Raw genomic sequence first — 71,372 nt, 5'->3', positions numbered from 1 at the left:
TCAAGTCTCTTTATCTTCTAAGATCACATGCACTGTAAGCCCTCCCAGTCCGAGTCTCCTTTTAGAGAATTTGGTGCTAGTTTCCAAAGAACTACTATTTGGGTAAAGCACTCCAACCAGCCTCAGAGGAAGAAAGGGAAGACATCCTTTTCTAAATCCCATTTCCCCCTATTATTGCTAGCTTGCTATGTTGGGAAATGAACTTGGAGCAATTGACTTCAGAGTGGATGACCCTGTTGTAGAAGTCCAGGGAAGACTGATGGTAAGCAAGCTGTAGTGGACATTCACTAGCATTTTCCTTAGCAACCCTTTTCATATGCTTGATAACCCATAATTTTATGAGGCAGATTCCACTTTGCAAGTGCTTGCAGCATTAACACTAAAAAGGCTACATATTTAACCAGTCTCATTTAAAACTGCAGGTTGGGCTGTAGCCTATGAACCATAACAATGACCAGCATGGCAAGATATTCCAAAAAGTGCAATAGTGTCACTTATGTCCTGGGAGTAACAAAAAGCCACGCAATTGGCCCATTCAGTAGGATGGAATTCACACCCGTCTTATCCAGTTATTCATGGCTGATGAGGTCATGGACCCTAGAAGAGAAACTACTACGGTCATTTTCCTCCATAAGCATAATTTCTGGCTCTATTCTAACTGATTTATCCTCATACCCACAGATAGGTGTAGCTCTCAGACTGTACCAAAGAAACTTCTTTTGATAGCAGATGGGCACAGTTACAGAAAGCTATGATTGGTCAAAAAGCAGAGAAAAACTGATCATGGTGTGCCTATGTCCAATTAATGCATTTATACCGTAACCTCTACACCCAAGGCTCAGGGAACATCAAGGAAGAAGGAGTAGGAAAAGTATAAGAGCCAGAGGACCAGAACATCTGCTGTGAGATGGTCTCTTCTAAAAAAAAAAAAAAAGTTAGGTGCTGTAATTACTTTGACAACTGTCACTGGTTTTCAAAAGTAAACAGCAAATGAGGACCAAAAAAGGAGTACTTAGGGTGAATATGATCAAGATACAATGTTTAAAATTCTCAAAGAGCCGGGCGGCGGTGGTGGCGCACGCCTTTAATCCCAGCACTTAGGAGGCAGAGGCAGGCGGATTTCTGAGTTCAAGGTCAGCCTGGTCTACAGAGTGAGTTCCAGGACAGCCAGGGCTACACAGAGAAACCCTGTCTGGAAAAAGAAAACAAAATTTTTTTTAATTCTCAAAGAATTAATAAAATTATTATATTATTAAAATATTAAAGAGCTGATGGTTTGGGAAGGATAAGTTGCTGTAAACTTTTTCAGTATTAGGTGAACACAGCTGTAGAGTCCCCATTCAGTTTCCAGAGGTAGCAGAAGTGTCAGAGGTGTGAGAACTAAAAATGGTGGCACCTAGTTTCCAGTGGCATTATGAGCCATGTTTCTTCTGGGAAACCTCTGAGATGGCATTTTGGAGCATCATACTTTGTTACGTTCCTTCTCCTTGATTGTCCAGTGTTTTTAAATTCTGTGAAGTACCTAGCACAGGCTTCCAGCTGAAATTGGCTAGAATCTGTTCAAGAATCAACTGTTCAAGAACACTGTTTATTCTACTGTAGCAACATGCTTCATACCCAGTATCTATGACCCACCTCTCCCAACTTGTATCAGCCATATAGTTGGGTGGTGTTGCCACAATCCTTAGATCCGTCCAAAAATGGTCCCAAACTTGTCATAGGCAAATTGCAACAATCCTGTATTTCAGGAAACAAGGATTGATTCTCTTCGTGGGGATGCTAAAGTTATAGTGCAGCTCAGGACTTTTGATCCAATGACGGTCATCACTGGCTCAGCAGAGCTGAGTGTAGGATTGTGAGCTCTGTGGAAGGCAGGAGGGAGAGATGAGAGAAAAATGCTGGATCGTCAGTGATAGTAAGCAGGTGGATTGGCTCAGCATTTATTTAAGATCTCTATACTTTTGGATTCCTTTCTAGTTATATGATCAATGAATTCCCTTTATTAAAACAGTTTGAATAGAATTTAGGGTAAGAGGTGAGAAGCTTTAATACTTTAATGTGTTCTCTTCATTAAAGACTACATCTCCTGTGTTCCTATATCTCAGGAAATGACTCCAACATGGTCCATTCACCCATAAACAAGGAAGTCACATTGTACTCCTTTTTCTTCTGGACCTCTAATCAAATCTTCCACCATGATAGCTCTATCTTTGCAGTTCCTCCTCATCTCTCAAAACTACAGATTCTGCCCTATTCCAAACACCATGGTCCACAAGAGCATCCCGAGTTGACTCCACCTCCCCTTTCAGCTGTTCATCCTCCTCTTCCTCACTGGCTTTCTCTGTTCCTGTCATGATAAACTGATCTCCACACAAAATTTGGCAGCATCATCTGTTTTCTTCCAGACAATAAACTCCATAAGCACATGGATTTACCCAGTCTTTCCCCACTCCTTTCTATCATCTGGTTCCAAACACATCTATTCCCTGGCCCATGCTACAGAGATTCTATAGGCCCTAGCAGAAAGCTTCACTTCTCAGCCACACTCTCTTCTTTCTATCACTTCTTTTGCCCTTCTGTGATGTTGGTCATTCCTTCTCACACAGCAGACTGGCACACCCTTCCCTTTCTCTGGAGCCATTATGAGGCCCTTTCCTCCTTGATTTTCTCCTTTCTTCCTTGGGTCCTTCAGTGTGTAGAATCAAGAACATCTTGGGTTCTTTGTGTCCTATTGTCTGCACAACCTACTACTTGTGTGTTCCATTGTTTTTGTCTGTTCTAGTGTCTGGATGTTACAATGCCTGTGTCTATCCCAGTGACTGTGTTTCTAAGGATCATGTGTTTTAGCTTCTGAGAGTCTTGTTGTCTTTACATCCCAGTGGCTTTGTGTTTATTTCAGCGTCTCAGTACTCCGGTGATTATTGTGTCCTGCTGTCTTTTCTATCCAAGTGTGTGGGCATCTTCCAGTCAGTGTTTGCATATACTGGCATCTTTTCTTTCTAGATATAATTTTTATCGATTCTCTGGAGTTTCAAATCACACACCTCAATCACATTCACTTCCTAGTACTTCCATGTCTAACCCCCTTTGACCCCTCTCAAAAGTTAAACAAATGTTTTCTATGTATTCACTGGAGCATGATCAAATCTCAGTGGCCTACTCTTTAAATAGTACTGAATTCTTCCCCTCCTGCACCCCTGCCAGAAGCCATCAATTGTGGAGAGCAACTCTTGAACACCCTCATTAGACTTATAAAAGTAGCCTCTTTGTTCTTCACAGTCAGTGGGAGTTTGGAGCGTGTTTCTCCATGAGACCAAGAACACAGCTCCCTGCTGCAGTAAGATTACAGACCCAGACAAAGCTTTGGGGGCTGCCTGGACCACAGACATCGATATGACCTCAGGTGGCAGTGCAGGCCACTCACATCAATACGATTGTACAGCCCTTGAACACCAACATGGCCTCAGGCTGCAGCACAGACCACAGATATCTAGATGGCTTTTGGTGTAACATGGTCTATAGACATCAACACAGATTCTGGGTGCAGAAGGACCACACACCCAGACATGGTTCTCAGCGGCAGCATGGACTCAGGCACCACTGTGGCCTCAGGTGGCAGTGCATGCCACTTGGATCAGTATGGCCTTAGGCAGAATCTTAATGGTGTAGACCATGGTGTCTTTGATAGTGCATCTCGATGGATGTCTGTTTTCTCGGGTCTCTGTATTACAAGGTCTGTGTACACTCCAATATTTATTTGCCTCAATCTGTGTGTTCCAGCATTTGTGTGTTGCAGGTGTCTCTATATGTCTATTCATCATAAACGCTCGATTTTTTTTGTCTTAGTCAATGTATCACATTGTCTATATAGCCTAATGTCTGTTTCCTGGTGTCCTTATGTCACTGTATGGTCTATCTGTCCCAGACCTGTGTATTTATTTCTCAGTGTCTCTGTGTTTTGACATCTCTATGGGTTCAAGTATGTGTGTATTTTAGTTTTAGTGCTCAGTAGAACCCATTATAACCCATTGCCTGTTTAGCTTAGTGTATGTGAGTCCTCGCATATCTGTGTTCAATAGTTTATTAATACATATGTGAATGTAACAGTGTATTTATGTGTGTGTGTTTTAATGGACACATATCCCCATGCCTATATTTCTTGGTGTATTTATATCAAGGTGTTTGTCTTCATTGGATTCTGTATGTCTCAGCAACTGAGTATATTATTGGATAAGAGCCACACTGTTGTTTCTTAATTAATTAATTTTACTTATTCACTTTACATCCCACTTATTGCCCCTCCCAGTCACTGCCTCAAATAGTCTTCCCCCATTCCCCTCCCCTTCTCTGAGTGAATGAGGGCCCCCTGGGTATCAAACCACCCTGGCACATCATATCTCTGTGAGGCTAGGCACATCCTCTTCCACTGAGGACAGACAAGACAGCCAGGTAGAAGAACATATCCCACATACAGGCAGTAGCTTTTGGGATAGCCCTCATGCCAGTTGTTTAGCACCCACACGAAGACCAAACTGTATTTCTGTTACATATGTGTGAAGAGGCCTAGGTCCAGCCCGTATATATTCTTTGGTTGGTGGTTCAGACCCTGAGAGCCCCAAGGGTTCAGATTAGTCGACTCTGTTGGTCTTCCTGTGGAGTTTCTATCCTCTTAGAGGCTGCAATCCCTCCCCCTATTCTTCCTTAAGAGTCCCCAAGCTCCATCCACTGTTTGGCTGTGGGTGTCTGCATCTGTCTGACTCAGCTGCTGGGTGGAGCCTCTTGGAGGACAGACATGCTAGGCTTCTGTCTGCAAGCATAATGGAGCATCATTAATAGTGTCAGGGATTGGTGCTCACTCATGGGATGGGTCTGTTATTGGTTAGCCATTCCCTCAGTCTCTGCTCCACCCCACATCCCTGTGTTTCTTGTAGACAGGATAAATTTTGGGTCAAAAGTTTTCTGGGTGGGTTGGTGTCCCTATAGCTCCATTGGAGTTCCTGCCTGGTTACAGGAGGTGGCCTCTTCAGGTTCCATATCCCCAATGCTATGAACCACAGCTAAGGACACCCCCATTCATTCTTCGGTGGCTCCCTTATCCCTTATCCCATGTCTCTGTCTCTTCCTGGAGATGGCCCTCACCTCCCCCCTCCATCAGTTGCAGATTTTCATTCATTCTCATGGCCATCTAGCCACCCATCCTGTCCTTTCCCACGTCTGATCCTGAACCACCCCCATTCCCCTCCCATCCCTTCTTTCTTCCAGTTTCCTCCCTCTATCTGCCTCTTATGCCTATTTCAGTTCCCCTTCTAAGTGATATTCAAGCATTCTCCCTTGGGCCTTCCTTCTTGTTTAGCTTCTTTGGGTCTGTGGATTGTAGCATGGGCATCATGTATTTTATGGCTACTATCCACTTATAAGTGAGTACATACCATGCATGTCATTTTGTTACTGGGTTGCATCACTCAGGATATTCTCAAGATCCATTCTTTTGCCTGCAAAATTCATGATGTCTTTGTTTTTAATAGCTGAATAGTATTCCATTGTGTAGATGTACCACATTTAAAAAAAATCGATTCTTCTATTGAGGGACATCTAAGTTGTTTCCAGTTTCTGGCTATTATGAATAAAGCTACTATGAACATAGCTGAGCAAGTTTCTTTGTGGGATGTTGGAGCATCTTTTGGCTATGTGCCCAGGGGTGATATAGCTGGGTCTTGAGGTAGAACTATTTCCAGTTTTCTGAGAAACATCCACATTGATTTCTAGAGTGGCTGTACAAGTTGGCATTCTCATCAGCAATGGAGGAGTGTTCCCCTTGCTCCACATCCTCGCCAGCATGTGCTATCTCTTGAGTTTTGGTCTTAGTCATTCTGATGGTTATAAGATGGAACCTCAGAGCTGTTTTGATTTGTATTTCCCTGATGACTAAGGACTTTGAACATTTCTTTAACTACTTCTCAGACATTGGAGATTCACACTGTTGTTTTTTTTATTGATTATTAATGCCTGACTCAAACACAATATCTGTGTTTTTCTGGATCTCTTTGTGTCATGCATCTTTGTTTTTTGTTACCAGGATGCGAAGTGGAAACTTCTAGTTCTTTTGGAAAGCTAGTTATGCCAGATGATGTTTTGCTGGGGCACACAGGTGAACAGATGTCTTGCTAAAGCAAGCACATGAAAGACTTTTCCTGAAGCAGACACAGGTGAAAGGATGTTTGGATATAGCAGACACATGTAAGGACTCTTGATGAAGGAGTATAAATATGACCCCACAGACAGTGGGAAAGGAGCACTGAGCTTTGGTTTGGTTTGCTCCACCTTGTTATTCTTTGCTAAAGACACATGTATTGCTTCACCTTACATGTTGTTGAGCTCAACTTTTGATAACACCTCCATTGAGATAACCTTGCCCAAGAACTACTTGTAAGGTTCCTGTGGTAGCTTGCAGTTTCTGTGGCCTCGCCTCAGACTGGCTGGTGAGCCTGACAGTTTCTTCATGATTGAACTACAGCTGCCTGGTGTCTGATTGCTGAAAGGTCTGAATTTGTAACAGGTTTGTACCTGTTGTCTACTTGCCTAGAGTAGGTCTGCAGCTGGTAAGTTGTGTTCAGTGTTTGCTGCAGAACTGACCTACTGCCCAAGAATAATTGAGCTCACCCCCAAAGAACTTTTGCTGAACAGGTCCACTTCCCCATACGCTTAATAACTTTTCTTCTCTACTACCTCTGCTGGGTGGTGGGCTAGAGGAGAACCCTTTTAATAATTTTAATAAGTTGAACCCTTATTAAAAGTAGACTGCGAGAGGAAGCAGGGATCCCAGGTGCTCGAACTCAGGCAGTATCCTAGGTAAGCAGACAGCAGGGCCCGACCTCAACAGGGAGTAACTGGGAACCAAAAGGACCCAGGAAGTCACTCCCGGCCCGGAACACTGGTTCCTTCCGGTCTGGGCCAGGGCACTGAGCAGACCTTGGGTGGCAGCTCTGCCCCCAACATCCAAGAACCCAGATGAAGCAGGGATCCCAGGCGCTCTAACTTGGACAGTGTCTTAGAAACTAGTTTTCAGATCTGAGGCCTGGATCAGACCTCTGCCGGGTCTGCTGTTGTGTGGACCTCGGATTCCATCTGAGACATACTGGAAGGTCCACTCAATCCAGAGCCACAGAGGAACAAATGAACTCAGAGCTTCAGACAACATATCCTGAGATATTCTAGAGGAGACACTGCACCCAGAACAGCAGACACCTAGCTGGACTACTACCTTGGAGGCACCATATCCTGAGGCATCCTAGAGGTACCACTGTAATCAGTGCAGCTGGAAAAGATCACAGAGACATCTGGACCCCTAGGAGATCAGACACAAGCTAGATAACTAGAAAGACAGGCTTCAGTCAGAGACAGCAAGTACAGGCAGCACTAGAGTTAACCAGATGGCAAAAGGCAAGAGCAAGAATGTAAGCAACAGAAACCAAAGTTACATGGCATCATCAGAACCCAGCTCCCCCATCAGAGCAAGCCCTGAACACCCCATCACACCAGAAAAGCAGGAATCAGAATTAAAATCACTTCTCATGATGATGATAAAGGGCTTTAAGAAAGACATAAATAACACTCTCAAAGAACTTAAGGAGAGCACTGGTAGACAGATAGAAACCCTTAAAGAGGAAACACAAAAATCCCTTAAGGAATTGCAAGAAAATGCAACCAAACGGGAAAAGGAATTAAGCAGAACCATGCAGGATCTAAAAATGGAAGTAGAAACAATAAAGAAATCACAAAGGGACAATATCCTGGAGATAGAAAACCTAAAAAAAAGATCAGGAGTCATAGACACAAGTATCACCAACAGAATACAAGAGATGGAAGAGAGAATCTCATGTGCAGAAGATACCATGGAAAACATTGACACAACTGTCAAAGAAAATGCAAAATACAAAAAGCTACTAACCCAAAATATACAAGAAATCCAAGACACAATGAGAAGGCCAAACCTAAGGATAATAGGTATAGATGAGGGGGAAGACTCCCAACTAAAAAGACCAGTAAATATCCTCAACAAAATTATAGAGGAAAACTTCCCTAACCTAAAGAAAGAGATGTCCATAAATATACAGGAAGCTTACAGAACTCCAAATAGTTTAGACCAGAAAAGAAATACTTCCCGCCATATAATAGTCAAAACATCAAATGTACAAAACAAAGAAAAATACTAAAAGCAGTAAGGGAAAAAGGCAAAGTAACATATAAAGGCAGACCTATAAGAATTACACCAGACTTCTCACCAGAGACCATAAAAGCCAGAAGATCCTGGACCGATATCATACAGACCCTAAGAGAACACAAATGCCAGCCCAGACTACTATACCCAGCAAAACTCTCAATCATTATTGATGGAGAAACCAAAATATTCCATGACAAATCCAAATTTACACAGTATCTCAACACAAATCCAGCACTTCAAAGAGTAATTGGTGGAAAACTCCAACACAAGGAGGGAAACTACAACCTAGAAAAAGCAAGAAAGTAATCTTCCAAAAACCCCAAAAGAAGATAGTTACACAAACATATCTCCACGGATGTTAGCCCAAAAGCTTGGATTAGCGAAGACTCAACCCACAGACCACATGAAGCTCATGAAGAAGGACGACCAAGAGGGGATGCCTCAGTTCTATTTAGAACGAGAAATAAAAATGCTCAAGGGAGCAAATAGGGAAACAAAACATGGAACAGAAACTGAAGGAGGGGCCATCAGGAGACCTTTCCACCTGGGTATTCACCCCATGTACAGCCACCTAATCTAAACACTGTTGTGGATGGCTGGAAGTGCATAATGTGAGGAACATGATATAGCTGTCTCCTTAGAGGTCAGCCAAAGACTAACTAACACACTCAGAGGACAATGTTCACAATTAACCACTGATATGATCAGGGGTTTCCCAATGGAGAACTTAGTGAGAGGACTGAAGGAGCAGAAAGGGTTATTGACCCCAGGTGGAAAGCAACAATACCAAACAACCAGAGCCCCCCAGGGTCTAAACCACCAGCCTGGGAACACATAGGGAGGGACCCAAGACTCCAGAGGTATATGTAGGGGAGGATGGCCTTGTCGGACATAGGTGGGAGAGGAGTTTCTTGGTCCCATAAAAAAAAAGAATGAAAAATGAATGAATGAACACACAGTGGTGGGGGGATGTGAGGGCGGGGAGGGGATAGTGAGGGGGGTAGGTGTGGTCACTGCCTCATAGAAGCATGAGGAGGGGGATGGGATAGGTTTCTGGGTGGTGGGAGGAAGTAGGCTAAGGGGATAAAATCTGAAACGTAAATAATACAACCAATTTTAAGAAGCGGGGGGAAAAAAAGTCTTCAGAACCAACATCTTTTTAAAAAAATGTCAGCCCCCTGGGGGTGGGAATTTTTTTTTCTTTTCTTGATACTAAAACTTGTTCTGAGAATTGTATATTGCAGAATACACAGCCTTGGTGTATCTACTCATCAAGCATACTGAGCAGACCTGCCCAAACCTCTGATGTCCTGGAATTCCATCTGGATTCAGTGAAGACACAGCATCAGAGGCTTATCAACTTACTCTTCCCCCCACCCCTCTTCTAAAATCTCAACGCCCTTAATCAGCTTGAAGAAGTTAAAGAAGAGTCAGCGCCCCTATTCCCTGAGCTTGGGGACTAATGTGGTTAATAATGGTCTGTCTTTCTAGGGACAAGTAGTGGTTTTGTTGGAACAGGGGGGATTAGCTAGGACTTACTGCATAGCCATAACCTACTGGTAGAAATCTGTATAATTATTATCAAGATGAAGTTATAAATTCTTAAATGGTACAAAATTTACTTTGATCTCAAATTTAAGGTTTTCATTGGTATGAGCCTCTTATTAATATAAAAATGAGATGAATATTGATACACTCATGGGCATTGTGCCTGTATAACACATTTAGGAATACAATGCCTAGACCCAGCCCTTTTTTTTAGCTTTTTTAACTGATTTGGGACGGTTAACCTATGAATTAAGGGACTATAGCAAATTCATATTTTTGAGTTTATTGTTAGGGTGCTTTCCATATTTTACTTAGAAATAGCTGAGAGGAGTTAACAGAAAACAGTCCAGGTTACCTTACATGGATAGTTGGTTTTCAAAACATCAGAAGTCCATAGAACTGATGCTACAAATATTTATATATTAATGTTCATATTGATTAGAGACCTGTCTGCTTCTGACAGCTTCCTGTCGTGGATTCTAAGAAGAAATTGAGCATCCTTGGAGTTACTCCAGTTGTGTGGTAACAGCCACTAGGCAAGAATTGCCTCTCTCCATCTACAGTCAAATTACTGTCCAGAAAAGGACACACATGCAGAATAGTCGACTGATTATATCTGCCTAGACAGAGTAATCAGTCCTTAATAATCCTGCATCACCAAGGTCTGTCAGATGATTCTGGGCCAGAAGGCTGAAGATTTGATGCTCCAACGTTCGGTAGTATAGGGGCTTTTCAGGTGTTCAGAGGTCTCTATAAATTGGCTAAGTTTTAGAAGCTATGCTTTGTGCTTCCCACAATTATAGTTAACTCAGTCATTCTGGATTTCTGACGGGGTTGAAAACTTATAGCTATTTACCGTAAGAGAAAAGATTTGAGTGGATGGTCGTCAGCTGACATTCATCCTAAAGCCAGGTTCAGAAGTAAATGTTTTAGTTAGGATAGATGACAGAGGTGCTGGTTAGTCAACAAAATGATGGACTGGGTATTAGGACTATCTTGTACCTCACTGGTACAAATTGGCATAATTATGCTCTAATTGTATTTTGAGAGAAAAGTTTCATTTTAACAGGAAGGGTGATGTGCAGGAGGAGCTAAGGTAGGAGGAGTACTGAGAGGAAGAAAAGGAGTAAGAAGAGGAGGAGAAGAAGGATAGGAGAAGCTAGGTGATGAAAGAGAGAAAGAGGGGGGAGACAGGGAGGCAGATATTCATGTATCTCCACCAGTCAAAGATAGTCGTTATATCTAGGTCGGTCAGTGGGTTACACCTCTGATTGAACAATTCCAAACTTATAACGCTTATGATTAAAATTATTTAAAAAATGTATAAATGCAAAAAGGAAAAGGGGGCATGGGATAGGGGTTTTCTAAGGGGGGCGGGGAATGGGGAAAGGGGATGGCATCTGAAGTGTAAATAAAATATCTAATTAAAAAAAAACCCAAAAAAAAGTAGACTGCAAAAAATTTGTGCCTACGAGCATGTGTTGGCATGTTTCTTTGTATTTTTTAGCTTCAGTTTCCATGTACTGCTATCCTGACAAATACCCTACCAGCTATGTGTCTTAGTATCTTACATGCCCAGATATGTATCTCTCAATATTGATTTGACTCTGTATCTTTAAGTAGCATCATCTCTTCTTACTGCTTCTATGTCACAATGCCTTTGAATGTTGGTGTCCATAATGATCAGTGTGTGTGTGATTTTATATCTTTTTAAATGTGTCTCTATATATTAGTGTCCGTGTATTCCTGTGTCTGTGTTTAAGATCATCTTTCTTATGTCTCAGGGTCTGTGTATTTTTGAATCCGTGTATGTTTTAATGATTTTCAGTGTCAGTGTGTCCCACTCTCGTTTTTGGCAGCATGTTGCACTTTGTCTCTAGTTTTAGAAGTTTTCTGTCCCTTTGCTGTCATGTGTGTCTCTGTATACCTATGCCTTTGGTATATGCATAAGTGAATCAGTGTTCAAATGCCTATAGGCACCAGTGTCTACTTATACAGTTTTTAATTCAGTATCTGCAGGTCTCAGTTTTCTGGGGCACCAGATCCGTTTATCTTATCTCCATGTGTCCAAGTGTCTGTGTCTCAGAGTCCCCATATCCCTTTGCCATTTACTCTAGTGTCTCTATGTCCCAGTGTTCCTGTGTCCCAGAATTAGCTTTTGGTGTTTTGCTGTGCCTTGGTTTATTTGTGCTTGTTTCTTCATGCCCTAATTTTTTAATATTTTCCCATGTTCGTGTTTCAGAAAGAAGTATGTTTTGATGACTGTGTATCCCAGTGTCTGTATGGGATGTTTCAGTTTCTGGGTACCCAGCTGTTGTGTTCCAGTATCTGAGTGCCGCGTGTCTGTATTTCCTCATTTATGTCTTAGTGCCTGTGTGTCCCAGAATTTGTTGGCCTTGGCTTCTCTCCACTAAAATCTTTGTTTCCTAGTGTCTGAGTAATCTACTCTATATCCCCTAGAACGTCAGGAAATTCAAGTGCCTATTTTGTCAGGGCTATATCTCAGTATTTATAAATCACAACATTTCTGTATCCCAATGTCTGTGTACCCTAATGTTTCTAAGTTCAAATTTCTGTCTTGATCTGCCACTGTGAACCAATGTCTATGAATCGCAGTCTCTCTGGGTTGCAGTATCTGTTCTCAATGTCTATGTAACCCGAAGATTGTGTGTTTTAGTGTCTGTTTCCCACTGCCTATAGATTATAGTCTCTTCTTACTGCAATATCCACATGACTCTCTAATTGCTTCTGTCTGAATGACCATCTTTTCCAGTATCATGTAGATTAGTGTTTTGTATACTCTGGTGTCCACTTGCATGTTGCATTGTGTCTCTTAGGTTTATTTTCATAAAAGAAAGCTTGTTTGGGTCTTATAGTTTCATAGGTTTAGAGCCCATGGTGGTGGAGAAGAGGTCGCAAGCAGCAGGCGGCTGAAGCAGTATCCACAAGCAGGATGCAGAGAGAGAGGGCACACTGGGAACAACGCCAGATTTTTGAAACCTCCAAGTATGCCTCCAGTGACACACCTCCCCCAACAAGGCCACAACACTTAATCTACTCCAACAGTTCCTTAAGTTCTTTCTCAAAAACAAACAAAACCCCAATATGATAACACTGTCTCCAGAACACAGAAAAAAATAAGACCACATTCCCCCATGCAAGCAAAATAAAACAAAATATCACATAGTAACTAAATAAAAGCACACACACAGACAGACACACACAGACAGACACACACAGACACACAGACACACACAGAGAGAGAGAGAGAGAGAGAGAGAGAGAGAGAGAGAGAGAGAGAGAGAGAGAGAGAGAACCTTGGAATATCCAGTACTAAATGGGATATCTCCATCAAATCTCTGCTCAGAGCTCAGGAAACCCCAGGGTAGAGACGGTGGAAAGAGTGTAAGATCCAGAGGGGATGGAGGACTCCAGGAGAACAAAGTCATCTGAATCAACACAAGCAAAGCTCATATGAACTCCCAGAGACTGAAGCAGCAAGTACAGAGCCTGCATGGGTCTGTACCAGGTCCTCTGATTATATATGATAGCTTCCAGTTTAGTGTTTTTGTGAGACTTCTGAGTGTGTGAATAAATGGGTCTCTGACTCTTTTGCCTTATTTAGGTTTATTTTCCTACTGTTGGGCTGCGTGGCCTAATTTCAGTATGATGGTTTTGTCTTATTATATTTCATTTTGTTATATTTTGTTGTTAACTCATAGAAGCCTGTTCTTTCCTGATGGGAGAGAGAAATGGAGTGGATTCAGATGGAAAGAGATATGGGGAGGAACTGGGAAGAGTAGAGGTAGGGGAAACTGCAATCATATGTTGTATGAGAAAAGACCTCTTGGATTTTTTTCCCTTGAGAGTATGTAGTGTCCTTCCCTATTTTTTCTGATAAGTTTTGGGTTGAATTCTATTTTGTTAGGTATCAAGTGACTACACCAGCTTAGTTTTGAGTCCATTTGCTTGAAATATCTTTTTCCAATCCTTATCCATCCTTGATGTTAAGGTGTGTTTCTTGTATGCACCAGAAGGTTGGATTCCCATTTTTACATTCATTCTATGAATCTGTGTCTTTTTATTAAAAATTGAGACCATTGATGTTGACAGCTGCCAATGATAAATGATTTTGCTGTTGTTGGGGGTGGTAATGGTAGTGGTAGTGATGGAGATGACGTATGTGTGTGTTTATCATAGTTTGACTTTGATGATCTGATATGATTTATTTTCTGTATTTTCTTGGATGTAGTCCTTTAGCATTGAGTTTACCTTCTAGTACCTTCCATAGGGTTGGATTTGTATATAAATCTTACACAAATTAGGTTTGTATCATGGAACGTTTACTTGGTCTCTTTCTCTTGCCTTGCAGCTTTTAATATTTTTTGTTACTATATATATTTATTGCTTTGATTATTAAGTGTTGAGGGGATTTTCTTTTCTGGCCCAATCTATTTGGTGTTCTGTATACTTCTTGTACATTGATATACATCTCCTTCTTAGGTTAGAAAATTTTCTTCTATGAGAACATTTTCTGTGACTTTGACCCATGTTTCTTCTCCTTCTTATTCTATACCTATTATTCTTAGGTTTGGTCTTGTCATGGTGTCCCAGTTCCTGAATGTTTTGTGCCAGGAGTTTTTTTAGATTTAACATTTTCTTTGATAGAGGAATCCAATTCTACTATAATATTTTCAATGCCTGATTGAAGAGACTATGATAGAGGAGATTTTCTCTTTCATCTATTATTATGTTCTGTTGATGAACTTACTTCTGCAGTTCCTGTTTGAATTCCTGAATTTTTCATTTTCAAAATTCTTTCAGCTTGAGTTTTTGTTATTGATTCTATTTCTAATTCCAGTTTTTGATCATTTGTATTGATTTTGTTTTTAAAAAATATTTCCTGGATTTTTAAAAAGGAATTTATTCATTTCCTCTTTAAGGATCTCTATCTCATGCATAAATGTTGTTTTAAGGTCATTTTCTTGTGCTTTAGTTGTGTTGAAATATTCAGAGCCTGCTGTGATAGGGCTACTGGGTTCTAATATAGGCACATTGTCCTGGCTGGTATTAATTATGCCTTTATTCTGGCATCTAGGCATTTGGGACTGGGAAGATTATATTCCTAGGTGCTGGTATCTGGTCTTACTGCTTTGATTATTGTTCAGTAGGTGTTTTGTTCCTTGTTTTCTATTTTCCCTGTGGTTATTAGTAGAGTGTCATGGCTGTGTGTTGTCCTAGAAAATTTTCTGGAGTCTTGATGTGTGTGGGCACTGTGGGTTCTAGGACAAATGTGTTTCTGGATATTGAGACCTGACACTTAGTAATGTGAATGGACTGGGGTGGGTATGGGAGGCTTTATAAGAGAAAGGAAAGCAGGGTGTTCCACAGGATCTGCTCGTTTGGTTCCCTGGGAATGAGGGCAGAGAGTGAGGAGAGGCCACAGCAGTTCTGCTACAGACCTGGAGATGAGACTGGGGGTGGGGGTGGGGGTGGGATTAGATTTAGAGGAATGGAGAAAGAGGTGAAGATCTGCAATTTGACTGCTTGTTTCTCTTTTTGGAGTGGTCTGTGGTTTCCCAGGGAGTTCCTGCTAGAATTGTAGGCTGGGACAAATGAGTGAATTTGGAGATGATCTGTGTGATCCTCTGGAGATGGGTACAGGCAGGTAAGGGCGGCTGCAGCATGTTTTCTACTACAAAGCTAGGAATGAGACTGAGGAATTGCACTTGGAGAAGCAGAGGGAGAGGTGAAGATCTACAGTTAGGTTACCTGTTTCCCTAACCAGAATGTGTCTCTTAGTTTTCAACCTTCCTAACTGTGTCTGTAGCATGGTATTTGTAGAGACCAGTTCTATATAGTTCTATGTCTGTATGTGCATGCCTCGTCATTGACTCTATTCCCTAGAGCATACGTGCCAGCTTTCCTATGTCCCAGTGCCAGTTTACCTTGGTAAATGTGTATCCCAGTGTTTGCTTTTCCCAATGTTTGTCAGTCTCTGTATCCATGTATCTTGATGGTATTTTATAATGTCCTGTCTATATACCTCAGTGTTTATTTCTTCTAGTGTTGATACTTTGTTTTGTCTCTGAGATTAGTTTTCCACATGCTTCAGTTTTTGTGCCTGTTCTTTGTGTTCTAGTATCTTAGGTTCTGTGTCTTCCTTTGTCTATGTATATATACCAGCATCTCTGTGAACCAGTATTTGGTTACTATTGCCTCTGTATTTCTGTGTATCTGACAGCTGTCATAGAGCTTGTGTGTGTGTTAAATATTTGTTCATGCCAGTGTGTCTGTGTTCTAGTGGCTATGTGTGTTTTCCTTTGGCTGCATGAATCATAATATCTATATGACGAACACTTGAGTTATGTCTGCATAATTCAGTTTCCCAAGATTTATGTATACCAATGTTTCTGTGTCCTGGCGTGTGTGGTTTCTATGGTATGCTGTGATCTAGTAATTATATGTCCTTGATTTTCAGTAAGTCTATGGAAGTCTATTTCCAACTCTATAAATTCGTCTCTACGCTGTAAGTTCTATCAGTCTGTTTCAGTACCAACTTAGCCATATCTCTGGGTATTCCCATTTGACATTGTATTCCTTACTTCTGATCTTGTCTCCATGCACCATAGCTGTATATTTAAATACCCATGTATCCTTACTCTTGAATGTACCAGAGATTCAGCTTCTTTCCTAGTGTCTGTGTTTTCCTGTCTCTTCGTGACCATGAAGCTCTGTGTCTCACTAACTGCTGCATAGCTAGTGAGTCACTATGTTTTGAGTGCTCATGTGTGGCTGTGTCCCCTTTGATGTGTAGCACTTAGTTTTTGCGTATTCCTAATTATCGATCAGTGCTTCTTTACATGTCTGTCAATTATTGAATATTCATAGTTCTTCATATGTATTTGAATCTTTGTGCATCCACGAGTCTGTATTTCTAGAATCTTCACATGGCCTTGAGTGCATTTGCATATTAGACAAGTTGACTTGGTACCCACTAGTCTCTGTATTCCACTCTCAATTTGTTCTTATTTCTGTGTGACCCTAAGTCTTTGTGTATATTGGATACTCTGTGATCCAGCGTATGTGTCCCTGTATTCAGTATCTCCCTGAGTTCCTTTGTTCCAGACAGTGTGTGCTCACGGTTCGCATATGCTGCCACCCATGTGCCTGATATGGAAGTGTCCCTGAGCTTGTACAGCTTCAGAACTTCCTTTCTCTGTTTTTTCTCTCCTCCATCTATTGGTCCCACATATTTGCCAATGTCTCTGTGTGTTTATTTATAATATTGAAACTGTACTCTCATAGTCCCTTAGTCTTTGTCTTGGGTTCCACATGGCATTCCTGTTTTGTGAGTTTCTTTGAGTATATCTCTGCATCTGTTTTGTTCTACCTCATCATCCTCAGTTTCATGTCTTGGCCTCCCTATTTTGTCTGGAGTCCAGAGCCAGGCTTTTAAATCATTGAACCACTACCTTTATGTCTTTAGGTTGAAATCACTATTCTCATCCTTTCATTTGTAGCTGTTATTTGTTGCTCTGTGTGACCTATAGGTGTCCTTGGGTATATCTTGATTCAGTGTCTTTGTACACCTACCTACCTTTCTCATTATGCTTCTGCCCACTAGCTTACATTCTAGTTTTCTTTCTATCTGTACCTTCCTAGGCATATGTATATTTGTTTATAAATTTACCTTAGGTCCATGTGACTGGATTCACATTTCCATATCTACTCCTTCTGTCTCTGAATTTTTATGCTACTCCTTTGCTGTCACTGTACCACTGGGTCCCACTGAAGCTCAAGTGGTACCCCACTTTGTGCTGACTGGCCTGATTTCTATCTTTTTGTTGTTGTTGCTATTTTCATTGTTCAGAGGTCTTCTTTCTTCATATCTGGATCTTGGAGTATATGGCTCTGTGACATTGACTCAGTCTTCTGCATGTACTAATATCACAGAATCTCTGCCATCACATCCGTTAGTCTGCAGTGTCTGCTTCTGCAGCCTGTATGTCTGTGGCTTTGTGCCTCTGGACAATCATTTCATCTCTACCTGTGTCAGGCAATCAGAGTGCCAGTAGAATTCCATGATTTTACATTTTTGTCCTTGGTTATTTTTGGACTGTGGTCCTGATCAGTGTCCTTCTGGCTGTCATATTCTTGTGTCTCTGTGATCTTAGTCTCTTCCCTCTAATCTGAATCTCTGTGTGTATTACTTTGTATGTTGTTATGTCTCATTTCTTCACACCTGCCCATTGCATGTTTTGTCCAAAGTGATTTTTTTTAATCTCTTTGTATTTCTGTGAAAAGACAGTAACTCAAAGACATGGGAACACAGATCCCCAGCAAGAAAGCATATGTGTTTTTTTTTTTTTGTTTTTTGTTTTTTTTTTTTGTTTTTGTTTTTTTGTTTTTTTGGTTTTTTCGAGACAGGGTTTCTCTGTGTAGCCCTGGCTGTCCTGGAACTCACTCTGTAGACCAGGCTGGCCTTGGACTCAGAAATCCCGCCTGCCTCTGCCTCCCAAGTGCTGGGATTAAAGGCGTGCGCCACCACTGCCTGGCGAAAGCATATGTTTTATCTTTGAAAAAGTCACTCTAACACCTGTCCTTTTCATGCCTTTGTGTCCATATGTCTATGTTTCCCCTTTTGTTGTTGCTGTTGTTGTTTGAGACAGGGTCTTGCCTTAGAGCGCATGTTAGCCTTGAACTCACTACGTAGCTCAGACTCACTTTGAAATCGCAGCTGCCTTCCTGCCTCAACCTTCCAAATGATGATATCACTGCCATATGGCCCCCACACAGCTGTCCATTCCCATTCTTGTGACTTTGTGCATCCTTTTCTGCATGTGAAGTATGTCTTTGGTTGCATATATGTATGTTGCCTACTGTTATTTCATGGTTATTTTTGTTCATTTATTCTACAAATATTTATTATGCACATACCATGGGCCATGAACTGTGGCTATGCAAAGGAATCAGAACAGATTCTTGCTCTCTGGGAGCTCACAATTTCAGCTGGGATCCAGATGAGCAAACATGATTATCACACAGAATCAAAAATGCTGTGAGCTTGGAGGGGACTTTAAGCAGGCACCAAATTAAACGTCATGGAGGGGCCAGGGAATGCCTTCTAGGGGAGGTGATAACTAGACTTGAAAGATGAAGTACGTTTACCTAGATAAAGCAAAACAAGCAGGCCCCAAATAGAACGATGAATACACATAGAAGTCCAGCGATAGCTAAGATCATAGCTTATTAGGGAAATTCCAAGATAGAACCAGTCAGTCAGTGAGGCTTGAGTTTTAAGAATAACAGTCTATGAAAAGAGAAGATGAAGTTGGGAAGGGGATATTCAATGGAGGTGGGGGATTGTGGGGGGAATAGAAGGAGAAATAGGGGCCTTGATATGATAAAAATACACTGTATACATGTGTGAAATTCTCAATCAAATGAAAGGCACTTCCAGGGATCATGCAAGTTTGGAAGGAACAAAACTATAAACAAGACAAAAAGAGCAGTAAAGCTTTTAGGGCCAAAGTTCTGCTCAGCTTTGCGTATCTTTATGTATCTGGTATATTTGTCATGTAGTATATGCATATACATCCTTTATGTCCACTCCCATGTACCCAGGCCTGTGTCATGGCTGACTCCATGCCATAGCCTCTGGATCTCTGGGTTCAGGAGCCATCACAGAACATAGGCAAGGTAGGGCTGACCCAGCAGTCGCTCCACATGAGAGCGTTTCACCAGCCAGCATGAAGTCCAGCGGGGAAGCAGCCTTGGTGACTCTTTCAGCAGCCTCTTGCCTAGTACCACTGGCACGTCCAGGCCATGGTGCTTCTGTAAATAAGACCCAGCAGGTCCTGTTACCAGCCGAATGTCTCTGTGTTGAAACTGTCCTGAGGGAGAGAAGATGTAGCACCAATTAGATCTTTATGGAGGCCTGTGAGCAGGGAATCTAGAAGAAAAGTGGCAGGGTTAGAGTGGCAGGCCTACAGGAGGGGAGAGGCTAGACATTGGGGAAAGCATGAACAAGCCAGATGGGAGAGGGGTGTGTCACGGAGTGGAGAGTCAAGACAGCAGAGATAAAGAGAGCATCTGGGCTTGGAGAAAATGGGAAGATACAGGGGAAGAAGAGGTTAAAGGAGCCATGGGGAGGTGAAGATATCTATCCAACCTACTGTCACTGCTGCCGGGGTCTTCTGACTTACAGTCTAGGTACCTACATTCCACGTTCACAGGAGCCTTCATTCAGATGGTGCTTTAAAACACTAAGACCTTGCTGTGTCTGTTCTCTGTTTAGAACCTTTCATGACTCCTCTGGTGCTTTTGAGATAAGGTCAAATTCCTCACCTTGACATTCAGCTTGCTCACGCCAGCTCTAGCTCCTGCTATCACTGTTCCTTTTCCGTACACGCCTGTTTTAGCCTGCCAGAGGCAATGCCCTCCCTCTTCTCAGAGATGTTTCTTTTTGTTGTTTGTAATTTTATTACATTTATGTATTCACTTTATATCCCAATATCAGCCCCTTCTCTCCTCCCAGGATCCCTCATGCAGATCCTTCCCCCTCTTCCTCCCTCCCTTTCTCCTTTGAGAAGAAGGAGCTCCCCTCTAGGTATCAGCACCACTACTCTCTCCCGCTCCCCCACTCCCCACATCAAGTCACTGCAGGACTAGGAGCATCCTCTTCCACTGAGGCCAGACAAGGAGCTCTGAGGCTAGGAAGATAGGCCCCCCTTGGTCATTCTAGTTTTCTGTGCAGCTCTCTGCCTTGCCCCTCCCTGTAAGCACTTTTCTATGTCTGGCTCTGTCTTTTTCCCGGTCAAGTTGGGATTACTGAATGTGAGGGGTCCACTAGACCTTCATCCCAAAGATGGTTCCTGGGCTGGGGAGAAGGCTTCTGAGCTTCTTAACCTCTAGGTTAAGATAGCTTGCTCTCCTAGCTGAGGTCTGGAGTCCTTTAACTCTAGTTTCAAGGAACTTGAGGCCCTCTTTTGACCTCCAGGGCTACCCAGAATACACATGGTGCACAAACAAGCATGCAGACAAAACATTCATAAGCACACAAAAATAAGAAAATAGAAAGGAAAAAGAAAAGAGGCTTCTGTTAGGACTGGTACCCCCTGGTTCCTCTCTGTCTCAGAAGCACTTACCCATCAGGCCACGGGCTGAGGGGCTGAGGCCTGAGCCATTGACCACATAGAACCCCAAATGGGGTAGCTGTAGTGTGCTGGGGTGTCTGTACTGGTGACGAAGGATGAGGAAGTTGAGGTGGGGCCCAAGGCAGACGGTGAGATGGGATGCAGAAGCCACATGGAGCTTCAGCTGGGGCTTCTTCACCAGAGCAGGTTGGTTCCAGGCTAAGCTCAAGGTGCTCTCACCTTGCACAGATATAGAACTGCGACTTATTGTAATGGTGTAGGCCCGGGGTTTATCTGACTTGATTGTGATGATATGGAAGTATGTCCGGGTCTGGTCTTTATGACCTGGTCTTGATGGTGCTCCAAGCAACTGCCCACTCACATGCAGCCCTGTAAGGGAGAAATGCAGGCCTAGAGCACAGGAGTTCATTATAGTGTGCCCAAGGTAACCTAAAGCACGGGCAAGTGTGAGGTCTTAGGGTCCAGATGACATCATTCAGATTTGAGGTTAGAATGTTAGCTCTTATGTGGAAATGTTTTCATCATGATCCTCCCCAAACTGTATGTAAGGGGGCATGTAGTATGTGTGCACATGTTTACCCTAATGTGGTTATTTGCATGTATATGTGAATGTTTGCCCACTGCTGTATAAATCTGTGTATTTGGTTATATTATGATAAGTATCTCTGGGAATATCAGTGCATCTACATGTTTGAAGAAGATGGCATTTTTCAATATGCATTTTTGATTGTATGATTATGTATATCTGGTTGTTTGCTAGATATGCCAACATGTATAAAGTGTCAGTGTGCATGTATCTAGATGCATGTCAGTGTGTGTCAAGTGACTATTTCTGTGCACTAGTGTATTTCATGTGTCTGATGGGGCAGAGAATGTGTGCTGTCTCTCTGTATTTGATTCCTGGGGATTGGGATGAATCTGGAAGCATCAGAGCTTCTATGGCTGAATTGTTGATGTGTATGGGTTACTGTGTGGTACATATTTGCATATTTATGAGTATATAGAATGTCAGAATGATTTACCACATGTCCTGGCATGTATTTCTGACTATCTTGGTGGTTTTATGAGTGTACCTGTTTTCACTTTTAAAATTAATCAGTTAATTAGCTAATTAATTAATCAATTAATTAATTTTTGAGCAGCAGTTTACTATTTAGCTCTGGCTGTCCTGGTACTCACTATGTAGACCAAGCTGGCCTTTAACTCAGAGAGAATTTCCCTGCTTCTGCCTCCTTAGTGCTCGGATTAAAGGAGTATACCACTATGCCTGGGTTTAATTTTATTTTATATTATTTATGTGTATTTATTTAGATATTATTTATGTGTATTTATATATTATTATGTATGTTTTAACTGTATGTATGTGTATCATGCTTATGCCTGGTGCCCATGGAGTTCAGAAGAAGGTATTAGATTCTCTGGAACTGGAGTTACAGATGTCTGTGAGTCATGTGTTTGTTTTCATATGTATTCTTTCATATTACTACATATTACAAGGTACTATATACAGTGAACCGGCGGTGGCACAGCCTGTAAGGCGTCCACCTGCAGAGGGCGCGGGTCCCTCTGTGCTCTCTCGTGGGTTCGAATCCCGCTCGCTCCCTCGCGTCTCCTCCCACATCTCGTGGGAAAAAAAAAACAAGGTACTATATATAATTATATATTTTATATGTTATAAAGTATATAATTACATGGAGCATATATTGTAATATACTTATATGATATATATGTATTATATACATACTATAATATATACATATATTACATGTATGTATATACATACTCTAGAAGCCCTGTGGCCTCCCAGAACTGTAAGCCAACACAAACTCTCTTTATAAAGTACTGCCTCACATATGTCATTGTTTTATACACTCTACTATAAGATACATACAATAAAGTGCTAAATGTCTAGGGTTGTTGACATGAGAACACTCAGCTGTGGGCTTGTGTGGAAATGGAATCCTTAGGGGTCTCACCTGCCTTAGGGTCTTCTATGAGCTTCAGGAGATCCCCTGGGCGCCCATCTAATGTAAAGCAGATCTTCTCATCTGAGTTAGGAACGTGAATCACAAAATGGGGGTCCCCATCCACTGTAAGGCAGGAGATGAAACTCTGATGTTATGAGTCTTAAAGAAATGGCAGAAATGAGAAGAGGGGAATTGAAAGGCCATGTCTATTTCCAAGAGTGAGGAAGAGGGAGGAGAAGAAGGAAAGGGAGAAGGTGAGGGGGGAAGAGAAGGAGGGAAGGAGGGAGAGAGAGCACCCAGTGTCAGTCCCAGTGCACAAGGGGTGGGGGCGAGTGAATTACCAGAAGACGAGAAGGTGAAGATGCCTGGCCGTGTGCCTGCAAAGGATTGAGGACATGAATTGGTAAGGAACTGATCTAACACATCCTCAGCAACCCTGGGTTCCTCCGGCTTCTGGGTCTTAGGTAGGAACCAGATTCCTGAGCTCAGTATTTAAATCTTTTCTGAAATTTTTTCTCCAATTTTTCTTTATGCTGTATCCCATCCCATCTTATTTATTATTGCTTGTTCTTTAAGCCAGGGTGTCAATATATGTAGCCCAGGCTAGACCTGAACTTCTAATCATCCTTCCCTCAATCTCGAGAGAGTTGGGATCACACATGACCATCGCACTTGATCTTGAAGTAATGGTTGCTATGAGTACCTGCTCGGTGTTTGCATCTTCCTGGTTTTCTTGCCCTTTGGAATGTTTTCCTCCTATTTACTTTTTTTTCTTACTCAAGTCAATTTCTAGTTATTCTTCAAGGCCAGATCAACTGATGGATGGATGGATTATTAGAGAGCAATGTTCTAAGAGCCCCGACCCCTTTAGCTGTCTTGCTCCATCTTGTTGAGTGAAGGCTCTCACTGCTTTGAGATTCTGCAGCATTCCTTCCATCAAGGAGAGTCTCAGGAGATGCAGCCACTCAAGCAGACCAGAATTCAGAATCTTGAGATGAATAAACCCCTCTTCTTTACAAATTACCCATGGTGCAGCATTCTGTTACAGCAGGAGAATGTGGAAGAAGGAAATGGGTGCTGTCTTTTTTTTAAACAAAAATTGTATGTTTTGATCATGTTTCTCCCTTCCAATTCCTCCAAGAACCCTTTCACCACCCTACACACCTGACTTTATGTTCTCTTTCTGAAAAGCAAAGAAAGAAACAAACACAAAACCACAAGAAACAGAAAATTGCAAAAATGAAAATAAAAACCAGATGAGACAAATAAGATAAGCTGTCCAGACAAAGCAACATGAGACCCAAAGTCTACAAAAACACCACTGAGTTCATCAAAAGGATCAGACCTGCCCTAATGTGTGGCTGATATACTCAGCGAGATTGCATTGAGAATACTGATCTCCAATACGTGTCGTTTCAAACTGCCCCCACACTGTCAATGAGAGTTTCAGATGCCACTGAGTTTTAGAAAGAGGGCTTACAGGAGTCTTGGACAGAAGAGCCCCTTGTTTACCTTTTACCAGCTCCTTGGAACTTTCCTCAGAGTCTATGTCATGTTCAGCAACTCCCAGGAACCTCTCAGAATTGCCATCCCAGTGTGGACTTCCTGCCAAACACAAAGAAATCAAATGAATCCTTCCCACGCCTGGGTCAAAGAGAAGACGGGGAGATAGCACTGTGCAGCCCAGGCTTGCCTCCAACTACTGACTCTAATGCTGCAGTCTCCCATGCGCCAAAATTTTATGTGACCTCCACGTCTGCTCCTTCTTTCCTTCTAACTGGGAGAGTTCCCAGTGGCTACCCAAACTGACCTGCTTATTGTCTATATTCGTCACAACCTTTTTCAAGTTCAGATTCACATTTCTTTCTCACGGCACCTATACATTCATCTGCTCATTCACTCATTCATTCAGGCACTGCCTAGGCATCAGGATATGATGGTGAGAAAGACAGCAACCAAGGAAGCTTCTGGAGCATTGGTAGAATTTGTACATACTTCATCTACTCTCAGCTGCTGCTTTCTCCACATGCACCTCCCCACCCCCTCTGGCCTGGCCTCTTGCCAGCAACACTCACCATCTTTGTCAGGAGTGAGGAAGGTATAGAAGACCGGTGGGTTCAAGGACTCCACGAACTTGGACTCTTCCACTGACTCTGACAGCAGCTGGAGCTTCTCTGGGAGAAGGTGAAGACTGATGGCTTCCGTGAGAGTGCTGGAAGGCAGCAAGATTGGGAGGTTTAGGGGAGTTGCTTTCTGGCATAGGAGCAAAGCTGTTGGGTAGGGCCATTATTGGAATCCCTGGCAGAGACGGTCCCAGAACTTGCCTGGTGCTCTTGGGTCCTAGCAGCAGGTCTTGCTGATGCCAGAGTCTTGCAGTGGGCAGCAGAGGGGTCAGAGTAGGGGTAAAGGGTGAAGGGAGAGGTTCCCCAGGAATAGAGGTAGCCACAGTGCTGCTGGGACTTGTGGAACTAGAGAGTGTGTTTGAGAATGTGCTGAGGCTCTGAGGAGCTGGCAGCCTGGGTCTAGCAGGCAGTGCGACTTGGGTGTTATAGGGAGTTGGTGTTCTGGACTTGGAAAGTAGTAAGCTAGGAGAAGTTTGGTGAGGTGAAACACTAGGTTTATGAGATGAAGGGATTTTAGATTTGGGTAAGGCAATCCCTGTTTTAGGATGTGGTAAATTTGGGGGAGTTTGGGGAGCAAGATCCTTGATGCTGAGGTGTAATGAGTGTTTGGGTATCTGGAATATGGAGATAGATTTGGGCTGTGGCAGGCTTTGGGATGACTGCGATATAGGTTCCTGTGATACAGGTTGGAGGTATGATGGGGCATCTGGTGTAGGGTGGGCATCTGATGAAGCAAGGAGTTTGAAAGGAGTAAATGGATTAAAATGTTTCATGGTGCCACCTTTGGGCTGGGCAGGGCTCACAGGATTCAAAGGCAGGATATGTGTCCTAGAATTAACCAGTGATGTGATACCAGGATTCTGGTGTATAGAAGCACTGGGCTTCCAAGGCAATTGGTCATTAGAATTGGAAGGCACATAGGCAAGAGGTTTCATCTTCAAAGTTGGCAGTGCCAAGGTGCTGGAATCTTGGGCTGGAATTTGGGGCTTTGGTTGTACTGAAGTTGTTAGGCTATTAGACCACCGACCCAGTGTCCCGAGCTCCTTAGAATTAGGCACCTTCAATGGAGGGTCAGTAATAGTAGAAGTTGGTTTTGTGGGTCTTGATTTGGAAGGGACCTTGACAATTGAGGCTGTTTGAACTGTGGCTGCCTCTTGTCCAACCCTGTTGCTGGATGAGGGTGTGACTATGCTTGTCTTGGCCATAGTGGGTGGCTGGGTCATGGCTTCCTCGTTGGTCTTCTCGAGGTGCACCACAACCAGCGAAGTCAGAGCTGTGACAAAGTTGTATTCAAGGGATAGGTTGAGGGCTTTGGCAGCCAGCAGACGGCGAGTTGTGGTGTCCCTGGCTTGGAAACGTGCCTTCAGCAGCTCACCAATAGTGACATAAGCCCACAGACGGCGGATAAAGTGGGCCACATTGAGGGCAGGTTTCCCTGGGCAACCAAAGGCTTTCTGGCTGCTGTTGGTGGCTTCTTCACTATGGTGGGCCACAAGAAGATGACCATTTGGGCCACGGGCTGCCAAGTGGATGCCCAGTTCCTGCTCACCTGGCTGCACCTTGCCAGCCACCACCAGCTCTGACCCACAAAAATAGTTAGGGAAATGGGCCCTAGAGGAGGCCCCAACCAAGCCACCCAGGTAGTCTAGGTGTACATCTGCTAGGAGAGGCCTGGAAATCTCTGCATAGAGGCCCTCTAGTTGCAGGGCTGCATCAGCATCCTCGTATATGTGTCTTGCCTCTCCCTGGTTCTCCAGGGACAAACGACGCAGCAGTGAGAAGTCAGCATCATCTCCAAAGGCCAAGCTGAAAAGAGATACCCTGTGGGCCAATGCCTGGCGGATGTTTGAAAGGATCACACTGGGAGTTGTCTCACCGGCTGTGGGCTCCCCATCTGTCAGGAACATGATAAGAGGAATCTGCCCCACACCACGGCCCTTTCCAGGCTCCTGGTTGCTATGGTTCAGCACTGAAGCAGCTGCCAGCAGAGCTGCATTGATGTCCGTCCCTAATCGGGGAGCAGACTGTGAGACCACGTTCTCAGGCCATTTCTTACCCCCACTAGAGACACACTCCCAGGCTCATCCTTCCCACATTATCTTTTCTCACACTGTGCTGTTCCCACTGCTTATCCATCCTAACTCCTTCACTCTCGCCCCAGCTCACGTGACCTGATAGTGGGGCCCATATGTCCTTGTTTTTTTTTATCACTCCCTGTTTCAGATTATTCTTTCCCAGGGTGTGGGGAGGGGGGGGGAAGGGAGGCAGAATTGTTTCATTCTCTAATCAGATGACAGCCATCCAAAGACAGAACCAGAGCCTTTCTTGCTACAGGGGGAAAAGATGGCTTAGATGACAGAGGCAGTAGATTTGGGAGAACCGAGTGATTATTTGAGACAGAATTGAACAAAAGTCAGAACCAGGGAAAATGCTTGGAAATAAAATGTAACACTTACAACCATCTGCTTCCATGCGACTCACATAGTTTTTGGCACTATGAATATTCTGGACAGTGGCCTGGATTGAGCCTTCAGCTTTCCAGATGTTAACTGTGTCAGAAAAGGTAACGATGTTGAAGGAATCACTGGCTTGCAGATCACTGAGGATCGTGTCCATGGCCTTTTTAGTCTGTGGGAAAACGGTGAAGGAGATAAGACAAAAATGAAGCCCCATGAACTTGAAAGGCTCTTACCACAAGACATTCAATGCTCTTTTAACCCTTTTGACCTCACTTTTCTGTGAGTTGAAGGTGTCAGGGCCAAATGTTTGTTGGGCTTTATGGTAGGCCTAGAAGTTCACTCTTCAATGGAGAAAAAAAAATCAGTTCTTACCTTGCAAAAGGCACATTTCAAGTGTTCAATGACCACATGTGGCCAGTGGCTATTGTATTAGATAGTACAGAATTTGAGGTTGTTATCAAGAAATATCCAGTGGAGCCATGTTTGGTGATGCATACCTGTAAACAGCACTCAGGAGGCTGAAGCTAAAGGGCTGTGAGTTCTAAGACAGCCTGTGATACATAGACTGTCCGGGAAAACAAACCAAATAAATGATAGAAGAACAATCCACGGTGACAGCTTCACTCTTGAAGTTTCTGGTTCTGTTATTCCCAGGGCTCCTTGGTCTGTATGGTTAGTGGTCTCTGACTGTGTGATCCTGGGTTGAATGATTTCACTCCCTTCAAGTTAGATAACCCTATGATTTCGGAAAGACCTGGCTTCCCAGCTTCCACCTGCTTAATTTCCACTTAGATCTGTTGCTGATTCTCATGCCCCCACCACCATTTCCTCCAGAGTTACTTTCTCAATAACCCCTGGATAATCCAGATCCCATTCTAACTTCATAACTTGGCTCTTGTGCCCTTTAGAAAGTACACCACATTTCTCCTTTATTCATTCACATCTTCAAAGGTCTTTCATATGCTCATTCTCTAGAAAGCACTTTGTGGCTTCTCGGCGTTCATTCATCTCACCTAGACAATCTTTATTCCAGACTGTTCATTAACACTCTGATATGGAATATATTTACTCTCCAGCCACATATCAAATACTCTGAGAACAAAACTCAGAATGCTTCCCCTTCTCTCTCTTTTCCCCATGACAATCTTTAACATAGAGCTAGGCATATAGGAGATTCCATAGCAAGTAGAGTCCAGTATTTAGGTACTATTTACAGGACACTTCAATGTTCCAGACATTGTTGAATACTTAAGCTGTATTAGTTCATACAGGTGTTACAGGAGCATACTGGGAAAGGCACTAATATTATCCACATTTCCAGGTAGTGGCACAGAGACTCACTAAGGTAGAAAGAGTCATTGGCTCCGGCTCACACAGCTAGTAGTTGATGGATTACACGCAAATCAAACACTGAGAGGTGGTAAGAACTGCCACTATATAGACCAGTTACTACAGAGGGTTTTTTTTTTTTGTTTGTTTTTGTTTTGCATCCATGAAGCCCTATATTCAATCTTCAGCACCACAAAAACTGGGCATCCTTGTGCATATCTAGAATTCCAGCACTCAGAAGGTGGGGCAAGAGGATCAAAAGTTCAAGGTCATCTTCAGCTAAATAGTGAAGATTGAGAACAGCCTGGGTTATTATGTGAAAACTTCTTTGAGAAAGAGCAGTAGGCATTCCAAACAAAAAAGCACTAAAGGTTTTTCAGAATTTGAAGGGGAGACAGTTATAGATTTCAGTGGCAACAAAGTCCTTGTTACCTGTTGCAACTTAGTTCCAAACATGGAGCCGCTCACATCAATAACAAACACCACATTCTTCTCTACTGGCTGGAGGCCTCTGGGGGCAAAGTAATGAATAAAATAGCCACCATAGACCTGAATAAAGAGAAGGGGAGCCAAGAAGCACAGTGAGAGCCAGTCCTAATGAGGCCCCTCTCCCTCTCCTGCATGAAGCCCTGCTCTCACTTTCTTTCCCAGGCCAGCTCCCTCTCCCTACTTTGTGTGTGTTGGCCTGGGGTTTATCTGCACATCAGAACTGAACCTCTGCTCTGCAGACCTTCATCCCAGGCCGTGCCCAGAGCAGCAGAGTGAAGAAGACAAGCTTGGGGCCCAGGCCTACAAGGGTCAGCATCTTTGGAATATGTGAGTTCCTGTCCACGAGGCAGCCTGACTTGCACAGGCTTGAGGGTCCCTGGGGACGTTTGTCTGGGCTCCAGGAACGGAAAGTATTGTTTTAACCTCCCTCGACAGAGTGAGCCGGGGGCCCAGCTCATTGCTGCCAAGGGCTGGGAGCTCGCAGGGCCTCCTTCTCCTCCTAAACTCTCCTTTCTGCTGTTGCTGGGCAGAGCAGGGAGGGGAGGAGGAAGCAGAGGCCAACAGAGCTTATGTGTGCAGAAGGGATTGGTTAGCACCAGGTGCAGATGCCTTGGGCTGTCCTGATGTGATTGGCTGTTGGTCCCCTGCCCCCACTCCCATCTTTCCCTCTGCAAAGCCTGAGGGCTGGGTCAGTGCAGGGAAGAGAAGGAGATGGGCCAGGAGGCCCCCTCAGGACCTGTGTCCTCTCCAGCCAGAGAGGCCTAGGCTGCCTAAGGGTCTAGGCTGTCCTGGAGCTTACAGCTTGAGGCATAAGGAAGGCCTCAGGACTGCCCAGGAACAGCAGTGTTTGCTGCAGTGGGCTCTCAGACACTCAGTGAGCTCCCTTCTTTTCCAGAAGAGAGAGGAATGGGAAGAGGAAATGCTTTCTCCTCCTTCCCTGGCTCTGAGTTAATTCACATGGAATGGCAGGCCTGTCCCTACAATCCTGACTCCCTGTCCCCTTTCCCCAAGGCTTCTTTCCCTCACCTGCCCTGTCACTGCCAAGCCCTGAGCAGAGACCTCGAGGGCTCTGTGTACCTGGTGTGTGGGGGGCAGGGAAGTGAGCCTACAATGCCTGACCCCATTCTGAACAGTTTTGTGACTAGCCTATATCCTGGGTACAAGACTGTCCAGCAGTCTCTGGAGGCCCGCTCAGGCAATCATGCCATGCTGTCAGCCCCGGAACACATTAAAAGGCACCAAGTCACACGGCCCACCTTGATTTCCAGAGGGGTCCATATGCTCAAGAATGGGTCCCTCCTGAGGAATTTGGGGTCAGGTACCCAGAGCTTAAAGTCAGGCCTGCTGAATTCAGAAGCGACTCTGAGTGCTAGGTGGGCACATTGTCTCTGGGTGACTTTGTTTCCTCCCTTCCATTATCGTGCTGGGTCGCCACTTCAGACTTCACATGACAAACCCCAGGCCATAGCACCCCCGGCCCCCTCCCCCACTGGGTCCCACTCACTGGCCACACGAAGACTTGGAAAGCTCAGGTGCCTCCAACTTGGAGGGTCCAGCAACACCTTTGCTCTCTCTGCCAGCAACCTTCCTATGCTTTCCTCATGGAGACCATCACCATCACCAGGCTCCCTTCCCATCACATCTGAGAGACAGCCTGGCCTTCTAACCATGTGGTCACCCATCCTTCCTGCTTTGAGCTGTTGCAAACATCCAGGGCTGCCAAGCCTTTTCGCCTCAAGCCAGGCATATTGACAGTGTGGATAGCTTACTCTCAGATTCCCGGTCTTAGTGCAGGCCTTCCACGCTGCCTCTCTGCAACAGTCACAACTGCCACGAGCCTCCATATGTATCCTTGCCTTCAGTCTGCATAGGCTGCCTCCTCCCCTCAATACCCTTCACTCCAGGCAAGATCTACTCACTGTTGCCACAGGACTTTCCATGTTCTCTCTTTCAGGAAGACCATCCTGACACCTCCTTGCCTGGCACCACTCACATACTGCTTAGCACAGCACTTATGGTTTATTTGACCTCTGGTGACACCAGAGATCTGTCTGCTTCACAACCAGAAGCTGGGTAGGGGGGAGATTGGGAGCTGGGCGATCCTTTCCAGGTTTCTAGGGACAGTGAGTTGGCCCTGCGCCTGAGTGCTTGCTGGTGGATGTGTCAAGACAAGGAAGAAGGAGGATGCTTGTTCCCAGTACTCTATAGGGTGGGGGAGAGAGAGAAGCGTGGGTCAGATGTGGAGGGATGAAGATAGGAAGGGATTTACCAGGGACAAGCCTGGAGAAGCAGAAGCTGAACAGTGGAGGAGGTGGAGGTAGACACACCCAGGGCACCAGTGAGCCTGAGCAAATCAATGCTCCTGTGCCCTGTGGGACTGGCTCAGGTACTTATGGACAAAGGTGCTTGGTGACCTGGGGCCTTTCAGCAGGGTGGTTTGTGTGGGGAGCATTGCGGGGAGGCAGGAAAGCCCTTCTGGGAGCTGACTTCTCAGGCTTTGGCTAACCTTAAGAGCAAGCCTGGGGTCTGGGTCAGATCCACCATGCTCTGTTGGAACACAGGAGCTCCAGTCCCCTCAGGCAGGGGTGTTCAGGCTCAGGGGTCACACACTTCCTGTGCAGGAAAGGGCCTCGTGGTGGGGAACAAGTGTGCAGAAGCCAGCCAGACATGAAAGCCAAGGACAAGCAGACAGGGTGAGACATACAGAAAGTATGTGGCCCAGTTACTCAGCAATACCTTGCTGTGCAAAGGGGCTGCTTACTGACACAACTCGGTGCCTCTGTTCAGGCCCTGTTCCACGTCCTCCAGTTGGCTGTGTCTAACCGTGCTGGGTGTACGTGGTTCCCGTGAGGGAGGCCACATGCACTGACCCCCTGATGGTAGCTCTAACATAACCCTAGGAACACACAGAGGGACATGCTCTCTAGCCTAGAGCATGGCTCTGTCCCCAGTCACTGTGTGCCCAAGAAGTCTGTAGCCCTGGGGTCCAGGTACCTGCACGTCTCCAATGATGTCCTCCATGACCACATCATAGAGGATGGTGAAGTCAGCCATGATGCCTGAGCTGGAGAAAGCAGACTGGTCTCCAAGTGTTGGGGAGAAGGTGATGCGGACACAGGTCTCTCCCCTCTGTATCCTGGTGGATGGGGGCAAGTCACCCTCACCTGTATGGGCATCCAGGTGGCACAGAGGGCTCAGCAGAGAGAAAAGCCATGGATGGGGACAGTAAGAGCTCTGGGCAATGTGTGGGGAGGGTGAGACCTGGAACCCCTGGCACTTCCGGCTGCCCCACTTGCCTAGCATGCCCTTCCTGCTGCTCACTGTCCTTCTGCCACAAGCCCCTTGGTCAGCTCCTGCCCTGCCCCATTCCTCACACCTTGTCTGACAGACCCAGCCCCCTTGCCCCCCGCAGCTCCCAGCACCATGAGGTAGAGGGTCTGCTCTCCACTCACAACCTCTCCCTGCCTCACTTCCCACCCCACCCAAGGCCTGTCTCTGCGGGCCTCCTATGCCCCCAGCTCCACAGGGAGTCTCAGGCTCCTTCTCCTGAGACCAATGTAGTAGGTGGAGAGGACAGACAGACACAGTGGCAGGGCCGGCTCCTCTCCTCTCCTTCCTGCTGTGAGACAGGGCAGGCTAGCAGGCCTCTCCTCTGAGACACAACTGCTGGCCTTTCTTTCCTTTAGTCCTCTGTTACTCAGAATGGTGCCTCTCAGAGTCTCTTGATTAAATCGCGGGCAACTTTTAGTTCTGGACATTTGCTCAACTGGCGTCAAGATCAACTGCTCTGGAATTTTAGTCCAAGACAAGTGTCCACTTAGAAATGTCCCAGAGCCTCCCTTTCTCCAGAAAGTAGAGACTTGGGAATTCAGCTCCCTCCTCTTCCTGCTCCAGCTGTCAGGAAGCTTAGGGGCAAACTGAGCCCCTTGCTCTGAGGGCCTGGTCACATACATTCCCTGGGCTTCCTTCCTTCCAGGCCTCTTTGTTTTGCTTTATCCCCACAGGACTACTTCTATCCTCTGTTTTAACCTTTAAGGAGAAGGGGGAGGGTGCTGCCATTTATAGATTGGGGCTCAAGCATGCAGGCTGCTAGACTCAGCTGCCCTGTGGGCCCAGGTCCCTTATCGTGCCCTGTTTGCCTGGGACAGTGGCTGACCAATGTGCTCTGGTCTCCATAGGCACAGTACAGGGGTGCCAGTGGCCCCTGGTCGTTGTGGCCTGTCTTAGGGATTCAATGAGCGCTTAAGGAAAAAGGCCTTTTAAAGCACACCTGTAACTTCGTGAGTGTCAAATGAAGGGAACTGTTACCACCACTGCCAGTATTCATTAGGATACTATATGTCATATGGAAAGATCGATGTTCTCATGTTTTGACATAGTTCTTAGCGTGTGAGGGGGTTTGAGCAAGAACAACCTCCATAGACTCATATATTTGAATGCTTTGTTCATCCATAACTGACATTATTAGGCGTTAAGGGCTAGTTGGAAGTGTGGCCTTCTTGGGTGATGTGTGTCACTGTGTGTGTCTTTTTAGGCTCAGGTGCTCAATCTAGGCCAAATGTGTCTTTCATTTCTTCTGCCTTTCGCTCAAGAAGTACAACTCTCAGCTCCTGCTTCAGCACTATGTTCTCCCCGCGCCGCACCATGCTTCTTGCCAAGGTGATAATGAACTAAACCTCTGAAAATGCAAGCCAACCCCAATTTAAATTTTTTTGATGAGTTGCTGTAGTCTTGGCATCTCTTCACAGCAATCAAAATCCTAACTATGCCAGGGTATAACTTTCTGAGAGAGTGATCACCTGGCATGAACAAGGGCCTAGGCTTGTTCCTCAGCTCTGGTAAAACAACCTGTCCTTTTGGTCTTAGGTCATAGATTTCCTCTCTTTCATTTAACAGTTCAACAAAGGGAAGCATAGAGCCTTATCTTATGACAGAGTCAATCTGGTCTTCGAACCCAGCTTGCACCCTGCTGTCTTTCTGGCTGTGCAGGTCTTCATCAGCCTGACCCTCTAGGGCTGAAAATCTCTGCAAGGGCATCCTCTTGATCTATGTCATTTCCCTATTTCTATCCCTTCAACTCTCAGCAAAGTGTTTAAATTGGTTTAGTGCCCCCCCCGGCTTGTCTTGATATAAAGTTTATTTGAGCCTCATTAAATGTGGAGGTTTGTGGTCCTAACCCAATCCTATTGAACCAGGCTCCATGAGGATAAGGTACTAGATTCTGTGTTTCCTCAAGGTTATATGCAGATTGCACTGCAGTCAGTCCTCCTTTCCTAATCCTACAGATGGAGTTTGCAGTAAGGATAGTAGTCAAGATGCTTTTCTGTTCTGCATGGCATCCCAGAATTACTTGCCCTACCTTTCTGCTTTTCGTCTTCTCTTTGTAGTCATTTAGGGAAAGGCAGGACTTCTCCCCCATGGTTTCTAGATCCTTAAATATTGTTAATACAGTACTTTATGATTCACTCTCCATCTACCTGTCAAACATTACTTCTTCCTTCCTGTCTTTCTTTCTGTCTTATCTTTCTTTCTGTCTTGTCCTTCTTTCTTTCTGTCTTTTCTTTCTTTCTTCCTTCCTTCCTTCCTTTCTTTTTTCTTTCTTAAAAAATAAAGTCTCACTGTTTAGCCCTGGCTGATCTAGAAGTCACTATATAAACTAAGCTGGCCTTGAACTTACAGAGGTACCTGCTTCTGTCCCCTGATAGCCAGGATTAAAGGCATGTGCTACCATGCCATGTCTGTTAATAATTTTAATAATTGAATATATACTTTTAGAAGCTTCTATTCCATGCCAAGTTTATACTAACTTGAAGAATTGGGTAGATATTGAACTCCAAATATCTCAAACTCTAAGAAAGCCCCCCTTGTCTTTGATTTGGGAAGGAAATTGGTAGAGGGATATTACTGTCCCACAGAATGTCCAAGATCTCCATTTAAAAAATGCCAATGTCTTTGGCATTATTATAGCACTGCTCACATACTTGTTTGGTTGTTGGTATACACTCGGCTTGTCCTCAGTGGAGGTATGTGCACATAGGCGATGCCTGTCCTTTCGGATACAGTGATTTCTACATTCAGCTTCCTCACCAACTGTCCAGGTCTCAGGCTTACCACCAACTGGTACCGGCCCTGGTGTCGCTGTAGCAGTTCTTCATAGGCCAGGGCAAAAGTTGCCTTTGTGCCTGCTGCCAGCCTAGTGGAGATTCGAAATTTTTCTGATTCTCGGTCCCTGGGCAAGAAGTAGAAATGGATAGGAAGGGTGTTGGATTTCCTGTGGTGTAGGGAACAATTGATGGCATGCTTTTGCTAACCCTCACCCTTAACCAATGGACCCGATGAGGTCTCAAATAAGTCTCTGGGCCACAGTCAATCATGCAGGTATCCACGTAGCAACCTCTCTTCCTCCCTCATCTCCTCTCCTGAACATTCTACAGGGAAAATAATCTCAAAGGCAGCTCTCTCCCTTATGGAAACGTGGTTGATAAAAATCTGAATCCAGATTCAACAAAAGGAGTTTTCAACTTATGCAAACAATGCCTCTCTGCCTTTGAATAGTCCCTTAAACCTGCCTGATCCCAGTGTTAAACCTGTGCTTGTTTATATGGCCAAAATCTAAAGTATTCATTCGTATAAGATGAAACTCTCTTAGAAGCTGAGAGGACTCTATAAAAAGTATAATACTTATACCAGATGAATGGAACTCATTTAAGAAATAAGAGTCAATCTGACAAATCTCACTTGTTAACCCAGGCCAGAATGTCAAATACTGTCATTTATCTCTCACATGTGGATCCTAACTTTAAATTTGTAGATATCCATGTGTGATTTAAAGTGTCTGTAGAAGTCAGGAAGCCAGAAAGTGCCCATGAATGAGGGGGAGGAGCAAGAGGCCTTAATGGGATGAGTAGAACATACATAGTGTGAAGGAATGGGGGTGGGGGAATACTGGTGTCTAAAGTTTTAAATGCTGATAAGAATTGGAATATTGGGCAGATGAGTATATGGGGCATGGGTTAACCAAAATTAACAATGTATGAAAAAGCCTTATGGAAAGTTATGACTTTGTTAGCTAATTTAAAATGTCATTTTTAAGAGGAGCTTTAATGGAGGCACCCTACCCTACAGAGGTGGGGAATGTTACTCCCACAAGCCATGCATTATAAAACTAAAATCATAATGTGTCCTGTGGCTTATCTCCTTGTGAATTGTTGTTCAAGGTGGCCCCAGAAGTCCCCAAATAATATAGGCCATTGCCATTTCTTTGTGTTGCCCACTATAGAAAGACAGGCAAACCCTATTGCTGAAGATGTCACACACTTTTGTTGCTGGAAATAGAAAAAGAAAACTGACCAAGAAATTTCCTTCCTGTTAACTAGCTTTTCTAGTGCTGGAAGGTATTATCTAGGCTGCTTGGGGAGAAGATATATCAATGGTCTTTCCCAGAGCTGTACCTAGCACACTACAATATCTGCTTACCAGGCCAGATGTGTAATAGTGGTATGAGTGTTCTGGGGGTAACCAGCTACTCTCTGGTTAGATTTGAGGCATGCTTCACAGGAAGAATTTCCTACCTGGTACCAAAAACCCTAGTCAAAAGTGTACGCCTAAGGAGGTCACAGGCCCTAAGAAAGAACCAACTATTATTGTTTTCCTAAATGATCTCAAGTTTGATCAGAAATCTTTTTTGGTTAGTTAAGAGACTCAAAACTGATCAAAATGCTGAGAATAAGTGAATCATCTTTAAATAAGACATCTATGTCACCTACTCTGATGCCCACTCTGAGGTAACATCATGGAATAGGGGTCAGAAAGAATGCAAAACCTAAAGAATGGAAACTCATGAACTCATGGCAGCTATAATTATCTGAACAAGACCTGCACAAGATTAAGCCAACCAAAATCCTAGCATGAATAGGGAGAAGGGCCTATGAGATCCTACTCTTCACTGAAGAGCTAGTTGGTGGTTTCTGTGGGAGAGGGAAAGTCATCTTTATTTGGAAGATATAGTCACTAGTAGATTGCCATGCTCCAGTAAGTGGCCCACACCCATTTGCTAACTGAATAGAGACCATTATAAAGAAACAGAGGAAATGATATGCACTTGGCAGGGGATGAATTAAAGGGGTATATGAGGAGTTGGATGGATGATGAGAGTTAGATATGATCAAATTACATTGCATACAGGTATGGAATTATCAGAGGATAAATAAAATATAATATTAAAAATAAAAAGAGGAGAGAAAAACTCACTTATATATAACCTTCCCCTAAAGCACCAATAAGCTCCATCTTGCTAGTAGATGAAAGCTAGAATTAGGGAAGTAAACCCCCACTTATTAAACAACTACTGTTATAGGCTTTGGTTTTTACTGACTCACACAATCTTGATGTAAATCCTATGAAGTAGAAATCATTTTCTTCATTTTACAGAAGTAGAGAATGAGGCCCAAAGAGAAGGTACATCTTTCCTGGCCATACAGTTAAGATGACTTAATCACATTTCAGATGATATGGAGTCTTACCTGATGCCTACATGAGCAGCCGTCTTTCCTTGCTGATGGGCTTTCTCATACATTTTCTTTGCCTGGTGTTTTTCCTTGATTTCTGCAACATAGATTTTATTGTCGATAGTCCTGATGGGGGTAGAGAAAAAGAAGAGATAGCGAAGTCAGACAAAGAAAAGCAATGATCAAAAACAGAAATAAAAGAGAGGAACAGGGGTGTGGGCAAAGAAAGAATAAAACAGCTTTATTAAACTCAAAATAGAATGGGAACAATTAATGGCAGTGAGAGTGAGACAAAAGAGGTGACAATGTTCTCCTAAAGTTTGTTTGTCAATTGGGGGAAAGAAAGACCACATAGCATGTGGGATACCAGGGTTGCAGTTTTATGTTTCTTAAAGCATTGACGAATGTTTGCCTTTTAACACACAAAAATATTTTTAGGTGTAACATAGCTGAACGTTTTTATTGTAATTGTTGTATATTTGCTATAACATTTATTTTTAAATAAAACACATCAAGCTAAGCATGGTGATGCAGACATAGAATCCCAGCATTTAGGATGACAAATTCAAGGTTCCTCTTGGGTATCTATGTAGTGAGTTCCAGGCCAAGAGATTCATTCTCTCTCTCTCTCTCTCTCTCTCTCTCTCTCTCTCTCTCTCTCTCTCACACACACACACACACACACACACACACACACTTTAATTAATTTACAAGCACTGCTGCTGCCACTTGGGATATGAATAAGAATCTAAAATTGTGTCTTTTTAAAGAAACACATTAGGTAAATAATATTGTGAATGATATAAATGGTTAAAAATTGTCAGTGACTCTTTTATTGTGGTCCCCAGGCTCAGTGCGAAGGTTGGCTATGGGTATCTGCATCTGTCTTAGTCAGATGCCTGCAGAGCCTCTCGGAGGACAGCCATACTAAGCTCCTGTCTGAGAGCACTTCAGAGGCAAAGGGAATGGGGGGTTTGTGGAGGAGAGACTGGGAAGGGGGACAACATTTGAAATGTAAATAAGTAAAATAACCAATTAATAAAAAAAATTGTCAGTGACACAGGCCCCAAAGGACATGAACTGGATCTGACCTGAATGGCCCTTCCGTGAATGTACCAGATTGTGTCCTACAAGTTTCTAAAAGAGAGAAGCAACCAGTAGTCCTCAGCTAGGATTCCTATGAACCACAGCAATGACCACTAGAAAACTACCAGGGCTAATGAAATCATGGATCTTGGAGGAGAACATACAATTGCCTCTTTACTAAGCCAGCACAACTCCTAAACACAATCTAAACATTTATCCTTATACCAACATATAAGTGTAGCTCTAACCCCTCATCAAGGAAACTTCTCTTTGCAACAGATACCCATTACAGAAAACCACAACCAATCAAAATGCAGAGTTGTGCAGCCCATTCCCATCTGCTATATCTATAACACAACTCCTACACCTAAGGCTCAGGGATCATTGCAGAAGAGAAGATGGAAAGATTGTAAGAGCCAGAGGAACATGAAGTTTGTTGTAAGATTGTGTCTCCTAGGATGTCAGAGAAGCTACACCCATGAAGTCTCAACAATATGGCTAAACATGACCTGAACAAGGAAGAAACCAGCAGATATTTTTAAATGACAGGAGGAAAGGCCGTGAGGCCTCAACCTTATACAAAGAACTACAGACAACCAAGAAATAATGAAAGTGGAAGAAGCAGGGTTTAATTTCAGCTTACAAAGCTTATGTCATGCTCCATTGATGAGTGCAGTCAGGACAGGAATTGAAACAGGGCAGGAACCTGGAGGCAGGAGCTGATGCAGAGGCCATGGAGGGGTGCTGCTTGCTTTCTCAGTCTGCTTTCTTATAGAACCCAGGACCACCAACCCAGGGATGACAGCACCCACAATGGGCTAGGTGTTCCCTCATCAATCACTAATTGAGAAAATGTCCTTATAAGCTTGCCTACAGACCAATTTGTTGGGGGTATTTTCTTAATTGAGGTTCCCTCTTCCAAGATGACGGTAGCTTGCATCAGGTTGACAAAACAACTAACCACCACAAGTGACCCCTATTCAACATGACACACAAATACATCACAATCATAACCTTTTCTTTCTTGTTTATCCCCAAGATCTTATGCTAATATCACAATATAAAACATAGAACAACTTAAAGTCTCACATTCTTTAAAAATTCAGACTTTTTTTTTTTTAAAAAAGTTCAGCTTCTTTAAGATATCCAGCCTCTGTACAAATCCAAAGTCTCTAGGTGTAAGCTCTTGTAAAATAAAAAATAAGTTGCATACTTCTTGTCCCAAGAGGGAAGAACTAAGGTAGGGCATGGTTACAATCAAAGCAAAAGCAAACTCTGATAGCGCAAAAAGTCCAACATCTGGACAAACTCCTGGGCTCCAAAGTGCCAAGGAGTGGGCAGCTCCACTTCTGCATCTCTGACATCTGCAGTACACAAAGCTGGTCTCTTAGGCTCTGGCCAGCTCCACACCATATTTGACACTGCCTTTGTTTATCATCCTATAGTCCTGGCACCTTCAATATGCTAGGTCTGCTCTACAACTGAGGTTTCATCTTTGTCAATGGCCTCTCCTGGCTTCTTACAGTGCCAAGCCTCAGCTGCTCTCCACGACCCTATCACAATGTCAAAAACAGCACTACATAGGGAAGTCTTACACATTACCAAGCCTGGCTATCAGCTTGAGATGCAGCCTTGGAATTCTTGGACCACAGCTTCTGTGTGCTGACACCAAGGAAATACTTCCCACAAGATTTCATCTCAATGATGCTGGTCTCTTATTAATCACTGTTGATTCTTTAGCTAACCAGCGTTGATTGTCCCAGGAAAGCAACATTTTCACTTTAGGGATACTGGCCTTTTGTTAATCACAGATGATTTTTCAGGCCCAGTTCCATTGACCAGAAACCAAAGCTTCTCAATTCAAAATATACGAATAGCCCGATAAAGTCTTTGCTTCCCTAGGAAACTTGATAATCCAGGTCTCTGTCATCACACTGCTCTCAGCACTCTTATTTTCTATGATCCCACAGAACAGCCCATTAGACTCTAAGCACTCAACAGCTTTTCCAGTGCAAAATTTTATAGTTTCCTCCCTGAAACAACATGGCCAGCTCTGTCACAGCAATACCCCATGAACCTGGTACCAATTTCTGTTGTCATTTGCCTTCTGTTTTGTGATAAATACCATGACCAAATGCAACTTGGGAAGGTAAGAGTTTATTTCAGCTTAAAGCTTCCAATCATGAAGGGAGGTCAGGACAGGAACCCAAACAGGGCTGGAACCTGAAGGCAGGGGCTGATGCAGAGGCCATGGAGGGATGCTGCTTACTGGCTTGCTCCCCACGGCTTGCTCAGCTTGCGTTTTTATAGAACCCAGGATCAACAACTTTGGAATGGCACAACCCACAAAGGGCTGAGCCCATCCATATCAATCATGAATCAAAAAAAATGACTGACATGACTGCTTATAGGTCAATCTGTTGGAGCCATTTTCTCAGTTGAGGTTCCAGCATCCTAGATGAGTCTAGCTTGTGTCAAGTTAACGAAAGAACTATTTATCACATCTACTAACTGGGCTCCATTTTTAAGCTCTTGCTCTTTATAGATTGATCTCATAGCTTTAGAAATATCTATTAATCTTTGTTTATTTGAGACTGGGTCTTACAACATACCATTGGCTGGCCTGAACTTACTATGTAGATCAGGCTAGCCTACAGCAACAGCTTTTTGAGACAGGGCTTCACTATGTAGCTTAGGCTAGCCTTGAACACACTATGTAGCATCTCCTTCCTGTCTTTTTTTTTTTGTCTTTTACTTTTTTGTTTTTGTTTGAGCAGGGCTTACTCTGAAGCTCAAAATGCTGTGAACTTAATATTCTTGGCTCTAGCTTTCTATAATTTTAAAAATTAAAATTATTTTTAACTTATACATAAAAGTATATAAGGTAAAATGCTTACCTTGCAAGTACAAAGACCCGAGTTTAATTCCCCCATATCCAAGTTTAAATAGACAGGACACTGCTCTTCACTGGCTGCAGCATTCAGTAGACTGGGCCCTGTACCTTGCCTAAGCAGAACAATAGAGCTGTCCCTGATGTGAGCTAGCTCTGAGGGCATGAGAGTGGGAGAGCTGGCTCTGCCCCTTGCTGGTTCCTGCAGGCATTGGATGAGCTAGCCTGGAGCAATGCTGGAGAGTTTGTCAAATGATGTGGGTGCGGTTTGGGAGAGCTGGCCAGCTGACCAACTCAGCTACCACCCAGACCCAGATTCATGGGTTTGAGTTGTTATAACCCCAACACCTACTCCATCTTATGAACTGCTGGAGCATGTGAAGGAGCTGGTCCCACAGATCTAATGCTGCAGGATCTCCACGACACAGGGCAACAACAGGCTATCCAAAAGGAGTCGAAGTGAGGATCCAGTATTAATAGTGTAGCAGAAGCCAGAGGCCTTGAACCAGACCAGGCACTCATTCATTGTAATGAACATTTTCAAGCAAAGAAGAGTGGACAAAAGGGTATAGTGTGGGACACACTGTCACACACTACAGCTTGTGATGAAACTTTTAAAATCCTTTCTTTTAGCCTTAGAAGCATACAGTGCGTAATTGTTACTAACACTGTGTGACAGTACCCTAGAGCTTGTCGTTCCTATCCAATTGTGGTCAGATTTCCCCCATCTCTTTCCCACCCCTACCAGTCTTCAAAAATCATCATTCCACCATCAAGTTCACAGAACTAACCATCTAGATTCCACAACACATGGAAACATGCACATATACATACATACAAAAATTCATAAAAGTTGTAGGTACTAATGATATCCATGTGACACTTGTATACATTGTGTAAAAATATATGTATATATCATGTGAGTGATATCGTGTGGTATTTGCCTTTCTGTGTCTGGCATACTTCACTTAGCATAGTGACCTCCCCCTCCATCCATTTGACAGTGTTGAGAGTTTGAAACATCTTTAAAGTTATTATTTTATGTGTATGGATACTTTGCTTGTGTGTATCACTATATGCTATATGCATGCTTGGTACCTGCGGAGGCCAGGGAGGTTGTCTGATTCCCTGGAACTAGCATTTCAGATGCTTGTGAGCTGCCATGTGGGTGCTGGGAATTTGAGCCAGGTCCTTGGGATGAGCAGACAGTACTCTTAGCTGCAAGTCAGGTCTCTAACCACAATTTGAGAGAGTTTTGTTTGTTGGTTGGCTTGTTTGAACACCAAGTTTTGTTCTACTTCAGGCTGGCCTTGAACTTTCCATCTGTCTGCCTCTGCTTTCCCAAACTGGTATTATAAGCACCTGGCTTAAAACCAGAATTAAAAAAAAACTGTTGTTTTTTTTTTTTTTTTTTTTTTTTTTTTTGATACAGTCCAAGCTGGCTTGAGCTCCTTATATTCTATCCACAGCCTTTTCTATGCTGGGATTTGAGGCATAGACCCAGCCCATTTATTCTGTCACAAGTAACAGGACTTCCTTTCTTTTTATGGTGCATTTAGGTGTCCATTCAGCAATTAGATCCTGAGGTTGTCTGTAGTTTCAGTTACTTTGTGTAGCGTTCCTTGCTTTTTTTTTTTTTTCTTTTTTAACTTGTTCGACATGCTCTTGTTCCAGAGCCTTGATAATTATGCTTCCTTTTGCCTAGAATGTTCCTCTTCCAGATCTTTGTATCTTGTAGTCTTCACAACACTCTCTTTAGGTCACTGTTAATGTCACTTGATCTTTGATAGCTCTAGACTCATACCTCTACTCAATCTCTGTCTCCTTTGCTCTCCTTGCTTCTTTTCTTTGCTAACACTTCTCATAGACAGACTGATATGTGTGCGTTTATGTTTCCCATATCTTATTTCCTCTAGGAGACTGTGAGCTCCTTGAGGATAACGAAATACCTGCCTGCTTTCCTGCTCATGCATGGACTGCAGCACCCACTTGATCATTTCATAATGGGCAACCAAGAAGGACAGTAAGAAAAGTCAGAGCTCACTTCATGGAATAGTGGATCAAAGAGAAGGGGGTTAGAGAAAGACGGCAAGAGAATCCAGGGCTTTGAACTCAAGACTCAGTGAGCTTGCATGGCAGCAAGGAATGTAAAGTGTTGGATAAACCTCACACTGGGAAGGAACGGATAGGTCAGAGCTACCTTTGAACTGTGAGAATGTGGTGTCCTAGAGAACATTAATATACCTCCGAGGGAGGCAAGAACAGCTGTCTCCTTTTCAGAAATGGAGCAGCTAGGACACAGATAGTAGCAGCTTCCAGGAACGCTAGGGGAAGATATACAGCTGGCAGGAGCATTTTGAGGCAGCTGAAACAGTATTGCTGAGGCTTGGCTAGTGTGGGGGTGGACAGTGCTGGCTGGGCCTCAAGGTCTCTTGGGGGCTGGGGTGGTAGGGTGGAGCGACTCTGGCAGTAGCACAGTGGGGCCTCTGTGTGTGTGCTGCCTCCAGCCAGCATACTTTCCACAGAGTCTGCCCAGGGACATTTCTCCAGCCTGCTTTGCTTAATTTTTTTTTTTTTTTATAAATCCTTTTGGTGTTTTTTTCCTACTGAAATGAACCCACATTCTGCCTATTGCTAGGTTTTTACATCACCTGACTGCCAACTGCTCAGGTCGCCTCCACGCTTCATATCATACCTGGGACTTGATTGTTTGGGTCTACTTTTATTCTTGTATTTGATTCTTTTGGTTTCCTACTTGCAAGGATCTTGGTTCCTTCAAGTCTTACCAACTTGGAAATCCTGATGCAGGAAAGTACTCTTCCATTATGGTCAGTTCTTCTCCCCTGTAATGACTTCACCTCAATCACCGCTTCACAACCTATCTACTCTCAAGGCAAGTCCAGGATGTTCTTGATGACATGGCACGGGCTTAGGACTGTAAAGATTGCTTATAGCATAGGAGCCTTCACTGGGGTGACATTGGCAGAGCAAGGACAGAAATTCTGTTTAGGTTGGACTCCCTAATCTAACTGTGAAAGTGTCTCCACTCCAAGACAGAAGTCCCCTCTCCTTTTGTCCCCTTGACGAAGGATGTCATGTAGTCGAAGCTGGCATTGAACTTGAACACACTATAATATAGCTGTAGATGATAACCATGAATTTCTGATCTTCTTGCATCCACCTACCAAGTGCTGGTATGACAGGTGTGTGCCACAGTAGCCATTTCATGTGGTACTGGGAACCGGAGCCAGGACTTTTTGGTATACTAGGAAAACATTTGACTGAGAAACATCCCCAACCCCAGAAGCCTTTTCATAACTCAGACTAAGAGTTCTTTCATCGGCATTTCTTCATCTCTTCCCTCATTCATCATCTCATCCATTGCCTGTCATCTAACCAAACAAAACTGAAAAAAAAAAAAATAAAAAGGGACGATGTCCATTCACACTTTCACCATAAACAGGTTGTTTCTCCCACAAATGGTCTCTCAAATTCCACCATCATGTTTGTGTCCCTTGTTCTAGTACAGGGCCCTTTTCTGCTTCCCAGCTTCCTGGCTGGCTCTTCCAGCCTACCCCTGATTCCTCATCGTCACTCCTTGCTTACCACATTGCCATGTCTCTCTACTAAGGGATTCAGCTATCTCTAAAGTGGGGTGCACATGTCCCTGGGGATGCTGGGGACAAATCAAAGGGGGAATGGAAGAATATTAGTGTTCTATTTATAGAGTTTCCATTATTCTTTGATGACTTACATGTATATTTCTCATTGTATATATATGTTCTATAGTATAGTGTGTGTGTGTGTGTTCTATGCACTTGCTTTTACATTGGAATGCCCTAAGAGCCTAGTATTTTCCTACATCTCAAGTCTCAGTCTGACCACTCTTCTACCTTCTGCCTATCCTCTACACTTCTGCTACATAGAAGTGCAAGTACTTTCTCCTCATGAGGGGACATCTGTGTTTTAATGTTTTGCCTTGATTTTCCAGGCCTGCCTTCATAGTGCTTGGCTAGTGGTCATTTCATAATTTAAGCTTTAGTTTGTGTGTCATGTTCCCAAGGCTTCCGTCCACTGATGAGAGTTCAGAACTAATCACCATCTCTGGCTAGGCCTCATGGTTCCCACCTTTTTGCAATCAGCTTTCCCTTTCCTCCTGGAGTATTCTATTTAAATCAACTGGTTCCTCTGTGTGTGTGTGTGTGTGTGTGTGTGTGTGTGTGTGTGTGTGTGTGTTCCCCATTAGACAGTAGACTGGGAGCAGGGACTGTGTGCAGTCCATCTTTCCACCATAATTAGCCAGCACCGTGTGAGTCATGCCTTTAGTATTAGGAAAAGGTTTTTTGGTTTTTTTTTTTTTTTTTTTTCTTCAAAAAAACCCCCTAGTTTTCATCAAGTATTTATCATATGCCAGGCACTAGTGTTAGTATAGATTTCCACACATTTTAATTCATTTAATCCTTGCAAGTGGTTTCTAACTTTATCTCTATTTTACAGATGTGTAAAATAAGACTCAGAAGTTGGGTAGCTTATCCTGACTCGCACAGCTGGTATAGTCAGGTTTCAAGTCAAGATGCCTGCTTTTATAATTCATCCTCTTAACTACTCTTCACTAGTGAAAGAACAAGATCAGATACATGTACGCACAAATGAATGAAACAGTAAGTTTAAAAGCAGACTTACATCGTGAAATTAGAGATAAAGGCGATGCGGGGTAGATTCAGGTCAAAGATGGCTTCATGGGCTTCATCATGTGGATTGAAGAGGACAGAGGTGACCAAAGTGTGTGCATAACGAGACACCACAGTGGAACGTATGGAGTAACTTGTCATCAACAACTGAGAGAAAATACAAGAGAAGTGAGTTGGAGAGAGTCTATTTTGCGCCCAGATGGGCAGGTACTTGGGATCCTGAACTGGCTTCAGGCTGTAGGAGGAGAAACTGAGGTGACTCAAGGGTAAGTGACCTCTGTCATATACGGACCTGCCGAGAGCGCAGCAAGCAAAATCTCAGAACTAAATGTTCATAGAAGATTCCAAATCAAACCATCTCTGGACAAGAGTTTCTCTGATCTTAATGAACTCAGATCTTGCTAAATGTGGGTTCTGATTTAGCAACCCTAGAGCAGGGAGAGGCTGGTGTTCTCCTTGCTCCCAAATTCCCTGAAGCTGTTGGTGGTGGTGGTAGTGGTGGTCCATGGATTTCACTTTAGAACGAATGTAACATTTTAGCAAAGCTTTAGAATATAACAGAATGGGTGTATTCATTTGAGCCCTACATTCTTACAAGGCAATGTGATACTTAGTTTTTTCCTCTTTATGATTTCAGCTATAAGGATTGAGCCTCATACGTATAGTAATGTACTGCAATCATGATAAGTGTCGGGTGCGTTAAATTCCAGTATTCCCCATATCTTACAGATGTGTTAACAGGCTTAGACACTAAGGTCAGCCAGCAGGAAGATAACTATCTTCTTCCCTAACTTCCATGAATTTATGATCCTTCCATCTACCCACACATCACATATATCTCGTTTGCTTAGTGTGGGGAAGTGGGACACAGAGGTAGTCTAGAATCAGATGGGCGTAGGTTCAAGTTCTGTCTCTGCTGTTTCCTCTGTCTTAACCTCTGAGCCTTTGTTTCCTTCTCTCAATAATGGGAATAATAAGAGAGCGTCGTTTACAGGGATGCTGAGAGGACCAACTGAAACAATAAAGAAAATCACCGGTACAGCACTTGCCATGCACTCAGCAAACAGTAACTCTTGTTTATTCGAGCTCCAGCTTCTCAGCCCTGCAGAAACACACTGAGAAACTTCTATTCCTCCCACCCCAAGGAGCTACTTTTGTCAAAAATTCCAGAGCTTTGTCCTCTCATGCTAGAACTGACCTTGCTGCTTGATGAGGCAGAGCCATGAGGTCCCTGGTGTGTTAGGTCTAGAAGGATGGTGAGCAAAATGCTGACCCAGTTGAGGTACCTCCATTCAGACATGGTACCACTTCTGACCTGGGTCTGCTGTTCTCATCCAGAATGTCTGACCCTGATCTGCAAGCCTTCCCTCTTTTAAACTTCCAGGTATTCCTTCTCTTGAGAGGGAGGGACCATGCTGAAGGGTGGGGAAGTCTCTGAATGTGGCATTGAGGCCTACACAAACCAGGATTGTCCAAGAGCTAAGGCTGGCATCTTGCCTGGAGACGGGCCAGTTCTGTGCCTCCTTTTTCCCCTTCATCCAGCTGTAAGATGAATGGAAACTAAACATAGCCGAGTGCTGGGTCTGTCTGTTTGCTATGTTGGCTCAGGGTGGGGTTTTTTCTTTCCTATAAAACATCCACTGAAGCTTAATAACTGGAGCCAGAGAAAGGTCACTCAGCACTGATCATCTTTAAAAGGTAGCAGGCTTTAAAGAAGGTTAGAGAGGCAAGTACCCATTGTCGATCTTTTCTGTTGCTGACTTCAGTCATGCCACAGGGAGAACTATAACAAAGCAGAGGTCCCACAGACATGAGATTTGCAATCGAATGGATAATCAGAGGTCAAGGTGGGCTGTAGTAGCGATGAAAAAGAGTACAATTCAGCCATTTAAAATATAGCCTCAGGACTGAAAACATCTGGGTTTGAATTGTAGTTCTGCAGCTTACTGAATGTGTGATATTCAGCAAGGAGACTAACGACTCTGCAGCCTTCAGTTCTCTCATCTGTGAAATGAAGATACAGTAGAATTTCATTAAAATATTAACACTGAACTCGTACTTTAAGAATTCTTGACATCTGGTAAATATTCAATAAATACCATAAATAATGCCAGGATGAAGTGTGGCAAAAATCAGGCATAGTGCTACACATTTATAGTCCCAGTACTTAGGTGACTGGTCCAGAAGGACTATGAAGCTGATGCAAGCCTATGTTGCATGGTGAGTTCCATGCCAAGTTGGCCTTTGCAGAGAGATCCTGCCTCATAAACAATAGCAAAAGAGCATGGGAGTCTCCTTTTCCACTGTAGACATGAAAGGGACAGCAAGATGCAGAATTGAGGTGCTTTGAGCCCAGTGTCTGAAGGTTTTGTGGAGGGTGAATTGAAGAGTATGCCTGAACAGAGGACATAGTGCTTATCAGAACCTTTATCTCACCTCCTCTGAGGACTTCTTATAAATTGGCATAAAGACAACAAAGATATCTGAATTTGCCCTGTGGTATTCACTACTACACAATAAAGTCTCATTCTGGGCTTTGGGGGTGTGTGTGTCCAAATCCTATTAGTTGCCAGCTACCCCAAGTCCACTCAAAGCTTCCCATTGCAGCATCCACAGTGGAGGTGCAGGTGATAGGGATGTAACTCAGTTGGTAGAATGCCTGCCTAAAATTCACAAAGTCCTGGGTTAGGTCTTCAGCAAGCACTGTGTAAATGAGACATGGTGTAGCTTGTCTGTACTCTTGGCAGTCAAGAGGTAGAGGCTAGAGCATCAGAAGTTCAAGGTTGTCATCAGCAATGTAGGGAGTTTAAGGTCTATGTGAGACCATTCAGAAGGAGGAGGAGAAGGTAAAGAGGAAGAAGGAGGAGGAGGAGGAGGAGGAGGAGGAGGAGGAGGAGGAGGAGGAGGAGGAGGAGGAGGAGGAGGAAGAGGAGGAAAAGGAAGAGGAGGAGGAGGAGGAGGAGGAGGGAGTTTCCTCATAGGGTAGAGTCCTATCTCCAGAGACTCTTTGTTTATACAACACCAGAGAAAACTCCATCCAGTACCCACACTCTCTCTTTAGGACAAACAGATAACCAGGAGTCCCCAGGCAAATTTAAAAAGCCTGTACCATGAAAGCAAGAAGCCCAAACACACAACTAGAATAAATTAATCCAGAGCAAGATGGGAATTTGAGTAACAAAAGATAACTTCAGGAGAAAAATGGTGATGGTCAGTGCTTCAAGTAAAAGACATGTGTAAGACAAGATTGAGATGCTACACAGTGGGGGCAACTGAGGGAAAGGAAGATGCCCCAGAAATGGAAAAGAAGTTGCCAGAATAAACATATCAACAGAGATTAGGATGTAGAAAAAAATCTGTCAGAATGTAAGGGGAAACAACAAGACAAATAGGCAATAGGAAAGAAAAATGTAAAAGATATAGGCCAATGCAGCCCCTTAGAAAAAGGACTTATTAAAAGAAAGACAATGAAGTATTTTTATGTGTTGTTTTGGTATATTTGTCGTTATTGATATTTCTTTTTAAAATTAGTTTGCTTTGATTTTTAAAAAATTTTTGTTGTTTTTACTGGTTTTGTGAGGAGGGGAGAGAGAGAGAGAGAGAGAGAGAGAGAGAGAGAGAGAGAGAGAGAGAGAGAGAGAGGTTAGGTGGGAGGTGGGTAACAGGGTGGGGGATTGGGGGATCTGGGAGGAGTTTGGGGAAGGGAAAGAGTATGATCAGAATATATTGTATGAAAAAATTTAAATATTATCAGAAGCTGGGCATAGTGGTGCATACCTGTCATCCTAGAACTGGCAAGGCTTGAGCAGGAGGATTACTGCAACTCAGAAGCCAGCCTGGTCTACATAGTGAATGCCAAGCTAGCCAGAGTTACATAGTGAGACCTTGTCTCCCAAAACTAAGCTAAAAATGTACCAGAAGTCAACTTCCTACAGCCAAAGATCTCTAGAGTAGGTGCCAGAATAGTGAATGCAGACAACTGACCCCACTTAGTCACTAGCTCTCTTCCTTGTTATCATCCTCCCTTCTATCCTCCTTCAGTATACTTCTAGGTCCCTTTAAACTTCAAGCCACATTCTTCCTATTCTCTGCTAAAATGGAACCCTCCATGGTTCACTTCAGAGCCTTATATGAGAGGAGCTAGTGAGGCAAGCCCTTGTTACTATTTTCACCCCAAAGTCCATTCATCCTCACCCCTTCTGCTACTCCCCTAGCAACCCTGGACTTTATGTTCTTCCAAAATGCCAGGGATGGAAAAAGATGCCACGGGTACGTTTTTGCATTGACGGTTTTTGCTTGGAAGATCGTTCCCAGATACCCACCCAATTCCCTTGCCTTTGCAAGTATTCATTCACATTCGGCCATTTCAGTGAGTTACTTCTTGATCAACCTACTTAAAAATGGAAATAACCTCGTTTCTTCACAGGCACTTTCTAATTCTTTTACCCTGTTTTTTGTTTGTTTGTTTTTTTTAATTTTTTTAAAAAAATTTTTTAGTTCCTCTCCATCTCCCTGCCCCTCGTTTCTATGTGATAGTTTTACTATGTAACTCAGACTGGGCTCCAACTCCAGATCTTCCTTCCCTAGGCCCCTGTCCTGAATGCTGGAGTTAAAGAGTGTACCATTCCACCTTGCATTTGTTTTCTCCATAGCACTTGATTTAAGTTGTTACAGATTTTACTTCTTGATCTGATTATTTCCTCTCTTCCCCTTACTAGAATCAGCTCCATGAGAAACAGGCATTGATCTCTGTCTTCTCTGCTGTTAGTCCCCCAGAACCGAGCGGACTCCCAATAAATATCCATTGACAGGGTGGATATAATAAAGGCATATATTTTATGGAAAAATAAAACCTGTTACAGAGTCTTTGTATATGCAAGAAATTTGTGGCTCAAATATAAAACAATGCAAGACCTTCATTCTAGAAAAAAAAAAAAAACCACTCCTTTAAGAGGCACAAGGTTTATGACATTGGACTAAAGAAGGAAGTATATTCTTGGCTCATTACTTAGCTGGATTTTGGAAAAAAATATTTACATAGTCAAGACAATGTAAATACTGTTTATTGGTTTTTAGGTTTAAGAGCTAGCCTGGAAAGACAAAGAGAGGAAGACCTCGTAAATACTTTAGAACAGAATGTAAATGTCAATAATACGTATAACGTAAAAGGAAAGATTAAAGAGATAATGTAGGGCATTGATGGGTAGTGTGTGGATAATAGCCTTGTTTTTTTAAAGGTAGGCAGTTAGGGACAATGCTGCCTTAGTAAAGTGGTAGTTGTAGGTTCTCCTCTAAGATCCATGACTCCACCAGACCCTGGCAGTTGGTTAGGTTTCCATTACCAGGCATGATTTCCCCGAGAGCTGTTGGTTACTGCCAAAGTATTCATGCACCCTCAGAGTTAATGTGTCACGCTAACTGAACATGTGTTCATAGACATCATGGCTATGTAGTACTATTGGTTCTTTCCCTACTTTTGAAGCTTGCATTGTGCCTTCTAGTACTTATACTCACAGATAAGTGTAGTTCTCACTCCTCCTCAAGGAAACTTCTCCGAGAGAGAGAGAGAGAGAGAGAGAGAGAGAGAGAGAGAGAGAGAGAGAGAGAGAGAGAGAGAGAAAGTTCATTACAGAAAACCGCAACCAAGATGTGGAGCCTAATCCCAACTGACACACTTTCAACACAGCTCCTCCACCTAAGGCTCAAGGGTCATTGCAGAAGAGGGACCGGAATGATTATAAGAACCAGAGGAACAAGTAGTTTGGTGTGAAATTGTGTCTCCTAGAAATGTCAGAGAAGTTAGACCCATAAAGTCTCTCAACAACATGGCTGCCGAAAACACTATCTGAGCAAGGAATATCCCAATAGATATGCTAACATAAAAGATGGAAGGATCATGACATGAGGCCTTACACTTAGACTAAGAACTACAGGCAGTTAAGGAATGCTGAGAATAGGGAAAATAGTCTTGTCCAAGGAAGGCCACATTGATTTGTTATTCCATACCAATGGCCATTCCCGAAAAGGTATAAATATGACTAAGTGGGTTATATTTATGAATTTAGGGATATGTATGTATATATACATACATACATATATGTAACCTCAATTTTTTTAAAAAAGAGGCTGTTTAACTGAAAGAAAGCAAGGGAAAAGTACTTGGGAGGGACTGAGGGAGGAAAGGGAAGAGAGAAAGATGTAATATTAATATCAAACTTAAAAAATATTTAAAAAATACAATAAAAATCAGGCTATTGACATTATAGTCAAAACCAGACAAAATAGGAAATAGAGGTAGAAAATAATGGGGGAAAAATACATATTTTCAGGCTTCAAATTAAGTAATAATAGAAAAGGCTTGATGCTAGGGAGAAAAAGCAAGGCAACTCTGCTCACGAGAACATTGTCATTGCCATCTTGGGGAGTTAATGGGACATTGTCTAAATTTTATAAACTAAGAAGAAGTATATCCTATTATCAGGACTTGTACGGAGACACTGGTGGGTGTGAAAATGTGCAGGTGGCTTCAAGAACCAAGTTACATTGTTTGCAGGAAAACAGATCCAAGTGGAGATGATATTATTAAACAAATTACGCTACGCTCAGGAAGACAGATATGTTTTCTCTTGTTTGTGATTTTTAGCCTGACTGTAGATACATAAAGTCATGTATATGAAGGCAGAAATGATTGCCTAGGGATAAAGATGGATAAGAGAAAAGGGGAAAAGAAATGGAGGGGTATATGGTCAATAGTACAATACTTGCATAAAAAAGGTAAAAAATTTAAGTTTCAAAAGGAAGCTTCAGAAGTGTAGAATGGAGACGCGGAGGGTCGAGGCATAGGACCATTTTTATAATATTCTTTTTTTCATGTAATATTCTTTTGTTTGAGTTGTTACCATGTACACTTAAGAATTTAATAAAAAATATAATATTTAAAACATTATTTTGTTCTCACAAATGAAATAAAATTATCTTTTCCATGACATGGGGTCTCACACTGTAGCCCTTGGCTGGCCCGTAACTCACTATGTAAACAAGGTTGGTCTGGAGTTTGGGGCAATCATTCTGCCTCTGCCCCTAACACGGTGCTTGCAGGTTTATCCCACCAAACCTAGTTCAAAATGTATGTTTTATGACACTTTCTAACTTGGGATATCCAGTTAGTCTTTCCTCCATAGATGGAAATCAGATCGTGAAGTCCTTAACACAGTTAGGAAGGGCTGGTGTTTTATTTTGTTTTCCATTGCTATAGCAAAGTGCCCGAGGCTGCATGTTCAAAGACTGAGATCAGTTGGTCCCACTTCCTGCAGTCCTGGCTGAATTTCAACAAGACAAACAGCATCATGGCGGAAGCACAAACGAGAAGAGAACAAACTGTGAGCTATGAGTCTTTTAAATGACAATTCACAACTAGAGAAAAACTAACCCCAGTTCCAAGAAAATGACATTAATCTCTCCCAACAGTGATTAGCCCAGTGACCTAGTCACATTCCACTTGGCCCCATCTCTGAAAGATTCCACCAATTCAGACCACTCCACCGACTCCCAAGCTTTCAGCATATGAATGCTTGGGAGTGAAACAACATTCAAATCAAAATACAGCACTTGGAGAGCATATGAGACATAACACCTCATAGGCAATGTAGTATAGTGGTTAAAACTCTGGTACTTGACATCCATCAACCTGGGCTCAAATCTACATTGTACTGGACACCCATTAGATGAAAGCTTGCTTCCAGTAAGTTATCTTGCTAATGTTGTTCTCTATCCAACACTATGTAGAAATGTAAGCCTTTATTTTTTTTGAAAGTTTACTGGTCAGTAAAGAATTAGCTCCCTATAGCCAGAAGAGGACTTGAAAATGAGTTGCTCATAGCTCAGCCCTTTATGAGCAAGGGCCACCTTTGTGATGGTGCCTATCACATAGCTGAACTTCATGCATTCTCTTTTGGATGGGCCATCCCCTTCTTAGAAGCTTGATTTTAGGAGGCCTCTTTGTACAAAGAACCTAGAGAAAGTGGTATTAGTCCAGAAGTAGATATCAAGATTTCATATATATGGGGATCTGCCTTTTATTTAACAAAAGGTACCCCCTCCCTTCCTCTTCAAATTGCCTTACAACAGTGGTGCTGCCTTTGATCCAAGCACTCCAGAAGTAGAGACAGGAAGAGCTGTCTGTGAGTTGAAGACCAGCCTGGTCTACTTAGTGAGTTCTAGGAAAGCTAGGACTACATGAGAGGCAGGAGATGAGAGAGACAGGGGAGAGCGGAGGAGAAGAGAAAGAGAGAGAAAGAGGGAGAGGGAAAGGGAGAGGGAGAGGGAGAGGGAGAGAGAGGGGAGAGAATAGAGAGTAAGAGAGAGAAGAGGAGAGGGAGAGAGGGAGTAGAGGGAGAGGAGAGGGAGAGGGAGAGGGAGAGGGAGGAGAGGAATCCTCTTTCCCTCTCCCCCTCTCCTCCCCCTCTCCCTCTCCCTCTCCCCCTCTCTGTCCTCTCCCTCTCCCTCTCCCTCTCCCTCTCCCCCTCCAACTCCTCTTCCTCTTCCCCTCCAACTCGTCTCCCTCTCTCTCCTCCCTCTTCCTCTCCTCCCTCTCCCTACCCCCTTTCCTCCCTCTTCCTCTCCTCTTCTCCCTCTCTCCCTTCCCTCTTCCTCTCCCCCCCCCCATCTCCAATATGACACTGAGAACCGCCAGGAAACTGGTACACAGTGTAGACTCCAAAATACAGTGGTTGAATGAGGCATACACATATCTCATTAAAAGAGGTAGGTTGTCTGTTTGGCAAAGTTGTCAGGAATTAGGTTCTTTTCATTTACTGAGCTACTACCCTAAAGTATAACTAAAGTCTTCCTGGCCTTTATTCACTGTCAGAGCTTATGTATCCTAAAAGTTAGATGTTTTATTACTAAAAAAGGAGAGAATAGATATTAGGCTATGCCATTAGTAGCTGACTGCAAATGTCTGCACTGAAGCTATTACTTCAAAAGTTCACCAGAGATTTACCTGTGAACATGCCAGACATATGTCTACACTTAAGTTTTCTCAGTATCAGCAATATTTAACATTATAAACACATTTATTCCTGCCCCCTCTCTCCCTCCCCCTTCCTTCTTCCTCTCCTCCTCTCCCCCCTATATAGCCCAGACTAGCTAACCCTGCTTTCTTGGCTCCTAAATGCTGGAATTATCAGTGTATGCCACCATGCCCAGCTATTAAAAAATCAGCAGTATGTATGTTTTTTTTTTTTTTACACCAGTAATAGAAATCAAACCCAGGGACTCATGCATACTAGGCAGTATGTTTGATATGCAGGATATCTGTTATGTGACCCAAATGGGTTGCAACTCACAAGTTGAGAACCACTACTTTAAAATATATAGTTTTTCTCCTGTTTTTTTCTTTGGTCACTCCTTACAGTGTCTTTTCTTTTATTTCATCCATACATGTTGCTGGTTTCCAGGGCTGATCCCCGAGTCCACTATCTTCCAGTTTGGTGATTTCCTTCCTCCTAGGTACACTTTTCTTTGAACTAAAGACCCATTTATTAAGTGCCAATTTTTAGATCGATACCCTCTACTCAGACCTTTTTCTTGATTCTCAGACATGCTTATCCAACTGTTAATATGACATTTCTACCTGGATGGACCACTGGGGCCATAAAATCAACGTCTTTTTCTTTTTAATGCCATTATTCCGTGACTCAGTGAAAGGGTCACTATCCACATATATCGGTTAAAGAAAGATGCCAATATTTGACTATGTTACTCCTTCCAATCCATCCCTCCACAATCCAGTTACTCATCAAGTCCCAGCAGTCCACCCCACCCCTGCCAATCTCCTCACTATCTCCCCTGCTAACACTCTAGGCCAAACCACAAGCACTGCTTGTTTGGACGACTACCAAGGTCATAGCTATGCTCTCTAGTTTCAAGAAGACACTTAATCCCCATACAACACCTAAGACCTTCTAAAACACACACCTACAACATCTATGCGGTGACCAGCTGTAGGGTGCTTTCATAGACCCTCAGGACCCTCAGGTTTGAGAACTTTATTTTCTTGGTATTGAAAGTTTGCCATAAGCTGGAAAGGATAGGAATTTGGAGCACCAGAATTGTAAGAAAATGAAAGACTGCTCTAATGTGCTCAGCAGAGAGAGCCTAGGAGATAAGAAAGTGGTAGGGTGACATTACAAACTTGGGGGAAGTAGCAGTTCACCGAAAATGAAAGGAATATATAAACCCGCCTTGATGATGTATGAAAATGTATGTGAATCAAATTGTCCATGCAGCATAGGGATTTGTTATCGTTCACTTGTTCAATAAGGGAGAAGGTGACCTCATATAGCAGGCTCGTGACTATTTGTGTATAAGAAAGATCTTGAATTTTATTTCTATAACTGCCATGAATTATAGTTTCTAATACGCTTTTTTCTGGGTCTGTCTGCATTCACATGCTCTATTGCTAATGATATTTTGTCTACTTCTCTTTGTCTTTACATTTTATCTTGTTCTCTTGAAGACACCCAATTGTTTATGTGAATTTCTTAGGTAACAGAAGAGCCATTTCAAACTAGTGAGAAACATTACTGAGGGTGAATCTGTCAGTGCCGTAATAAAAGTCATTACTTTGTACATTAACTTAAGCAACTTAAGCTGAAAATGGTAGTCTTTTTAAAATGGTTTGAATCAGCAAAACATTATAAAACAACAAAACAGTCCAATATAGACACCAGGATGGTCCTTGTAGCGTTGTTGTAATAGTTCGAAAAAGGGGAAACAATCCAGAAAGTACGTGCAAAGTGAACTAAGTAAATAAATTATAGGACACCTATACAAGAAAACATTATACGTTACTAAGAAAAGTATACATTAAGGGAAAGAGGTGTGAATATATAACTTGAAAGAAGCAGTTACAGAACAGTATAGCCTGTGCAGGGACAAAGCGCAAATAATCAGAGTAAGAATTTAAAAAAAGATTTAGAGGAATGTCTATCAAAATACTCAGTATCATGAGTATTTCTGGGGAAGGAGATTAAAGATAGCTTTGCATTTTCTGTTACATATTTCTGCATTTCTCTGGTTTTCACATGACAACACACTACTTTTGAAGTAAGAAAAATAACAATATAAAATAAATAATTTCAATGAATGAATCGTTTTCGTGGGGCAGTTTGGGTTGGAAGGGCTTCAGACCGAACCTGGTACAGAGGCATAAACATGGGCTTTGGCTTCAGACAGCATTGAGCAGGGCCCCATTGCCCCACCCCCGAGGAAGGGGGCGGGGGTAGGGGGCTGCGGAAAGGGGCTGGGCTGGGCTGGGCTGTCTGCAGCTCAAGTCCAGGAGGCTGAGACTTCGAGAGGGACTGAGGAGCAGGCACACGCATCCCAGACTCACTGGAGGACAAGGTGAGGGAACAAGATTGGGCTTTCCTGGTGAGCAGACAGTGGTTCTAACTACCTGAAACCTACAGCTGGGCAGGTGGGCAATTCTTATTTGACCACTGTAACTGGAGCAGAGGTGCTGCATTTAATTCGGTGTGGGAATGAAAACGACCAAGAAAAGTAGTAAGCTGTATATGAACTGGACAGCAGAGACTGGCAGAGGTGGAGGAGAGAAAGAGGGGAACTGTGCATGTTTGGACGAGAAGGAAGAATCTGGGGGAATAAGAAGGGGAAGGCGAGATCCAGGGACGAGAATAGGGGATGCAGAAAAGGGTTAAGGGACACTGGGGAGGGGGGTTGCATAGGTAATACAGAGAAGGATGTAAGGAATGGGGAGAGATTTTTGTAGAGTAAATAGGAAATGCGATGGGAAATAGGGAGTCCGGAGTCAGGCAGAGGGAATAGGGAGGGGGGGGAATAAGGAGTGTTGAGGGGGGAGGGGCAGACGGGCTGGGACGGAGGCCCCCTAGGGAGGCGGAAAGGGGCGGGACCACTTCCGGCCTTTAGTGGGGAGGGCAGTATCTGAGTTTCGGAGGGGCTTGGAGAGAGTGGGAGAGTGGACACACTCGGGAATTGTAGGAGGACGAGGTAAGTCATGGGCCCCAGCTTGGATGAGAGCCTACTAGGGTCGGCTCCACCCTCTGGAATCTGGAGAAAACCTGCCTTAAGAGCCAAATCTTTCCGAATCCATCCAGCTAGGAAGGGAGGGGACTGGACCCCGTTTGGCTGGGCCTAAAATGGAATCACAAGTTCAATCCTGAGTTGAGGAGGGGGTGTTACAGGGAAGGAGCCAAACCAATTTGGGTTTTACCGTTTGGAGGGGGGCGTGTTAGGATAAAGGGCGGGACCTGGAGGTTCTGTGAAATTGATAGGGTGGATGTGAGTAGGGGAGGGGCTAGGACCACCAGACACTGCGACAATTTGGAAGGAAGGCTTGTTGGGGAGGGGGCGGGGCTGAACAGCATTGCGGACCTGGAGAGGGGCGTGTGTAGGAGCTTGGTGCTGGACTGAGACCATGGCCATTGCGCATGCGCCTTATGTATAGCTAGAAAGGGGCGTGTTGAGAAGGGCTCGCAGAGAGACTGGGCCAGCTGCTGAATGCGCATGTGCACGGTGGACTTCAAAGAACGGGTTTGTACTGGGAAAGCAGGCGGGGTTGAAAGGGCGCTGCAGAAGGCGCGCATGCGCACTCTAAGCCTGCGGCTGGGGGGGGTGCGCTGGGAAAAGGGGGCGGGGTCCTCAGAGCTGCCGCGCTGGCACATCTTCCTGGAGGAGGGGAGGGTGCGGCTGCAGAGAACTGAGACCTAGAGACAGAATTTCTGTATCTGAGCACCTACTGGTTGGGGCTCGGGGAGGGACTGGGCTTTGGGGCCCTAAAGAAGGTGAGGATCAGCTTCTAGGCAGAACAAGGGATACGACGTTCAGCGGGCTCTCCACTTGACCCCGGCCTTCTCTTTGAACTCAGCTTTGCCAGGTGAACTTGAGACATGTCTGACACAAGCGAGAGTGGTGCAGATCCAGCTCGCTCTCAGGTAAGACCGATTTTCCCCCCTCTTTCTTGCTGCTTTGCCTTTCCAGCCCCTTTTGCTGCCCTAAATCCTTGGAGCTTCTCCTCCCATCCTTGTCATTCTCCACCCACTTCTTTGCCTGGGTGCATCCCCTCTCCCCAGTGGTGGGGAGGCCAGGAGGAAGGGAGAGAGGGTGGGCGGGCCCTTGTTCTGTCATTACTTTTTAACTGGGAAGCCTGTTTAGGCTGGGGTGGTCGGAGCACACCACAGGTAAGAGTCTTTACAGGTCAGAGAAGTGGAGCCTCCTAATTTTGGGACCATTTGCCTTGTTGAGGGTGGGAAGGAGGCCAGTGAACTTCCTTGCTTTCCCTTGCAGGGCAAAGCTTCAGAAAAGGACAGCGGCTCCGTGATGCAGGACCTGTTGACCGTGACCCAGAACTTGGAGGTCTCAGAGACACCAAAGGCTGAAAAGGCACCAGAGGTCTCAGAGGCTGCGAAGGCTCCAAAAGCCTCTGGAAACCCAAAGGCGACAGAGGTCTCAAAGGCCCCAGAGGCTTCTGAGGCAGCTGACACCCAGGCCTCACCTACCACACAGCTGAGTGAGACCCAGGTTCTGGCAACGGAAAATAAGAGTCCAGCAGCTGACACCAAGACACAGAAGGCTGACCTGCAGGCTATGACAGTGCCTGCAACCCAGACCAAAAAGGTCAGCTGTGTTACCGATCCGAAGGGCAATACAAAGGCTCCGGAGACTGAGGCTCCTGCCTCTCAGGCTGGGGCAGATGAACCAGAGCCTGAGGGTGCAGCTGTCCGGGTTCAGGAGAATCAGGATACTCGGCCCAAGGTCAAAGCCAAGAATACCCAAAAGGTAAGATCTCTGCCATAACCACCTTTGCTTCTCCACATTCATCTTGTTCATTTGTCTGCCAACACTAAAACAATTCCTGTGTTCATGAAAGACATAGGGAACACTAACAGGAGTGTGTCACAGTTCTTGTATCCACAGAGCTCCCAGGCTGGTGGGGAGATGAGGCAGGCATATACATAGCTGTGGGCTGACTGGAACGCACTTTTTCTATTTGCAGAGTAGCTGTATACTGTAGGCCTTGAGGTGGGCATATTCACATGCGTAGTCTCATAGCTGAAAGTAACTCCTTACGTTGTCATTGTGTAGAGCAGGAAACTGATGTCCAGAAAGAGGACTGACTAGTCGGATGGTGCTAGAAGCAGAGTCGGGTGGACGTGGGAAGACAAAAAGCCTCAGGCCTTATTTCTGACTTGTTCCTGACCCACTCAGGGAGGAAATTCCCAACTGGTAGTCAGTGATAAGCCCGTGACTCAGGATGGCTAGTGTCCAGTGAGGCAGAGTCTTACTACAAGGGGGGCGGATGTATCCTAGAAGAGATGGGGTTGGGGGGGTGCTTTCTGGAAGAGACTGAGTTATGAGAAAGAACCATCTTCCCCTCCTTTGATGCAGGGGAAACACCTGGACGGAGAAGAGGATGGCAACAGTGATCAGAGTCAGGCTTCAGAAGCCACAGGTGGTCGAAGGGTCTCAAAGGCCCTAATGGCCTCCATGGCTCGCAGAGCTTCAAGGGGACCCATAGCCTTTTGGGCCCGCAGGGCATCAAGGACTCGGTTAGCTGCCTGGGCTCGGAGAGCTTTGCTCTCCCTGAGGTCACCTAGAGCTCGGAGAGGCAAGGCCCGAAGAAGAGCTGCCAAGCTGCAGTCATCCCAGGAACCTGAGGCACCCCCACCCAGAGATGTGGCCCTCTTACAAGGAAGGGTACGAACTCCACCCTCGGCATCCCACCTTTTCCATTGCATTGCCTGATTGATATCTTCTCTGTTGTGCTTTGGAGTTTTCTGTGGTTTGTTTTTGTCTTTTCACCATTTCGTTTTCTCCTAGGCAAATGAGTTGGTGAAGTACCTGTTGGCTAAAGATCAGACAAAGATTCCCATCAGGCGCTCAGGTAGAGTCCTATGAACACTTTCCCTCTCCTGAGCTCTGCCTTCTCACCAATGTACTGGGGACAGCCTTCCCCTGCTCCTGTCCCTTCTAGCCAAGTGGGATCTTTATTGAAAAACCCCCAACTTGGTTCTGCCACCCATGGCATGGAGAACACAGGGTCTGTTGATTGGGCATCAGGGTTACCTGATATCTCTACAGCACAGATATGCTCTACATTTGCAGATATGCTGAAGGACATCATCAAAGAATATACTGATGTATACCCTGAAATCATTGAACGAGCCGGCTATTCCTTGGAGAAGGTGAAGGGGCATCCCTGGGGGATGGGCGCACCAGGGAAACTTTAAACAGAAGAAAGGTATATATATGGTCACCCTCCTGGAGGGAAACAGAGACCTACCACATCCTCATCACTATGGAGATGAGCACATGGTGGCCTAGGGATGGGGAGCCACTGACCACACAGCAAGTCAGTGTTGAAAACACAGCTAGTACTAAAGCTGTGTAGCTTAGTCCTGGCTTCTGTCTGCTACTGGATACACCATATCATGCATTGCAGATGCTCACCCCTCTGTCTCCTTAAATTCTCACTGATTACAAAGATGCTATGGATAAACCGCTCTATGTTTGTTATGTGTGTAAATAGCACTTAACTATGTGCTTTATATACAGTAGCTTATTACTTTCTTACACACGCACGCGCGTGCATATGCATGTGCAGAAAAAAAAAGAAACTACAGGATGCCCTGGAAGCTGAATTTTATGATTTCATAAACTCTTCTCTCTATCCATAGGTATTTGGAATCCAACTGAAAGAAATTGACAAGAATGACCACTTGTATATTCTTCTCAGTACCTTAGAGCCAACTGATGCAGGCATACTGGGAACGTAAGCTGGGAAAGTGCTAGGGTGGGAAGGGGCTTCTGCTTCCATCCATCCATCCCTCTCCATGATATATTAGAAGCTGAGGAAAGAGGGCCTAAATGCCCTTGTCCCTTCTCCCACACATGGTTGGATCCCTGTGGGTAGTACTGGTGCTAGATGTGCCTGGGTTGACAGGCATTCTCCCATGTCCTAACCCTAGGTAGGACTAGCATTTTGGTGCATGGAGAGCTTGGCTCAAGAGTGAATGCTCCTTGCCCTGGGTCACAGATGGCTGGAACCATAGACTAGGCTGAATTCTCTGTATCTGAGGAATCTAGGAGAGGGTGGCCTAGCAAGCTGCCAGACAGATGATGGCTCATGAACATAAACTTTCTTTACCTTAGGACCAAGGACTCACCTAAGCTGGGCCTCCTCATGGTGCTTCTTAGCATCATCTTCATGAATGGAAATCGGTCCAGTGAGGGTGAGTGGCTGGGCATGCAGTCGCATAGGTGGCTGTTGCCTGAATTCCAAATGCTCATTTTCTGTCCTTGTCTCCTTCTTGCCTCCTCTTGCAGCTGTCATCTGGGAGGTGCTGCGCAAGTTGGGGCTGCGCCCTGGGTATGATTGGGCTCTCTCAGCGCTTGCTGTCCGTGTTGTCTTTTGGCAAGAGAGGACAGTCCCAGGATTGCATCAGCCTGGTGGTCTGGTGGAGCTGGGGGTGGGGATTCTGGGCTGGGTAGTGGGCCCAAGATTCTGACCCGTGTGGATGGGGAAATGGCTCTTGTCTCTGCTCACCCTCTTAACCATCTCTTGAGCTTCCACGGAGCTTTCTCTGTGCTGTAAACCTCTTTTCTATCTTGGAATTAAATGCCTCTGCCAGCATCTGGGAAGTATACCAGATCTGATTATATTTATTTGTTCATTTGAGCTTTCTATATTCTCAGGATTCATCACTCACTCTTTGGAGATGTGAAGAAACTCATTACTGATGAGTTTGTGAAGCAGAAGTAAGTGCTTTCTGTCTGCTGTTGGAGACTACCTTGCATCTTGTCAGTTCTGATAATGGATGTGTCCCAAGCATGTGTTTGTGGTCTGAATGTGTGCATGTGCACAGTCACAGATTTCTGTTTCATATGTGGTCTTAGAACAACTCTCTGAGGGACGGGTTATTAACAGCCTTGGACGTATGTAGAAATCATCTAAATGAAGTGAAAAAGTCATTTGCTCTGAGTTACACAAGTAACAAATAAACATTGTGTTTAGAACATGGTTCTCTTTACTCCACTAAGCAGTGCTTTATGAAAATTAATTTCTGTCAGGTGGTGGTGACACACGCCTTTAATCCTAGCACTTAGGCAGCAGAGGCAGGTTGATCTCTTGAGTTCAAGGCTAGCCTGGTCCACAGAATGAGTTCCAGGACAGTCAAGGCTACACCACACACACAAAGAAAACATTATCTCAAAAAAGCCAAAAAAAAAAAATCTATCAAAATGACCTTGACTGGTACCCTTAGGCAACCTAAGACAATGGTGGGTACTTGTGCATTTGAGGTGATGTTTAACTCCTGGTCATCCTGTTTCAGCCTCCTGAGAACTGGAATTAAATGCGTGTGTCATAATACCTTGACAGTCTTTTTTTTTTTTTTTTAATGGTGGATCTTTCCAGACCCTGGTCAGTCCTCTTCCAAATCCTCACAGTGTGGTGCGCTCAGAGCAGGGACAGTGAAAAGTGGCCTCTGTGTTTACAACACGCCCAATAGGAATCTGGCACCATGTAACAAGGAGCGCAACATTCATGTCCTCCCTGTGAACCGGTGCCCCACGTGTTTCTCCCCAGTTCTCCCATTGGCTTCTAAGGTTCCATGTGGGGGAAAGTCTAAAGAATTTAGTTGGAAATGTATGCATCTACAGCCTAACTAGTCCATTCGTGAGTGGTCCACAAGTGACCCTAGAAACAGACTTTGATTCTTTTTTTTTTTTTTAAAGGTACCTGGACTACGCCAGAGTACCCAATAGCAATCCTCCTGAGTATGAGTTCTTCTGGGGCCTACGCTCTTACTATGAGACCAGCAAGATGAAAGTTCTCAAGTTTGCTTGTAAGGTAATTGGAGAGTCATTTGTACTTGGCATACGAAGGTCACGAGGTGCCCTGGGATGGGCATTCTATGTTCAGAGTGTCCTGAAATACATATCTGGACATTTTAAAGCTTCTGAGTTCTCAAACACTGCGACAGGCATGATCTCTAGATCATTTCATCCTTACAACTAATACAGCATTGTTGTACTGCCCATGTGAAAACAGCCTCAGAGAAGTTGGCAGGTGATGTATCCAAACCATGGAGCCAGCTAAGTGGTGAAGAAGGGTTGGAATGGTTGGTGCAAGATTACTTGTAGTACTAACTGTATTGTTGTTACATGACATGCAGTGTGTAGTGCGGCCTTACAAACAGTAGGTGCTAAATTCTCTGTGAACCTTCTAAGGGTCATTATTTCCATTTCAGGTGCAAAAGAAGGATCCCAAGGAATGGGCAGCTCAGTACCGAGAGGCAATGGAAGCAGATTTGAAGGCTGCGGCGGAGGCTGCTGCCGAAGCCAAGGCGAGGGCTGAGATTCGAGCTCAGATGGGCATTGGGCTTGGATCTGAGAATGCTGCTGGGCCCTGCAACTGGGACGAAGCTGATATTGGACCCTGGGCAAAGGCCCGGATCCAGGCAGGAGCTGAAACTAAAGCCAAAGCCCAAGGAAGTGGTGGTGCCAGTGGCAACGCTGGTGCCGGTGCCAGCACCGGTACCAGTGTTGGTGCCAGTGGCAGTGCCAGCGCTGGTGCCAGCGCAGGTGCCAGTGGTGGCTTCAGTAACAACTCCAGCCTGACTGCCAGTCTCACATTTGGGCTCTTCGCTGGCCTTAGTGGAGCTGGGGCCAGTACCAGCAGCAGCTCTGGTGCCTGTGGTTTCTCCTACAAGTGAGATACAGGTATCTGTCATAGTGGCAGTGAGGCGGCTGGTGCTCATGGGGGTGGGATGGGGGGCTGACTCCTGGGTTGGAGATAAGCCTGGATGATATGCAAAGACACTGCTGTGGTTTTACTGTGTCCCGTTTGCTAGATACCAACGGACTGACTTTCCTTTACTTGTGTTTGCAGATTGCTAATAATCACAGCGTCGTCTTCTCAAGCCGGGGTGCACTCTCAAAAACTTACTCAATGCAGTGCTCCAGGCAGCCACTATCAATCAACTGAAGTCGACACTCTATATTAAATCTATTTGCCATTTCTGAGTTTATTGCTTTTTTTGGTAGACTATCACATTTTAAAAACAATTGTCAATGTTTCCATCTGTTTGGTTAGATTCCTGAGAATGAGAATGTGTACATCTCACTGGAGTAGGTCAGGCATTGTTTTCTTTAAGGGTAGGTAAGGCTTTCTGTGTGGGAGAGTCATGGGGATTGTAGTGTCAGAAGACACTATTTCAAAAAAAAGAGAAGAAGAAGAAGGAGAAAGAGAAGGAGAAGCAGCAGCAGCAGCAGCCTGACTCTCCTTTTGAGAAATGTGGGCAAAAGATGCAGATAAAGTTGAGTACTTGGATAGACCAAAACAAAAGAAATATCTTAGGGCAGAAGAGTGTGGTCTAGCTGGGTAGAAGCCAGTGGATGGGGGACTCTGGGAAGAATCCTGCACCATCTCTAATTCGTATGGTAACAGAGTCCTAGTTGCTGAGAAAGTCTTGTGGGCAATGAGGCCCTTGTAATGGCCACCCCTTCCACTCTATATGCAATGAAAGCAACATTAATTGCTTAGGAAATATGATTGAAGAAACAAACAACAAACAAAAACTCCAGTCAGAAAGGAATGATGTAACTATGGTCATCAATTCAGACCTACTTTCATTCTTGGGGATGTCTTCACTACAAGCAGGTCCTTCCATTTGGGGTCATGGTCTCATCAGGAAGCTAGGTGGTCCCTATGATAGTCAGGTAGAGTCAGTTTTGGCATCCTAGGAAGTAAGACAGCAGGTACTGTGTTACCTCATTGCTAGGTGATACCTCTGTGCAAATGGTGGACTAAGAGCTAGTGGAGGATACTGAAGAACTCAGGGACTGTGGACCTAATGTAAAACTGGAGTTTAAAGTGGTTGATAAAGTTAAGAGTCAATCAGTCATGAAGAATTCTGCCCTAGCTGTGTGGCCTCCATAGGTCACTGGGTTTGTGGGATTCCTCACTTCTTGGGAAACTTAGGCATTAGTGCTTTTCCAAGTGTCATGACTTGAAGGTAGGTAGGACAGGGAGAAAAAAAAAAATCATTCCTGACAAGTGGGGTTGCACCATGGCACAAAAACCAATGGAAGACCTTGTTTCTGCTACCTTCATCAGTCTGAATGCCATCACTGTAACAAATAGTACAGTTTCCAGTTCTTCCTTTAGGCTACAATTAGTTAAATCCAAATAATTCTACATCATTATAAAGCTCCTTGTCTAGGAATAGGAAGAGCCCTTTGAACAGTTTCACCCTCTAAAACACCTGTAGATATTTTTGTTCAAATTGTTCCCTTTGAAATCTATTGTCCATAAGTGGACTGTAATTGTGCAATATAGTTATGCTTTATGCATAAAGAAAAAGTAAGCATGGCTACAATCCCAGCTACTTAGGAGACTGAGATTGGAGAACTCTTATGTTCAAGGAATGTCTGTTTTACAGCGTGAGTTCATGGCCAGCCTAGGCAAAGTACTGAGAACCCATCTTAAACAATAAGCAAAAAGAGCAGAGACTGTTCCTTGGTGCAAGAGTGCTTGCCTACCACACAAAACACTCTCAGTTCAATCCCCATCATGACATATTGCAACTGTATAAAGATCACACCACTTTTCAAATCCAACACAAGGTTAATAATGACTAGATAAAATGTTTTAAGGTAAAGGTTAAATGTGAAAGTCAACCCATATAGAAATTATATGTGACAATTATTATTGCACTGGGGGCAATTTGTACACTAGTTCATTGAGCCAGTACTGCGTTGTCTGAGGAAACTTGTTGATGAGTTAATAGGGCATAAATATTCCCACACAGCCAGTTCTGACAGAGCTGTTCGCTTACTACTCAAAATATCTGCTGACAAAGCAGTTAGAACTGTGCCTGGTACATAATGTGTGCCTTTGAAGTATTTTACTCCAATGCTGCTCATCATTTTCAGTTCTCCACATTTTCTCTCTGTTTTCTGGCCCTCTAGCCTGACTCAACATCGATTAAGGCTTCTCACCAGGTTGCTTTCTGTTTACTTTGTGTTTTTGAGACAGTCTTAAATAGTCCAGGCTGGCCTCAAACACCTCTTATGTAGCTTACACTGGCCTTAAATTGCTAATACTTCTACCTCTGACACCCTCCAAAATGCTGGGAAGGCAGGGTACTTTCCAAATAAGGCAATCAAACAGATGCAGGACCCCACCCCAGAAGGATTGCTCTTCCCTGTGTCCTAGCAGGGTCACATCTAAACTGGGCTGTAGCAGCTCAACCTCCAGCTAGTTCCTTTTTACCAAAATTCATCTACAAACCATGTTCCTAGTTTCTTTTCTCCTGGAAGCTGGTTATCAGGCGTTCTGAAGTAGGGCTTAGGGGTGAGCTAAGCAATGCAATGGACGGGTAGGTGCTACAGAGAACATACGCCTCCTGTAACTTGATAGTAAATACTGCCTATATGTACGGTCACTTGGGGGGTTCCCTCATTAGGCACTTGAAATTGGTTAGGTCATTTTCAAGTTGCATTCAAATAGAAGCTGTTTCTCAAAAGACATATGTTGGAAAGAACATGAGCTGTAGGAGCCTAGAGAAGCAGGACATCTGTTCTCCTGTGTACAAGGTGTTATTAATTAAAGGTAGCGTGTGCTAAGCTACATCTGCACAAATACACACAGGCATAGATTTGTGTAATGGATACGAGTCAGCAGCCAATGTGCACTGGCAGAAGAAACCCTTGTCTGGAACTGTAAGGGAAAGACTAATTTCATTAGCTTTATTACAGGCTGCCCTCAGATACATCCCTGCCCATCTCTGGCTTTATACCCTGCATCCACTTGCTGGGCTTTGAGAACTACAGCAAGAAAGCTGGGTGGTCCCTATGATAGGCAGGTAGAGTCAGCTTTGGCATCCTAGGAAGTAAGTCAGCAGGTATTGTGTCAAAGGTTACCTCATTGCCAGGTGACACCTCTGTGCAAATGTGGACTGAGTGGAGAGTACCAAAAGCCACTCCCTATACACAGAAGGTGCTGTGCAACTGAGAACTGTACAAATGAGAATAATGAGCCTTTGAAACTAGGGGCTATGGAGAGAGCTCAGTAGATGAAGTAGTTTACTGTGTAAGTATGAAATAAGCAGTTAGGCTCCTGCCCCTGGGGGAAAAAAAAAAAACCCTGCTGCAAAACAATCACACATAAGATGAAGGTGATATTTTCTTGCCAGGGACAAAAAAAGCCTAATGGGTATGATGACCCTTCAGTAAGCCCAAGAGGTTGTCACAGAGGATCCTCTGGGCATGTTGGCTAGCTAACTGAAACAGTGAACTTTGCATTCAGCAGGAGACCCTGGAGGTGTCCTCGGACTTGATTCTCAGTTCTCCCATTCTATAAAGCAGAGAAGGGAGCCCCTTGGGCATCAATTAGCCCTTGTTCATGTCAGGTAATCACTCTCTCACCAAGTTATGCCGTGGCATACTTAGGGTTGATACTGCTGTGAAGAGATGCCATGACTACAGGAATGATTATAAAGAAAAACTTTTAATTGGGGCAGGGTTACAGTTTCAGAGGTTTAGTCCGTGATCACTATGTTAGGAAGCATGGTGGGGTGCAGGCAGACATGGAGCTGAAGCAGGAGCTGAGAGTTCTACATCTTGAGGGAAGGTAGCAAAGCCCCTCCCCACCAGTGACACACCTTCCCCAGGAAGGTCACACTTCTTCCAACTAGCCCTCAACTCCTAATAGGTCGCCATCTATGGGCCAAGCATTCAAAAATATGAGTCTATAGAGGTTGTTCTTGCTCAAACCCCCTCACACGCTAAGAACTATGTCAAAACATGAGAACATCGATCTTTCCATATGACATATAGTATCCTAATGAATACTGGCGGTGGTGGTAACAGTTCCCTTCATTTGACACTCACGAAGTTACAGGTGTGCTTTAAAAGGCCTTTTTCCTTAAGCCCACATTGAATCCCTAAGACAGGCCACAACGACCAGGGGCCACTGGCACCCCTGTACTGTGCCTATGGAGACCAGAGCACATTGGTCAGCCACTGTCCCAGGCAAACAGGGCATGATAAGGGACCTGGGCCCACGGGGCAGCTGAGTCTAGCAGCCTGCATGCTTGAGCCCCAATCTATAAATGGCAGCACCCTCCCCCTTCTCCTTAAAGGTTAAAACAGAGGATAGAAGTAGTCCTGTGGGGATAAAGCAAAACAAAGAGGCCTGGAAGGAAGGAAGCCCAGGGAATGTATGTGACCAGGCCCTCAGAGCAAGGGGCTCAGTTTGCCCCTAAGCTTCCTGACAGCTGGAGCAGGAAGAGGAGGGAGCTGAATTCCCAAGTCTCTACTTTCTGGAGAAAGGGAGGCTCTGGGACATTTCTAAGTGGACACTTGTCTTGGACTAAAATTCCAGAACAGTTGATCTTGACGCCAGTTGAGTAAATGTCCAGAACTAAAAGTTGCCCGCGATTTAATCAAGAGACTCTGAGAGGAACCATTCTGAGCAACAGAGGACTAAAGGAAAGAAAGGCCAGCAGTTGTGTCTCAGAGGAGAGGCCTGCTAGCCTGCCCTGTCTCACAGCAGGAAGGAGAGGAGAGGAGCCGGCCCTGCCACTGTGTCTGTCTGTCCTCTCCACCCACTACATTGGTCTCAGGAGAAGGAGCCTGAGACTCCCTGTGGAGCTGGGGGCATAGGAGGCCCGCAGAGACAGGCCTTGGGTGGGGTGGGAAGTGAGGCAGGGAGAGGTTGTGAGTGGAGAGCAGACCCTCTACCTCATGGTGCTGGGAGCTGCGGGGGGCAAGGGGGCTGGGTCTGTCAGACAAGGTGTGAGGAATGGGGCAGGGCAGGAGCTGACCAAGGGGCTTGTGGCAGAAGGACAGTGAGCAGCAGGAAGGGCATGCTAGGCAAGTGGGGCAGCCGGAAGTGCCGGGGGTTCCAGGTCTCACCCTCCCCACACATTGCCCAGAGCTCTTACTGTCCCCATCCATGGCTTTTCTCTCTGCTGAGCCCTCTGTGCCACCTGGATGCCCATACAGGTGAGGTTGACTTGCCCCCATCCACCAGGATACAGAGGGGAGAGACCTGTGTCCGCATCACCTTCTCCCCAACACTTGGAGACCAGTCTGCTTTCTCCAGCTCAGGCATCATGGCTGACTTCACCATCCTCTATGATGTGGTCATGGAGGACATCATTGGAGACGTGCAGGTACCTGGACCCCAGGGCTACAGACTTCTTGGGCACACAGTGACTGGGGACAGAGCCATGCTCTAGGCTAGAGGAGGTGTCTCTCTGTGTGTTCCTAGGCTTATGTTAGAGCTACCATCAGGGGGTCAAGGCATGTGGCCTCCCTCACGGGAACCACGTACACACAGCATGGTTAGACACAGCCAACTGGAGGACGTGGAACAGGGCCTGAACAGAGGCACCGAGTTGTGTCAGTAAGCAGCCCCTTTGCACAGCAAGGTATTGCTGAGTAACTGGGCCACATACTTTCTGTATGTCTCACCCTGTCTGCTTGTCCTTGGCTTTCATGTCTGGCTGGCTTCTGCACACTTGTTCCCCACCACGAGGCCCTTTCCTGCACAGGAAGTGTGTGACCCCTGAGCCTGAACACCCCTGCCTGGAGGAGACGGGAGCTCCTGTGTTCCAACAGAGCATGGTGGATCTGACCCAGACCCCAGGCTTGCTCTTAAGGTTAGCCAAAGCCTGAGAAGTCAGCTCCCAGAAGGGCTTTCCTGCCTCCCCGCAATGCTCCCCACACAAACCACCCTGCTGAAAGGCCCCAGGTCACCAAGCACCTTTGTCCATAAGTACCTGAGCCAGTCCCACAGGGCACAGGAGCATTGATTTGCTCGGGCTCACTGGTGCCCTGGGTGTGTCTACGTCC

At 44.4% G+C, this 71,372-nt stretch overlaps 2 protein-coding genes and 1 non-coding gene across 6 annotated transcripts; 2 read left to right on the top strand and 1 right to left on the bottom strand.

The window, feature by feature from the left end:
* Positions 1 to 18,721: 18,721 nt before the first annotated feature.
* On the bottom strand, positions 18,722 to 47,769 carry Itih6 (inter-alpha-trypsin inhibitor heavy chain family member 6). Its single transcript, XM_034486258.2, is given in 14 exon segments — positions 18,722 to 19,665; positions 20,920 to 21,297; positions 22,905 to 23,018; positions 23,237 to 23,272; positions 24,408 to 24,500; positions 24,971 to 25,133; positions 25,135 to 27,026; positions 27,475 to 27,646; positions 29,239 to 29,355; positions 32,290 to 32,459; positions 35,277 to 35,524; positions 37,818 to 37,928; positions 46,462 to 46,616; positions 47,668 to 47,769. Coding segments are annotated over 14 exon segments (3,963 nt in total). The 3' UTR covers positions 18,722 to 19,453.
* A 9,889-nt stretch (positions 47,770 to 57,658) lies between these two features.
* On the top strand, positions 57,659 to 65,534 carry Maged2 (MAGE family member D2). Of its 4 annotated transcripts, none has more exons than XM_034485788.1 (13): positions 57,659 to 57,875; positions 59,377 to 59,443; positions 59,796 to 60,287; positions 60,897 to 61,205; positions 61,329 to 61,392; positions 61,614 to 61,693; positions 62,186 to 62,280; positions 62,661 to 62,740; positions 62,835 to 62,877; positions 63,204 to 63,266; positions 64,245 to 64,359; positions 64,760 to 65,231; positions 65,401 to 65,534. In XM_034485788.1, exons 2-12 carry the CDS (start codon positions 59,399 to 59,401, stop codon positions 65,222 to 65,224), a joined length of 1,851 nt encoding a protein of 616 aa, XP_034341679.1. In that variant the 5' UTR covers positions 57,659 to 57,875; positions 59,377 to 59,398; the 3' UTR covers positions 65,225 to 65,231; positions 65,401 to 65,534. The 4 variants fall into 4 exon arrangements, with proteins under 4 accessions (XP_034341679.1, XP_034341678.1, XP_034341677.1 ...); XM_034485787.2 differs by lacking the exon at positions 57,659 to 57,875 and adding an exon at positions 58,362 to 58,499; XM_034485789.2 differs by lacking the exon at positions 57,659 to 57,875 and adding an exon at positions 59,154 to 59,293.
* On the top strand, positions 63,958 to 64,083 carry LOC117695663 (small nucleolar RNA SNORA11). The gene has a single exon (XR_004604696.1). It is a non-coding gene; the product is annotated as a small nucleolar RNA SNORA11 (small nucleolar RNA).
* Positions 65,535 to 71,372: the final 5,838 nt, after the last annotated feature.

Source organism: Arvicanthis niloticus, chromosome X (genome assembly GCF_011762505.2).
Source record: "Arvicanthis niloticus isolate mArvNil1 chromosome X, mArvNil1.pat.X, whole genome shotgun sequence".
NCBI lineage: Eukaryota > Metazoa > Chordata > Mammalia > Rodentia > Muridae > Arvicanthis > Arvicanthis niloticus.
Note: the sequence above shows the minus strand (reverse complement) of the source record. Positions and strands in the feature narration are given on the sequence as shown.

Coding starts and splice junctions, on each gene's coding strand:
- Maged2 (XM_034485788.1), top strand. CDS start 59,399: ATGTCTGACACAAGCGAGAGTGGTGCAGATCCAGCTCGCTCTCAG. Junction 60,288..60,896: donor AAGCCAAGAATACCCAAAAG/GTAAGATCTCTG, acceptor CCTTTGATGCAG/GGGAAACACCTGGACGGAGA. Junction 61,206..61,328: donor TGGCCCTCTTACAAGGAAGG/GTACGAACTCCA, acceptor GTTTTCTCCTAG/GCAAATGAGTTGGTGAAGTA.